Below are 72,089 nucleotides of genomic sequence, written 5' to 3' on the forward strand. Positions count from 1 at the left end.
CATGACAGGATACCCCAGAGCAGTGTGACGCCCTCTGTTGTCCTGGTGGGAAATTGCTTTACAACACTCCCCGGGAGACGGAGAAGTCCCAAGAGCATAGCGTCGCTGTCTATGCCTGTGCTTCTGTGCGGCTGACGCAGAAACATAAACTAGGCTTAAGGCTGAGTTTGGTCTCTTGAAAAAAATAGCTCATTTCAGACATGAACCTAAGATTTCTTTATTTCTTTCATGCTTCACAATTAAGATATACTGATGGAAGATGGAACATAGACATGTGTCTTTCTGTTTCACTCCCTTACCAATGCAAACCAGCGCAACATCCTCATATCTTTACACGAAGCATTGATCTATATCTGGCTCTGCCCTACCATTACTAATCAACAAGGCATCAAACTCCTCTGCCTCACACAGAATTAATGTTGCAAAAGCATGTCATACGTCGTCACTGCTTTGGTTTGTTTGCAGCGGCTAACCCATCCCCATGAAACATTCTGAATCTCAAGTAACAAAATGCATCTAAACAGCTGATTCTCGTTTACATTACCTAACTAATGAAATGAAATATTGCCCGAAATTGTTGTTTTTACTTCCTGAAAAGAAGATGTAACATATGAATCCGGCATGAATGTGAAATATTTTTAGATGACTGCTGTAAAGCCTGTTTTAAGTCTTCTCATAGACAAAAAAGCACGAAATCAAACAGCTGAATTTAATATAGGAGGCCTGCCATTCTCATCACCAGACTGAGGCTCATTGCCGATTTGCAGAAGCCTTTTTGAATGAGCATGTTACTTTTTCCCTTCCTTTCTCAGGCACTTTTTATTTTTTTTTAGACTTTTTATGTTATGATGCAAAACTAACTTGTTAGATTTCTGATCAGCTGTGTGGTGATTCTCTTTGGTTTCCAGTGTAAAGGCTGTCAGCGATTCAATCATCATGAAGGAATCAAAACACTAAAAATCTTCTATCGATTTTTCTAAACATGGAATGGAGCTCCTGCGGTTATTGCAGCACTGCAAAGTGATAAAGACTGTTTGAGGCCAGCTGAACACATTTACCTGTTTGAATTCCAAAGAAAACGTAAAACTCTGGAGAAGAAATTCACCATATGTAACCAAATCTCAAAGGAATTGACTAATAAAGTGAAAGGCACCATCGTTACTAGTGAGTACAGTTACTGCTGCAGACCAGTCACATCAAGCCACTGCTGTGAACTTGAGTGTTTTGCTTTGTGCTGGTGTCACAGTGTGCTATTCATGCCTGAAAATCCCATTGATTTAATTCCTGTCAAGAAAAGAAAAATCTCTTTTCATACTAAGCAGTTTGTACGTTGCTCTTACTCATTTCCCAAACTACTGTACTTCATGTTTGTTTGAATCACAGTGGACTGACAGGACTGTTTTGTGTTTCACTGTTGGAGTTTTCAAAAATCCACTGATAATGGATACATAATTACTCCTGGTCTTAGTCTTTCATGCTTTAGCCCTGTTTGTCTGCTCTACTTTGGCTAATGACTTTTAACATGCAAATTATCAGCTTTTTCTCAAAGGAATTTGGCAACTCAAACGCAATCTTATATTATCATGTTTGGCTGAAAAAAGGTTTTCCTTACACAAAACTCAAATATTAATGTACATGCTAAAAGCATCCATCCATCCTTTTTCTTAACCTGCTTATCCACGCAGAGTCGCGGGGGTGGGGGGTGGGGTGGGGTGGGGGGGTGGGGGGGTGGAGCCTATCTCCAGCTGTCTCTGGGCAAGCAGGCGGGGCACACCCTGGACAGGTTGCCAGTTCATCGCAGGACAGCACAGAGACACACAAGACAATCAAACACACAAACACAGACACACACTCACACCTAATGACAGTTTTAAAAGACTAATTAACCTGACAGTCATGTTTTTGGACAGTGGGAGGAAGCTAGAGGACCGGGAGAGAACCCACACATGCACAGGGAGAACATGCAAACTCCATGTAGAGACCCCAGAGAGTGAAGCCAGGACCTTCTTGCTGCAAGGTAACAGCGCTAACCACTGCGCCACAGCACAGCCCCTGCCAAAAACACAAACCAAAAGATTTTATTGAAGGAAGTGTTGTACAGGGCAAAATCTCTGAGTGCACTGTTAGATCGGCACATAGCAAACGCCAGTTTGAGACAAAGCTATTGTGTGTTACAGTATATGCACTGCAAGGCCAAATAAAGGTCACGCTCTAATATTTCATTGGACCGCCGTTTAGCTTTGACTACGTGTTTTCTGTGGCATTGTTTAGATTAGCTTCTGCAATGTCACCAGAATTATTTTCATCCAGTGTTGCATTAATGTTTCACCAAGATCTTGCACTGATGATGGAAAAGTCTGACCGCTGCACAACGCCTTCTCCAGGACATCCCTAAGATTCTCAATGGGGTTAAGGTCTGGACTCTGTGGTGGACAATCCATGTGTGAAAATGATGTCTCATGCTCCCTGAACCACTCTTGTACTATCTGAGCACGATGAATCCTGGCATCGTCACCTTTGAATACGCCCATGCCATCAGGGAAGATGGAATAACCTGGTCATTCAGTTCATTCAGGTAGTCAGCTGACCTCATTCTTGGAGCACATACAGTAGCTGAACCTAAACCTGACCAACTGCAGCAACTCCAGATCATAACACTGCCCCCACAGACTTGTACAGTAGGCACTAGGCATGATGCGTACATCACTTCATCTGCCTCTCTTCTTACCCTGATGCGCCATCACTCTGGAACAGGGTCCATTTGGACTCATTAGAACAGTTTTTAATGTGTTGTACAGTTCTTAACCCAGTTTTAGTTGTTTCTACAATCTCCTTAGATGTTTTCTCTGCTTGATGCCAACGATCTGACCCTTCTCAAACTGACTAACATCTTGAAACTAGAGAAGTACCAAGGACTCAAAGAAGGACCTGAGAAAGTCTGGAGAGTGAAGACAACGGTGGTGCCCATGGTCATCGGGGCACCCGGGCTAGTAACCCTCAAACTGGAGGAGTGGCAAAAGCAGATCCCAGGAAAAACATCAGACGTCTCAGTGCACAAAAGGGCAGTTCTAGGAACAGCTAAGATGTTGCTCAGAACCCTCAAGCTCCTGGGCCTCTGGTAGAGGACCTGAGCTTGGAAGGATGAGACCACCCACGGAGGGTGAGATGGAAATTTTTATAGAGATTTCTATTGAATGAGAAATCAGGTGAACAGTGATGGTTTTCGTCACTTTTCATCCAGCCATTTTTTTTTACTTCATTACCTTTAGTGCTATAGCATTTAGATTCTATTTTCTATCAATACACAATCAGCATGAGAAACTCTCAGTTAGAGGACACATTGGGTTTACAATAGACGGTTACCAGGATGGATGGAGTGAACGATCACAGGTGCAGGTTTGCTATTCTTGTTGATTGGATGCAGCCTTGAAAATGAATTTGTTTCCAGCTCTAAATGATAAAATCTTCCCTCTACAAGTGTTTCTACCTTTGTGAAAACAAGTGTTTCTACCTTTGTGGAAACATTATCTTGACAAGCATCTTGTGCACACGCTCCTCGGCTGCACACAGCAGCTAAGGTTGAGATTTGTGAGGTTGCTACTCGTAATGACACTTTATCTGCATTGTGCTCCACAGTTTTCTCCATTGTAACCTACAACATTCACAGCAGCAGCAGCAGCTGGAGTAGATGACCAGGCTAGAGTTAGTTGAGTGTTTTGCTGTAGTCACTTAGATTTACCCTGGTTTGAGAAACCTGACAGATTGACAGCATCCTCTTTTTCATTCCCAGCAAGAAGGAGACAGCGCTGAATGTTTATTAAAACCGGCTGCAGCATGAACAGCAAATATGACTTGGCCTTCTGTTAGTCTGAGCAGAGTCACATTCTATTTTAGCAACTCTGCAAACGATTTCCTGTCAGGTCACACAAACACATCTTCCAACAAATACTGAAACTTTTTTGGGGGTGGAAGGTAGAAGATTAATATATCTGGACATTAGTTGTGACTTTTACTAAATGCTGATGCATACGTACCCCATCTGCAGAGAGCTGCTCTTTTTGCCCAGATAAAGTTTCCTTGCTATAACAGATCGTGCGTCCCTGTGTTGCTTTGCTCCCTTTTATTTGCCCGTGACTCCGGGATGATCACCGGGACACGGTGACTGAAGACTGACCTTGTCCAGGACAATCATTCAAAGTTATTGAACTGGGGGGCCATGACAATTGAGGAATGCTCAGTTACACCAGTGAGAATACATCACTGGCTAAAATTGTCTCGGTATTGACCGGCTCAAAATGAATTGACTCATTTGTGCAGTTGCCAGTGCAGAAATCTCAAGGAGTGATACGGAGCAGAGAAACAGACGGTGTGAGCGGCTTCCTTGAACATAATCTGTAAATGTTTTTTTTTTTTTTTTTGCTTTGTTTCGTTTTGTTTTTGGTTGGTTTTTATGATCAATAAATTACAGAAACATTTATTCCACATTTGCATGAACCATTTCATCTAGACAGGAGTGAAAATGTAGCTTTAATTGTAAATTCCTTGTGCTGTCAAAGAAGACCCCAATGCTTTTTCCTGTCCCTATTAGTGTTTTAATGTGTATTTTTCTTTTTTCAGAGCAGGGGTACCTCATTAGCTCAGTTTGTTGGTCAATGACGCTTCGCGTTTTTAACAATAGAATAAATTAGCATTTTTAAACTAACATTATATTCTAAGTGGGTGGAAAGAAATAGAAGCCTGTTTTTGTTTCATGGGTTTATGATAAGCTTTAAACTGTTTAACGAGAAATAACTGGTTTCTCAGTGTGCTCCACTTTCTTCTCTTTCCAGCACGCTGGGTAAAGATCCATATGAACCTAGCTGAGTGCAATCAGAACTCATGAGAGTCACATAACTCAATACGTGTCTGCAGATTTTGTTTACAGAAATGAAGAGTGGATCATTAATGAAGGCAAAGCTGCAGTCACACCTCGTCCTAATTTTATTTTTTAAGGTAAACTACATTTGCATCAGTTAGGTTGGAAATTAAAAGAGGACATTTGACTTCCGATTGCATTTTTTATTTGTTTTGTCTCAGGACTAAAAAATAAACAGGTTTTACAAACATCCTGTTTCATGTAAACAAGTCACATTGGAGATGAGGTGGGCTTTGATGCAAAATAAGGAAATAAATAAGAAAGGTTCTCACTGCAAGCTGTTAGCTCAGACAATATGGGCTATAAATACAACACCGATGAGACTGGCAGTGAATTTATGGTAGATTTACAACAGTAACTGTAAATCACAAACATCCATCCCTTGCATGTAAATTAACAGCGGATGTTAACCAATAACCGTACATTACTGCAATTTATAAGCATAAATGGTTTGTTCTTTTGAAATGTTCCATCACACACACACACACACACACACACACACACACACACACACACACACACACACACACACACACACACACACACACACACACACACACACACACACACACACACACACACACACACACACACACACAGAAAGAGTGTCTGTTTAAGGATCCACTGTTATATTAGCAGTTGCCTGAAAAGATTTCATCAGTGCCTGTATGTTAAATTTACTTATATGGTGTTTAATTCAACACCAGATTAGATTAGACTGGATTACTACATGATTTTGTGTTTTTTATATAAATATTTTGCTTTGCTTTGTTTTTTTATTTTATTTTATTTTTTGTGAATAATTTATTAGCTTGTAACAAGAAAGTTGTATCAATACATTTGAACTGAGTGAACAACATAAAACACCCCCCACCACCACCTTCCTCCCTACATTGGATAAAAATCAAACCCACAAAACAGGTTTCAAGGCAACACCTAATCTAAATACATACCATCTCATAAAAGAAATTAAAGACACAATCACAAAAGTATTATGAAACATTTTCTACAGGAACAGCATCAAGAAACAACTCAAAGATGGCCAATAGATATTATTAATTGAACGCCAGAGTCTCTCCAGATGTGCATGAGACATACTCTCCACAACCCAGTGATCAAATGTTGGTGGGTGAGAGTCTTTCTAACCTAGAGAGTATGAGTCTTGTAACCAGCAAACAACAAAAGGTGATTATATGTAATTGGCATTTATCCAAAGGAGCATCCGTCGTGACCACTCCAAACAAAGTGGACTTTTTTTTGGACCCACAGATTTTGGAAAGTGTATCACAAATAGACCGCCAAGACCTTTGTAGTTCTGGACACATCCAGAACATGTGAAGAAGAGTAGCAGGTGACGGACTAGAACGGTCACATGTTGGGTCGGAGTCTGGTTTAGTTTTATATAGTCTGTCTTTGGACCAATGCAAGTGGTGCACCACTTTGACCTGAATTGGACCGTGCCTCACACTGATCGAGTGTTTTTGAACGTTTCATGAAAAGCATATTTTCTAAATTTATTTTTATTGAATTTCTAAATTGAAACTACATATTTATTAATAAAATGTCTAAATTAAAGAAAATAAACGTTACAATTAACACAGCACATTTGTATATGGATGCAAGCTCTAAGAGCATGAACTTAAAAATAATGTTTAATTATTCATTACATGTTTACAATTATTTTGTTTTGTTCATGTTCAAAAAAGTTAGACGTTATTTTAAATGCATTAGTTCTTAAACTTGAAAAATAAATATATGAATGTTCATTTATTTAGTTTCCCCCCTTTGTTTACAGGTGCATCGTGGTCAAGCAGCAATAAAGAAATCCAACATTGACCAGGTGTTAATTACTACTAATGCAAGGGTTCGTGCTGCTAATAACAGAAGCTTCCTGTGGATGTTTTTGCTTACAGAATCATCACTTTTCTATTTATTCAGAAATTCAAATGTCCATGTATGTTTAGAAGAAAAGAAAGAAAGAAAATTATCTTTTATTTAGCACCTCTCAAGATAAAAATCACGAGGCGCTTCACAAACAGAAAAACATTTAATATGAAAACGATTTTAAAAGGTAGAAAGAGCAGAATAGGGAGAGGGTGGCGTATAGGATCAGGTTTACAAATATAGTTACAGAGAGAGACAAAAGCTGGGGATAGCTTTGATTAAAACACTTCTTATTTTAATGTCACAACAAAGAATTTAACATGTGAGATTTTGTGTTTGTTTCTTAAACTATAAGATAAAAAGACCTTTTTAAAATAAATACCATTGGTTGTTCCTTCTCTTTGCTGTTCATATTCCTTTTACAAAATACAACATTTTGATCTCTAATTTAGAGTTATAGAGGGAAGCTTTTAATGTTCTGGTACCAAGTGTGTCCGCTCCGCTGCTCAGCTGACAGGGTCGGGTGACAACTTCCTGCTCTTACTCTCAGAAACTGCTGCTGGGATTTTGTGTTTGCAGAGCCGTGTCCAGGACTTTTAAAATGGGGTGGCCCATGCGGGGCACTTGTTTATTCATGGGTGGCACCAATGGTTATGCTTATTTATTTATTTACACAAATCGTTTACTGGTGGTCAGAGGGGCCGACGGCGCCAAACGGCAGCCTCGCCTTTGTCAGACCTCCCCAGGGCGGCTGTGGCTACAAGTAGCTTACCATCACTAGCAGTGTGTGAATGTGAGAGTGTGTGAAAGCGTCTTTGGGTGTCTAGAAAAGCGCTATATAAGTTCAATGCATTATTATTATTATTATTATTTATTTATTTACTTTCTATTGAATTTTTGAGTTTCACATTGCACAGTCACCATTTTTTTCCCTCTTCATCTTCTAGTTTTGTGGTGGTTAGCAAGTCACTTCTTGTTGCATTACTGCCACCAACTGGAGTTGAGTAGGACTGATTTAACACACATACTATGTATGTGAATATGAAAAAATATTAACCCTTTGATGCATAATGGTCACTACAGTGGACAGGTATTCAAAATTGTTATTTGTTCATTTTTGCTATTAAGCACAGCTGTTGAAGACTTTATTGCATTTGAGCCCCTCCATTTGGACTTCAGTAAGTCAAGCCGACATATTTCATGTTCAGAATGCACGCTGTCCACTGAGGTAGACATGTAATAAATTATTTGTAAATTAACAAAATATTACAAAAAATATTTGTTGAAATTTGTTTCATTCACACCTAAAAATGAATGAAAAAAATTGTTTAACAAATCATGGTTGAAGATTTCATAATTCATGCATCAAAGGGTTAAATAATATTAATACTACAGAAATGTTCTGTAGGCCTGGGCTAGAAAACAAGGTGAAAGGTGCATGCAACCACACACTATTTTGGAGTTTACAACCCAAGCTTTTTGTCGACAATGTAAAGTCAATTTAAACTGGAACTTAGTGGGGTGGCACCTGGGGTGGCCAATCAGATTCTAAGGGTGGCATGTGCTACCCCAGGCCACTCCCTGGACACGCCCCTGTGTGTTTGTCCATTTCTCTGCACTGTGCTTCTTTACTTTTTGGGCAAGGGCTGAATCCAGGCATGTAAAAGGGAACATTTAAAGGAAAATAAGAAGCTGACCTGAAACATGTAAATGCCTAAAAAGGGAGAGGTAGACATTTGGGCAAAAACGAAAGAAAATTACGAAGTGAAAATTATTAATTTATCTGTTTTGCAAACAGGATGAGTGGTTCAGGGAACGAGCAAACAGCACGGATGCATAAAGGCTTTTCTAAACCTGTAATTATGAGATATTATTCACAAGGCGGTGATTGTTTGTTGAGCTGAGAGCAAGAAGGCTGAAAACAGAGTCTCAGCTGGCTCACAAAACATGTCTGGTTTAACAAAATGAGAGTTTGTTTGGGAGTTTGGGGGAACAAATAAATTGTGAATGAATACAAACTTGAATTTATATTTAATAGATAATGTAAACAACTGTTATGACCAACACTTCTAAATAAGTAGGAAAATCTGCATCTTTCTTCTATAATGTCTTCACTAGTGAAAATAGGCTGCCCCATTAACTGCAGGATATTTATTCGCTGGTCAGTTTAGGTTATTTTTATCAACTATGTCAGCCATGTTCACAGCTTTAAACCCATGATGCATCATGCATGCAACATCTGGCTAAATATTAAGAAGCAATGCCTTTGGAGGATTTTCATTTTTGGTTTTGTGAAAAACAAACAATTAAATTAAGTCTGCTAGTATTAAAATATAAAATCAAGGACCAGAAACACTCCATAAACAAACAATAACAATCAGAATTAATATTATTGTTGTTATATTTGATTCTCGCTTGGCTTTAATGACATCCTTATGCCTCTGAGGAAGGACAATATTGGTCATCAATCAGGTTCCAACTTCCTCGTTTAGCCGATGACAGACCAGCTTTGCAGGATGAAGCCTTGTCATGGGCCATTTATTTTAATTTTGACCATAAATATTCCCACAGACTGAGCACAATAGTGCTTGCTGGTAATGTCACTGAGTTGATAAGTCTTTCCTGCAAAGAGAATGTAATGTTCTGCTGTGTGGCTAGGTGCATCATAGTTAAGATGAAAACAATTTAATCACTACAAGACCTAAAGCAGATTGATAGAATGAGAAAACTGTCCAAACCATGTAAGTAAACCATTTAATTAGTCTAATTTTGCTCTTCTTTGCCTTACTTCAAATCACTTCTGTCTATAGTAGCCATTTTCTTTTATTCAAGCCAGTATCGTCAAAATCATCAGGCCGTTATTAGGAAACACAGATCAACACTGCAAAAACAGCATAGAACTGGCAAAAGAACTAGAAAAGATTACAATAGAAGATAACGACATACTCATCTCACATGACGTCACATCCCTGTTCACAAAAACTCCAATCAAAAAAACCATAGACATAGTAGTTAACAGAATCAGACAGGACAAAACTTTACACAAAAGAACAAACCTCACAGCAGACGACATAGCACAACTGATAGGACTGGTAGCTAACTCCACTTACTTCACATATGACAACACAATATACAAACAACTGGAAGGCTTCGCCCTGGGTAACCCGTTATCAGCCACCCTGTGCCAGTTTTTCATGGAAGACCTGGAACAAAAAGCCATAGCCACTGCCCCCCCAAACTGCCAAATAAAACTATGGAAATGCTACGTAGACGGCATACTGGAAATCACACCAAAAGGACAAACAGAAACACTAACACAACACTTGAATGACATTGATGATACACAGACAACATAAAGTTCACATGAGTCAGAAACAGAAGGCAGCATAGCATTTATGAACATGAAAATAACCAGACAGACCGACGGGACCCTAAACATGAACACATATAGGAAACCAACACACACAGACCAATATTTATTATGGACATCAGAACACCCCACCATACACAAAATGTCAGTAATCAGAACATTATATCACAGAGCAAACATGGTAACAGAAGAAAGACCGTAAACAAGAGGACAAACACATACAACATGCTTTAAAGACCTGCGGATACCCGACATGGGCAATAAACAAAGGAAAACAACAAACAACAACAGAAAGAAAAGAACAACCAAAGCAAAGAACCAGAAACCCAGAAAGACAAGAACCACAACCAGTGATAACCTTACCATACATCAAAGGCATAACAGAAAAAATAAGAGCAACAATGAAAAAACACAACATAAACACACCAACAAAACCATACACAACAGTTAGAAACAGACTAGTGCACCAAAAAGACAAGATACCAGCTGGACTTAAGCTGTGGAGTCGTTTACAAAATCCCATGCAAACTCTGCAATAAATCATACATAGGAGAAACCGGACGCCAACTCAACACACGAGCAATAGAACATAGAAAGGAGTGCGAGAAAGAAACCAGTCGAAGACACACAAGAGCAGCAAAAGAAGAAGCAGAAAGCACAACAAAGAAGTCAGCCGTAACAGATCATTGCACAAGAGAAAACCATGTAATGGACTGGGACAACACAAGGATCATAAACACCGAACAACAGAAATACAAAAGATGGATAAAAGAAGCTAAAGAGATAAGGAGACGTGAATGTGGGACCATGAACAGAGACGATGGAGTATGCATATTGGATCGTGCATGGGACTGCATCATCGGAGAGGGGAGAGTGGGCAGCAGAGGGAGACAACGTCCTCTGCTGCCCGCATATAAACGGAGAGGGAAGTGACGCCACCATTAGCGTCAGCTCTGAAGATGTTTGCAGCCGCAAACGAAACCGTCAGTAAGGTAAAGAAAAACCTTTTCTGTGTTTTAAATAAGAACCAACAATACAACTGTATTAACTGTTTTTACTAACAATTTTGACTGACCCCTCGTGAAATGTTTGGTTTGCATTTATTTCATGTTCCGTGACTCTATTGTCAGGAGATCAATAGTTGGATTGGTGCTGCATCTGCTGTGATGTGCGAATTGCACCGGCTTATCCTGGTGAAGAGAGAGCTGTGCTGGAAGGCAAAGCTCTCAGTTTACTGGTCAATCTACGTTCCAACCCTCAAAGATGGTCATGAGCTTTGGGTAGTGAAAGACCGAAAGACTGAGGCTGCAGATGCAAGCGGCCAAAATGAGTTTTCTCAGCAAGGTGGCTGGGCTCTCCCTTAGAGATAGGGTGAGAAGCTCTGTCATCCAGGAGGGGCTCAGAGTAGACCTGCTGCTCCTCCACATCGAGAGGAGCCAGTTGAGGTGGCTCGGGCATCTGGTTAGGATGCCTCCTGGTGATTTTCCGGGTACATCCAACTGGTAGGAGACCTTAAGGCAGGTGTAAACAGTGTGATTTTTGGACCCCTTTAAGCCAATTTTCCTCTCACGCAAGAAACTCTGAGTTTTGCATTGTGTAATGTGTAGTATACAGAGGATTACAAGAGGCGATTAAAACTTTACCTTCAGCTCTCGATCAGCAATCGTGTGGTTGCACAATATGTTCGACGTTTTGCTCGTCCCTCATGAGGGTACTGCACTGTTAAAGCAACACTGTTGCCCAAAAGCCCCAGAACCACTCACACAGCGCATGTGTAAACATGGCTCTCCAGGTATTTTTGAATCAACACTCGTCCATCCATTCATCCAATCATCCATCCATCCACAACTTTTTCAATTGATCCAAGATAGAGGTTGCACAATATATTACTGCAATATCAGTATTCACAACATCAATATTGCATAGAACTGCTTAGATCCCAATAAACAGTTCTTGCAGGTGGCATAATTTTGCATACAAACCTGATGGACTAATGAAGTGGCCAAATTGCTAAAGCTTTCCACTCTTCCACATTTCAATGTGATTTCCCATCCTCCCTCAAGATTAAGCGATTCTGTAATGTATTCCCTATTTGGATCAAAAGAAAAAAAATCAATAATTGCATTCCTTTTTAAAATTGCCTCACAAAAAATATAATTTAACTGTTTGATGAAATGTTTTTGCTAAATATTTTTCTTGTTTCTCTTTCTGTTGTATGTGGGTTTGCATTAAAATTTAACACAGTGTTTAAAACCAGTTTACAAAAATATCTGCTGTATTCATCCAGAGCTTAAAGTCTGCTCTGTAGCATCTGTAAAACCAAATCCACCAAATAAATCCATGACTACAATAAAAACGCTACAAAAAGGCAGTCTGTCAGGATCTGTTTGTGGAACGACAGGATTCACAAAGGAGAGCACAGAACAAAAGTATTCTGAACATTAATCCAAAGACTGAGTTGTTTTTAGTAAATATTGTATGTTTCAGATAGACGAACAAATAGAAATGAAGCTGAATTTGTGTGAGATGTGCTGAAAGTCTATTTCTGTCAAAAGATGAAGGTTTTGTACTGAAAGTGTCTAAAACTCCTAAAGGGTTGTTTTAAAGATGAACAAATGTGACCCAGAACCTACCCAAGGTCTGGGTTAGTGATAAAAGCTGAATAAAACTGGAGCATCATCACCCTGCTGTTCACCTTGTCGCTGTCTTTGTCCCAGAGGTCACCACTGTAAATATACACTCATAATGGACCAGATACAGTATGCTAAATGAAGTGCAACAGAACCCATTAGAGATTCTCCCCTGCTGTCAGAATTTTTTTAGTCACAAATTCTACAAAGAGGAGTCCTTCATTTAACCAGACTTTCATATCAATTTGACCTCTAAAAACATCCCAGGCGGTAAACACGTGAGTAAAGGTCTGCAGCCTGATGAGGACCTAAAGAGCAGCGTGATTACGTTTAGGAGACATGACCTCTTTTTGATTTGACATATCTAAAAATCGTGTACACAAAAATCCTTTCAAAACTTCTAAATTTTTGAAATATTTCCTGAGGAAGTTCATTTGTTGCATCTTTGAATAACCATTTTCAGTCTTATATTGTGCCTCATATTTATGACAGATGTCTCCCCTTCTGCAGTCACTGTTTACACACGCACTTCACTTCACACAGTGTGAGAGAATTCCCTCCTGGAGTTACGTTCTCACACGGAAAAATAAACCATTGGTTCACCTGAGAAAAGCGTGCAGGAGCCAGGACATGATGCAAAAAGTTTGCTGCACAGAGATGGACGCTCACGTTTGTGAAAAATAACGTTTGCTATGAGTACCTCTTGCACGTTTGCACCAAATATTACAAAGCACCTTATCGGGATGCAAAGATACTCGCCAAATTTCTCACTGATGTGCATGGATATGTTTGAGATTTTCCATGGATGTTACAGATTTACCAAGCAAAACATCTAAATAAAAAAGTCTTAGTTTCTTTTTACTGACATACTTTTCCTCCACTTTTCATTTTTTCTGATCCTGGCACCTCAAAAGAAGATCAACTCCTCTGAAACTCCAGTTGTTTTTGGTCCCTACAAAGAAATGAAGAAGAAAAGAACCGATCTGTCAGCTGGCAAGAATCCAGCTATAATTTCAAGTTTTTTTTTGTCATGGTCTGAAACTTTTGTTGACGTATTGATCTATAAATATTTCAATTTTCATTGCTGTTTGTTGCTCAGCTCCTTCTTCTGCGTTGATGAGCACTTTCATGTTCTGTATTCCAGTCATTTGGAATTGTTTTATTTTTAAACAGCTTTTATTTTTTTGGCTCCATTTTTTGAAAGACTTATCTCTTTGTTTATATTTCATTTCTTCATAACTGTCCTCAGGTGCTCTTATAATGTCTTTTCCTGTCCGTGTCTCCAGCTGGTTGTTGTGTCTCTTCCATCGTCCTGTCTCATAAACTCTCAGAACTCTTACTCCTGAGTGTCATTTACCAGATCTTCTTCATAATTGCATCTCTGCTACGATGGGATGGACGAAGGTGTTTAGGCCCGATGCACATCTACTAAATCTTATCCCCGCACAGATGAAGACATCTTGGTACTTCATTGCACCGCAAAGACAGGAACAATAGACTACTATAGCTAGCTGTGCTAGGTGGAGATACATATAATTTCTTTCTGATGTTTTTATAGGATGGGTCACAAACGTAGCAGTTCCAGGAGGGCCCAGGCTTGCCTCTCCCTAGGGATGCTCTCCTGTTCCTCCTGAGGGCATTCCCAGGCCAGAGAGGACGTATAATCACGTGCATTGAGTCTGTGTCTGCCCCAGGATCTTCTCCCTGTGGGACATGCCTAGAAAACCTCCAGAGGGGATTCTAACGTGATGCCCAAACCACCTCAGCTGGCTCGTGTTGGTGTAAAGAAGCCTTTGATGACACAGCTCCGCATCGTACCTCCACGGAAAAGCCCAACCACCCTAATAATGAAACTATTTTCCACTTCTTGTATTCAGGTTCATGTTGTTCATTTACAGTCTGTCTATGTCTAGATGCACACAACATAGACAGAGCAGTCAATCAAAGGTTTTGACGGTTTACTTCTCCAAGACAGACCTGTACAACACCCCTAACAATCCAAAAGGGTTCAGTTGAAGGCAACTGGACCATAGTAGTTCAGTTCCCTTTATTTGAACCATTTGGATTAAAATAATCTGGATGACTGAAACCTTCACCAGCAGCACCCTCAAAGAAGAAAAGTGCTCCAACTGGTCCACCTCTCACTTTATCCTACCATTACCAAGACCTAGATCCGTACCATTCTTAGAGGCAACAATGCACTTTCAGCCTAAGAAAAGCATTCCACTACTTTCCATTGAGAAGCTAATTTTCAGATTAAGGTGAATCAATGGATTAGTTTTGCAGGTGTGGACCATATTCAAGAGCATAATCGTGTCTGTTTGAATGAGTCATTTTTCCAGATATTATATATCATATTTATATGGAATTATCACACCTGATCAATCATTTTTATACATATATAGTCACTCCTTAATGCTACACAGAGCTGGTGGCAAACGTATTTCCAGATTAGGCACCATCGATGCAGGTGTGAAAGATCTTAACATGTCTTTTCTGTCCAGTGGTTATGCTGAACAATCACAACCAGAGAAAATATCCATGATACGTTTGAACTTGCATCAAACCTCATGCAGCTGTTTCAATTATTTTAAATAGATTTTAAACACACTGGTGAATCTCAACGTTAAAACAAACAGTGTCAGTACAAATAAAAAATCCAGCTTCTGATCGATCTCCTCTCTAGAGTCCGATCTCCTCGGACGGACGTCGGGACTGCACAAATCATAAATCAGGGAGATCAAATGTGCTGGACTGTCTTGTTTTCAGGAACGTGTAAGTGGGCTGCCTGTTGAATGTGGCGCCAGTCAGAAAGTGAGTTGACAGATGCACACGGCATGCTCCTCCTCCACCAAGTTTGTTTACTTCGAAGTCACGTTTAATGTTGCAAGATTTCCCAAATGACCGGGAAATGTTTGTGTGAATTCAGTTTGAGTGTTGAAATTCATTCCAGCCACAGAGAAAATAAAACTAAATGAATCTTCTGGATTTCTTTACACGTGTTTTCCTTTAAAGTTGCAAAAACCTTTAAAAAGAAAGAATTGACTAAAACATAAAAATCAGAGAATAATAAAAGAACTTGAAAAAATTTACAAGGCACTTAAAGTGATGGAATAAAACTGTTACTGCTTGTTTAATCGGAACATTATCAAGGGAGTAGCTGTTCTGGAGGTTTAGAGCACAGATGGCAAACATGCAGTCTCTTTTGAATCAAATAACCTTGTCCTCGAGACAACCAGACCCTGGAGAGAAGATCAAAGAGGTTTCACATTTTTATGGTAGGGCAGCATAGAGGAGATGCATGGAGCTGCAGATCCGTGCATCTAACTGCATAGTGCATGTTGTTACAGTGAAGTAGATCCATCTAGGTTGCATGGCACCAAGAGCATAGCCTGGCCTGCCAGACTCGTCCTCTGTTTAATTCTGCACAGAGAAAGAGTCTGGTTACTCACAGGCAAAGACGCACGTGAGGGGCGGGACTAGGCAGCTCAAAAATAACCAATCAGAAAAAAAAGATGGAAATGTCAACTGTACCGTGCGACGCTGTAGTTTTTGTAGTAAAAAAAATGAAGGTGTCTAGTGACAGCGCAAACATCTTTCTATAGAAGAAAGGCTTTTTGCGCTTCTACTTGTCATGTTCTGTGGTACTCTTTTGATGCACAACATGCAGAATCAGAGGCGGAAACAGGAAGGTAAGAAAATCATTTATTTTAGAATGGAGAACTCAAAGCGCTACTCGAACTGATGCAGGAAGTACCAGGATGTTCTAAAGGAGAGACAAAGGCCAATATCTGTGAGAGATGATGAGATGGATAACTGAAGGTTTTAGGCTTACTGTCAGGAGGTGGTTGGAGGGCGTGGGAAGGAGCACTGGTTGGTCTGTGAAGAAGGGTTGCAAAAGGGGTCTTGATGAAGACGAGGTCCAGAGGTTCTGCGTGGTGAGTTTAAAAGGGTCGCAGTAGGGGGGTGGTGGAGAGCGGACAGCCAGGTGTTGGAGATGCGTGAAGTGGAGCTGATGAGAGGTTCTTGGAGATGGCTGGAGGAGATGGTTCTAAAAACAAACCTTGAAGGGATAAGAGGATGGATTATTCTTGGTCTTAGTCTCTTAGAAATCTGCTTCACATAAAATGTCTTAGTCTAGGTCTTAGTCTTAATCTTAACTTGACCTGACAATAACATTTAAAACTGGCTCGAACTACCCAGGTTGAGTAATCATCAGGCAAGGGTGTTGAGGAAGTCAGCTCCTTAAATACCGCCTGGAGGATGAATGGAGATGAGCTGCAGCTGGCCGTTGCTCCTGCTCTCCAGACACGCCCACTTGCAGACTCTTACCCCTCCTTTCCACCGGAGCCGTCAGCAGCAAGTTACTGCAGCAGCACGCCTTGCTCGCTTATGCTGCTGCTTGGCCCTTCCCACGAGACGCGAAGCAGCAGGGGAGCAGCTGTCACCGACAGAGCACGAAGTCACGCGACATTAGCAAAATCACGCGTGACTTCAGTGAACACAACAACAAGCAGTCAGTAATCAACCTTTCATCGTCCATTATGGAAAAACAAAGGAGACCGCTAGTTAGGTGATAACTTTTTTTTTAAAGAAAAACAACCGGAAGGCAGTATGTTTCTTTATTCTGAAAATCTCAGGAAACTTCATTCCTTTTCCGCGTCTGATTTCCTGTCTTTCTTTCCCCAAAAATGTCGAACTTGACCCGTTTCAGAGGCGTGGCATGTAGAAAATAGAACCGGCGCGTAAGGGCCGCGACATGCTGCTCCTGAGACACGGCCGACTCGCTCTGCTGACGGCTGCTGACGGTTCCAGTGGAAAAGGTTCTGTTGACCACAGCGGTTCCTATCAGCAGCTGTGACGTGCTGCTGCAGTAACGTGCTGCTGACGGCTCCGTCACAGCGCTGGTGGAAAGGAGGGGTAAGGCTTAAAAACACGGTGAAAGTAAAAACAGCCCCGTGACAATTGTGGATTTAAAGACGTGTCCAAGTCATTTAGAACAAAAGAAAGAGCTGCAGCAAAGTTGTGTGACGTACATCACTCAGCAATGATTGGCTCGATTACAATTATCAAGGGGTGGGGTTATTTGAATAGGAGAGTTCTATTTCGTCTAATCTTAGCCCTTAAGCTAGCTGCTATTGGAAGGATGATCTCAGCATCAGCCAATCATGAAGAGCTTAAATGTACGCCCACCAATGGTGGGCACCCCTGTTATAAGTGGAGCGACTCCACTGTTTGCCATCGTTATCGCTTCAAGCCAAGCTTCAGAGTATTCTTTAAAGAGCAATTATCCAGAACAACAGTCTACTACTACTCACCAGCCATGTCCAGCAACGTCAGAATCTGCCCGGCCTGCCAGACGGGCTCCATCTCCAGTGGCGACCTGCATGCCAAATGCGAGGTCTGTCTCGGGGCTCATCACGCTGGCCTGGCCTTCACGCCCCCAGGCCTCATGCCCATTCTGTGCCGCTCTGCCCGTCGCTGCAAAGATCCGCCGGGTCGAGTACCCCCCCGACCACCACCCCCACCCCCACCCCCGACGAGGAATTTCCGGTGGCTGACACGTACTCGCTGGACAAGGCCTTACAGTTTTCAACGTCGGCCAGGAGCCGGCTGGCTTCTACTGACTGGACATTGTCATAGACAGTGAGGAGTACGGCGAGGCTGGCTGCCGTGCCGTAGCCCTTCTTCCCTCCTGGACAACACGGAGGTTGACGAGCCTCCCTCAGCGGGCTCCTCTGTTCCAGTGCCTTCTCGCTCCTCCCTGCCAGCAGTTTGAGCACTGCTCCAGGAGCTACCTGCCATCATCTCCGCGGCTGCGGTCCGCAAGGGGCTAGCCGTGCCAGAACCGGCTCCAACTGAAGCAGATGATTTGGCGGGAATTTTCGGGGCAACACAAACACCCTGTCCAAACTCCATCTGGCCGCGCTTCCCCGCTGCCATGAGCTGCTGGTCCACCGCCTTCTCCGAGCCTGCTAAGCTCAAGGCGCCAATTTCCACATATGCGCCCATTACCAAAGTCGAGGGCTTCTCCGACCAGGGCTGGCCATCCGTTCCTCCACTGGAGCCGGACTTGGCCTCACTGTTTGGCACCAAGAACCACCTAACTGGCCCGCGAGCAGTTCCCACTTCTAAGCATGACCAGCTGCTGACGCGGCTCACCGATCGCGCACACCTTCCACGTCTTCCAGACTGGCGCTGCAGGAAATAACATCGCCCTTCTTGCCTTTGGCGTTTCCAAAATGGTGGAAGAGCTTGACGCTCCTGACAAGTCGAAAACCATCATTACTAAAACTGCTAATGCCATTTTCAATCTGTGCTCTGCTGTACTCACCGGTTCTGCTCGCATTGCTGCCTGGCAGACCCTTATCCAGCGGGCCTTGTGGCTCAAGGCCCTGCCCTCCATTCCTGATCACTTGCACAGAGAGATGCTGGAAGGCCCCATCACCTCTGACGTTCTGTTTGGTCCCCATCTTAGGAGCTTCATCGAGAGGGCTCAGAAAACAGCTGAACTGTCAGCCACGGTGCGAGACCTGGTCCAGCCTCGGTCCGCCTCTCATTCTGGCCGTTACTCCAGAGGATGGGACGAACGGCGTGGAAACTTCAGGCGCCCAGCTGCACCGCCCGCCCCACGGAGCCGGCCTCCCGCTGAGGTGGAACCGAAGCGGGACCAGAGAGTTGGCAGCCAACGGTTTTGAAAGAATAAATCTAATAAATTAATAGAAGACAATTAAAAGGGACATCTCAGACTCAATAGAAACATGAATTCAGTTCAAAGATGTTTAATCCACTGGTCTTGGCTGTTGAAGATCTCCAAGCAAAACGTCTTTAGATTTCCTTCCTGACTTCAGAACATTTCAGAAGTACAACATTTCCGCTGTTCTGCCATAACCTGCCTTCTGAGAGTATTTGAACTTAAATCACGCTCTCTAGTAGTCCGTATCTCTCTGGAAAAACTTGCAAGAGGAAAAAAAATCCCTTGTGAGCACAAATGATGTTCTTTCAGATTTTAGGATTTGAATAAATATGCTGGAGTTGTCTACATTTAGTTCAAAATGTTGAAGAATAAAAAAAGAACTAGAAGAACATGCAACAGTAAAATAACTATTCGTAACATCAAGCTAATTATTCCACCAACATCTTAAATAGTTTCTGAAATAAGTTTATCTTTGTCATTGTGAGAATAAACACAATAGTTCCTGTTGGTCTTCTCTGACTTTTAACAAGCCGGGTTATGAAAATACAGATCAGCTTTGTTGAACTTGTTTGTGGTGTTTAAATGTCAAGCATTTCCCAAGTATTTAAAATGACAACTCATTTAAAAAAATAGATAATTATCATATTATTCACCAAGCTCACAAACATGTCTTATGTAAAGTTGTTACGTGCATCATGGCTTTAGTTTGGCTTTAGAAATATACATGATTTCATCAGTAGAACATATAAAGCATGACTCAAATGCAGATGCATGCATAGATATACTTATTACATTGTTAATATCAGCACTAGTTAAACTAGAGTCTGTTTAAAATAGTAAAGAAAGCCCCTATGGAAAAGAGGATGCACATTTATTCCTGTTTTATTGCACACTGTGTCTGAGTCTTAAAGAGGCCGCTTTTAAATCCCCCGTCTCATTTGGTGTTGTGTTGTTCTGTGTAGCTGGAGAGGCTTGATCAGGAGGATAAATCTGATTTGTTGCTTTGATCAGTGCAGCGAGGAGTGACTGTGTTCAATTAAATTTTTCACCTTGGATGTATCAACGGAAGGTAGCCCTGGGACTTCCGGCCGTTCGGTTCTGCCCTGTCCAACAGAAAAATGTGTATCAAGAAAAGGAAATTGGAGGTTTTTGTTTTTATCATTACCCTCAATTTGCTAAAAAAAAAAAAACTGGTCTGAGTATTTTTTAAAAATCCAAAACCTCACAAAATACCAGGCGGCACTTATGTATAAGTTCAACAATTTCCAGACCAAATTATTGGAATATATAGAAATTAGGGCTGGGCAACAAATCAGAAATGTATTGTTATCGAAATTTCTGACTTTTATTGAGATCATTTTTCCCATGCCAATAAATTTGACATCTTCTATTGTTGAGGCGGCTGACTGGAGTTGCGGCCACAGGGTTGTTTGTGCCTGTCGTGGTGGCAACCCCCGAACTCGCTGGTGGACAACTGCAGTTAGGGATGCTGCCAAGCTGAAGAAAGAGTCCTATCAAATACTTTTGGCCTGTGGGACTCCAGAAGCAGCTGATAGGTACCGGCAGTCCAAACGAAATGCAGCTCAGTTGGTCGCGGAGGCAAAAACCCGAGCTTGGGAGGAGTTTGGTGAGACCAGTCTCTGGGGTCGAGGTCACTGAGGTGGTCAAAAAACTCCTTGTTGGCAAGGCCCCGGGGGTGGATGAGATCCGCCCGGAGTTCCTTAAGGCTCTGGATGTTGTTGGGCTGTGTTCGTTGACGCGGCTTTGCAGTATTGCATGGACATCGTGGCAGTTCATCTGGACTGGCAGACCGAGGTGGTGGTCCCCCTATTTAAAAAGGGGCACCGCAGGGTGTGTTCCAACTACAGGGGGTTCACACTCCTGAGCCTCCCTGGTAAGGTGGATTCAGGGGTTCTGCAGAGGAGGGTTTGTTGGATTGTTGAACCTCAGATTCAGGAGGAAAATGTGGGTTTTGTCCTGGCCGTGGAACACTGGACCAGCTCTATACCTTTAGGGGGATCCTGGAGGGTGCGTGGGAATTTGCCCAACCAATCTACATGTTTTTTTGTTTTTTTTTTTGGAGAAGGTGTTTGACCACGTCCCTCGGGGGGGGCCTGTGGGGGGTACTCTGGGAGTATGGGGTACCAGACTCTCTGATACGTGCTGTTAGGTCCCTGTTCTGTGTGACTGGTGTCAGAGCTTGGTCCGCATTGCCGGCAGTAAGTCGGGCTCGTTCCCAGTGAGAGTTGGACTCCGCAAAGGCTGCCCTTTATCACCAATTCTGTTCATAATGTTTATGGACAGGATTTCTAGGTGCAGCCAAGGTGTTGTGGGGATCTGTTTGCGTGGCCTAAAGATCAGGTCTCTGCTTTTTCTAAATGATGTGGTCCTGTTGGCTTCATCAGAACGTGATCTCCAGCTTTCGCTGGAGACGATCGCAGCCGAGTGTGAAGCAGCTGGGATGAGAATCAGCTCCTCTAATTCCGAGACCACTGTCTTCAATCGGAAAAGGGTAGAATGTCTTCTCCAGGTCAGAGATATGTTCCTGCCTCAAGTAGAGGAGTTAAAGTATTTCGGGGTCTTGTTCATGAGTGAGGGAAAAATGGAGCTAAGATGCAAAGTGGATTGGCAGATTGTTGCTGCATCTGCAGTGATGCAGGCGCTGTACCAATCTGTTGTGGTGAAGAGAGAGCTGAGCCGGAAGGCAACGCTCTCGATTTACCAGTTGATCTACTTTCCAACCCTCATCAATGGTCACAAGCTTTGGGTAGTGACTGAAAGAACGGGGCCGTGGATACAAGTGACCAAAATGAGTTTTTTTCCGCAGGGTTGCTGGACACTCCCTTAGAGATAGGGTGAGAAGCTCGCACATCCAGGAGGGGCTCTGAGTAGATCTGCTGCTCCTCCACATCGAGGAGCCAGTTGAGGTGGCTCGGGCATCTGGTCAGGATGCCTCCTGGACGCCTCCCTGGTGAGGTTTTCCGGGCATGTCCAACTGGGAGAAGACCCAAAGGAAGACCGAGAACACCTTGGAGGGACTATGTCTTTTGGCTGGTCAGGGAACGCCTTGGTATTCCCCCGGAAGAGCTGGCCCAAGTAGCTGGGAGAGGGAGGTCTGAGCGTCTTGGCTTAGACTACTGCCCCTACAACCCGACTCTGGATAAGCGGCTGAAAATTGATGGATGAGTGGAATAAATTTGCTAATAAAAAATGAGAAGATGTGTGTAGGTTGGCAACATTCATGTCCCTTTAAGACGCTGTGCCACCTTGAGTCATGTAAAAATGTGAATCAATGTAATACATGTGACAGCCCTATCTAGTGGACAACATTTGTCACTGCGCATACCTGTAGTTATCATTCATTTATTGTTATCGAGGTGAAATCTTCAATATATTGTGATATTGGTTTTAGACCATATCACCAAGCCCTAATAGAAATCTTTAAAACATGTCTAAATACATTTCCTGTGCTGACTAAAGCCTGATGCACAAAAAAGTAAATGTAACTAGATGACTGTAATAAAAATAAGTGAACTGTGTATAAACAATAACAATAAATAACCATTATTTATTTGTATGATGATTTAATTGTTCACAACATTATTGAAGAGAAATTAACCCTCCCACTGTCCTAATGGGTGTGACCCAAGCCCCCACAATTCGGGTCTGAAAGTGAGGCCAATGCAGAATCGGACTGGGCGGATCGATCTAAAATATTAATAGAATCGATCTAACGTTGGTATTGAGTATTTATTAGATACCTGCATGATGATATTGATTCAGTTTCTTCAAGCCAGGCAAGCCATGACGTACTCACCGCTACAGATGGCGGTCAACGAGGCAGTCCACCAAACTCCGTCAAAGAAGATGCAAAACACATCCTTTTCCTAAATAAACATTAGTACTTCTATCTGATTTTGACTCAAACAAAAGCTAAAGTCATAATAGTCCAAACTTGATGCCAAAGCCATTTCAAACGAGCGGCTGACCACCGACTAGTCACGTTTGTTTTTTTCCAGTAACATCCCGCCTACTTAGTGGTGCGATTGGCCAATGAAATCTATAGAGCGCTATGATTGGACCACTACTGGCGGAAGCCATCTTGATTTGTAGTTTACCTGGCTGATACCTGTGATTGGACTGTTTCAAGCGGCAGCCATGTTTGTTTGCAGGGACATCCCGCCTACCTCGCTAAAAGAGTGCTGTTATTGGCCCAACAAACCATTAAAGCACTGTGATTGGAATGCCATGGATGTCAGTCAATGGGGCAGTCTGTTGTTACATAAAAAAATTAAATAAAACAGCACGCCAGCACGAGACAAGCACAGAACAGCAGAGAGCACTGTTGTGGCTGCGTGATGGCAGACCGAAAAAGGAGCGCCGTTTGGAATTTTTTTTTACACAGCTTTGCACATTTTTTACACAGCTTTGAACATTTCAAATAGAAAAAAAATCTTGAGTTTCTTAACCATTTTTGAACCATTTTGAGTTTCCTAATAAAAATTGTATTTGCCTGAAAATGTTTCCTGTATTTTATTATCATCGTAAACATGATTTATTAAAGGAAAACTTACAAAATAATTAAGTAATCAATAAAACTTGAGTTTTAAGACAAGATTCTCATATTGATGATGAATCTATCATCAGTATGAGAATCTTGTCTGAAAACTCAAGTTTTATTGATCTTATTTATCTTAATAAATCCCACAAAACTAGATGGTACTAGACTAGTAGTAAAAAACATCGGTATTGGTATCAGTATCAGCAATTCCGGCCCTGTATTTACTTGGTATCGGATCGATACCAAATTTTGCTGTATCGTACAGCACTAATGCGGAAGTAAAATACATTGCAGTTCCACCCTCATCCGCTGGGGGCTGGTGTCAGAAGTGAGCAAATCCTCCTGTAGATACAGTGGCGTGGAAAACTCCACCTTTAACCCTTTTAACAGAAAGAAACCTCCAGAGGATCCTGGCTCAGTAAGCAGCCACCCACCACGGGGATTGAGAAGATAGAGCAGACACATGCAAACATATCCACACGTCCACAACATTGCTTATTTCCTGTGTCACACATCTCATCTCGCTCAGACAATCCAAAAATGGGAAAAAGGTGGAGCTGAGGGTCGGGCTGTTACGCCGGGGACACACCGGCCGCGGAAGCGCCGCGAAGCGAATCGCTCACAAAATTCGTCCGCTGCTCGCCGCTCCTCAGTTCAGATCAGACGCGCCCCAGTCGAGGCGCGCCTCGGCTCAGCTGTAGTTTTTCTTTTAAACACTTGGAGTCCTCCATTTCCTCTCTGCCTTTTCTCAGCTCTTTTCCTCTACGTTTGAGTGTTTGTACGCGTGTGCGTGCGTGTGCGTGTGTGTGTGTGTGTGTGTGTGTGTGTGTGTGTGTGTGTGTATGTGTGTGTGTGTGTGTGTGTGTGTGTGTGTGTGTGTGTGAACCTATGGTATGAGTTGTTTCTGCCAGTTGAATCTCTTGGAACCCGCTCCAATTCTGCAGCTGTATCCTAGCAGTTTCTTCTGAAATGGGTACGTAAATAATCATGTTTTTTTTCGAGGGTCGTACAGCTCCTTGTGTTTCTCAACTTCCATAATTCATTTAAAGTCATCCATCTTAACTGCTTGCCTCAGACTTTCTGCCTCTCTGTCATGTTTGCTCTGGTGAAGACACCCAAAACCACTCCCCCCTTCACGTGGTCACACACGCACACAAGTTCGATGTGTGTGTGTGCGTGTTCGTGTGGTTTTTCTGCAGTGTCTGTTTACGAACACATTTGACTATTGCGGAATTTTATTTTGAAATGCTTTATTTTGTTAACTTTACCGGCCTGCCTCTTATGTCTATGTTTGACTTCCTGTCAGAATTGACGCGATTCACCCGCGGCTCGCGAAAAAAATAGAGCCAACGCCGAAATGATCGCTGCACGGCGCGGGCTGGAGCGCCGGCACGCGCCGGCGCGAGGTGATTCGCGGCGCTTCGGCGGCCCATGTGGTCTATAGAATAGCTTAACAAGGGCGCCGAATGAAGGCGGTCCCATTTTCGCGGCGCTTCCGCGGCCAGTGTGTCCCCGGCGTTACAGTAAGAACAAATGAACCAATGTAGCTACTAACTAACTTAGCTAACCCAGGAAGATACGAAGGGCTCCAGGGACTGGGGCAGCCCACCAGCACGGCCGACTGGTTTCGAGGCCGTGTCATGGTACAACAGGTTCGTTAACAACGGTGAACTCATGAATCACTAGTGTAGCACTAGTTTTCTTACCCAGCAGCCACACCAACATGTTTTATTTTAACCCACCTTAGACCAAGTAGTGGTATGTAAACGCATATCATTTTCCTCCATTTAGCCAGCAAACTATTAGCGAGAAAAATGTGGCTGAACAACTCAAAAGTGATGCAGCATCAACTAATAGAGCTGCGATGTTTTTGTGGTCTCTCTCAGAGATCCGCAAGTGACCAGCATGACTACAGCCTCACATCAGAGCCAGCCCGGCTGTCCTAGGAAAAGGGAACAGCCAGCCACCTACCCCAACAATGGTTCCCAGGCAGGAGACAGGAAAAGCTGGGCACCTGCTCAAGGTTCTTCTGCTGCCCCACTAACACTGGTTTCACACTGGAAGCATCTGTACTGTGAAACGGCAGCGGAACGGTTTACTCGCAAACTTCAAAGCGGTCCTTTTCACACCGGGAGGGCCTTGGCAGCGGCACAGCTTCCTCGCTGTGCTTTATGCAATCCGCCATTAATCCAAAAAGAAGGAAATCACATTTTATATCGTTGTTTAATGTAATATATGACGTTGTTCCTTCCCACTGTCAGGATCAAAGCCATGAAAAACACACAGCTGCACTTCTGGAACAATCCTGTGAGTAAATAAGCCATTGGGTCACACGCAATCTTCATATATATAAAATTGCATTGTTGCAGTACTTTTATTTATAAATTTGCTGGGGATTTTACACTGAAACTGTGTGTGAATTCCTGTCTAGCCCTGTGTTAACTGCAGAAATTGACATGTCCCAGAAGTGGCACGCAGCAAAAGTAGAACCCGCTATAGCGGTGAGATTGGAACACTCCATAGAATATAATGGATTCTATTTGAAGCAGTGACGTTTCGCTGCCGTTCTGCACCGCTGATGCTTTCAGTGCGAAACCGGGGTAACATGTTTGACCAAGCAGTTAAATGACACAGAATTTCCCCTTTCAACCAGTGAAGTAAAGAACAGAAATATAATTTCACTTACTTATAAAAAATTATTAGAAACTTCTTGGATGATCTGTTAGTGCAATCAATTACCACAGCTTGCCCTCTGTGTCCAATAACTCCATGATCAACATCCAAACACAAACACACAGACAAAACTAAAGTTCAGAACGTCAAGGTGGCTGAACATCGTGAGGCCGAGGCCCAGGCTGAGGCCTTTCCCCAGAGCTAGCTCTGGTCACATGGCTCTGATGCTCATTAATTATTCTGAATTTTAAGTATTTCATTCCACTGAAACAGAAGAGTTACAAATAAATTTTGCCTCCCACAGAGTCGTCATGAATGTAAACTAGATATTAAACTTAATGCGTTTTTGAACCAGGTTGTAAACTTGTTTATTTCTACTGTGAAAATGGCATTTTTTAGCATGGGAAGCAATGAGGATTTGCTCACTTCTTGTGCCAGCCCCTAGCGGATGAGGGTGGAACTGCAGGTTTTTTCCACTTTCGTGTTGGCTTTATTTTCATCACAGGATTATGGGAGATTGGTCCACACACACAGACACACCCGCACATCCATACACGCACACACACCATAGAAACCAAGTAGTATTTCTATGGCCACATTGTGATTTCTTAGTAAATTTTCTACTTAGTGCACTTAGATACACTTTATTGACTTTATCCTAGTGAATCTATAATTAAACAGGTAAACGAGTAGAAGCACATTCAATGTCAAAGAAAGTAAAATGTTATTATCAGGAGAGGGAGAATGTTTAAATGGTCAGCAGCAGTGTTCAAGCCGATGGCCCCCTCCATGAGGGCACCACAGCTCAGCAGAACATCATTGTAGCTTCTTCTGAGGAGAAAAACACTTAAGAGAAAAAATAAAGAAAACAGGTGAAATAGCAAGAAATTATGTAATTAAGAGAAAGGTTGTAGAAGAAAGTAGTAGAGTGTGGAAAGTAGTATGTCTTCAAGCAGTCTAAGCCTATAGCAGCATAACTACAGAGATAACTCTGGATATTCTAGCCTTTTAGATGGAGGCATGTTGGAGGCAGGGCAAGGGAGAGCCATCTTTACAGACTGTACACCCCACCTCCCTCTACTCCCCCACTTGTCCAGATCTGGGCTAACATCAGAATTTAACCATAGGCCCTTTCAAATAAACACTCCTAAAAGTAGCAAAGGTGTCTCCCTCATGAACTAATGCTAGAAGCTGGTTCCACAGGAGAGGAGCCTGAAGGCAAAAAGGTTAGCCTCTCATCCTATTTTTAGATATTCTAGGAACCACCAGTAAACCTTCATTCAAAGAGCAAAGTGCTCTGTTAGGAACATGTGGAACAATCAAATCAATACATTTGCAGTAGTCTATAGCAGAAATGAATGCCTTGTAAGTCAATCTCAATGGGAAAATATACACCAGTGCACCATTTCTAGGAACTAGCAGTGACTAACATCACAGCTGAGCTGCAGATGACAGGACTTGGAGTCTTATTTCCTGATATTTGGACAACTCGCCTCTTACTGGATAACAGCAATGCAACTCTTCCACTGACTTGCTACATTATCTCCCCAAATAACACAAGTCTAGAGAAGCATCTGTCGTGTGGTGGAGGTGTTACACTGACAGTTAGCTTCTACTGTTCGGGATGTTCTCTGCTGATGCTGGACACTAAAACAACAGCCCACGCCGTCGTGAGTCAAGACAAATGTTAAGTGACAGTGTGAAGTAGATCTGTCAGGATTTTATAATCCTAGAGTTTCACCGTCTATTTTGTATCAGAAGCTGATGCAGGAGAAGCTTTCATATTACCGGTCGATCTACATTCCTACCCTCGCTGATGGTCATGAGCTTTGGGCAGTGACCGAAAGAACGAGATCGCGGATGCAAGCGGCCAGAATGACTTTTGTCCGCAGGTTGGCTAGACTCTCCCTAAAGCCATTTTTACAAAACACTGCCGTCTATTTGCCACAACGCCGAGGCGACATCAGGGAGCCTTAGGTCATTTATAAGTGGTCAGACCGAGGCGGTAATGTGGCGCAATTGTGTCCTTTTTAGAAAAGATTAGGCGATGGTGGCATAAAAGGGGTGTGGGGGCGGTCTTTGTGCTGGTGCAGACGTCCGTTTTTCTTGAAAATAACTTGCTTTTTATTGCGATTAAAGCCACGATCGTTAAGTTTTTTTTAACAAGCCGCTCGTAAAGGTGTCTGTCCCGATCCATCCCTGCTCAGTCTCTGGTGATTTGAGCTTCAGCTCTAACAGAGAGACGCTCATGGAGCGCTGCAGCGCTCCAGTTTGCCGTCTCAGCTGATTTCGTTCAAAAAGCAAAACTTATTGTCTTATTGCATTTTCAATACATTTGCCAGCTGGAGCTCGGCATTAACTTCCTACGTCATCAAGACTCCTTTCTCTGTTGCGCCATGGCCAATAGCCATTTATGAGGCAGACTATTACCACAATATTACTACCAAGCGAGGCAGAATGAATACCACAAAATTCGCACATCGCCATGCCAGCATGGCACATTTATAAGACACTGTTGTGGTAATATTACTCTGATTTGCCGGCATGGTGTGTCTTGTAAAAAGGGCTTTACAGATCGTGTGAGAAGCTCGGTCACCCAGAGGAGCTCCGAGTAGATCTGCTTCTCCACATCGAGAGGAGCCAGTTGAGGTGGCTCAGGCTTCTGATTAGGATGCTTCCTGGACGCTTCCCTGGTGAGATTTTTCAGGCACATCCAACCGGGAGGAGGCTTAAGGGAAACCCAGGACACGCTGGAGGGACTATGTCTCTCACCTGGCCAGGGAACGCCCTGGGATTTACCCAGAAGAGCCAGCCCAAGTGACTGGGAAGAGGGAAGTCTGGGGCTCTCGACTTAGGCTACAGCCCCCGGGACCTGACTCCAGATAAGCGGATGAAAATGGATGGATAAATAATGCAGGAGACAGGTGTAGGAAACCATTTTCAGCCTGCATGAAGAACTCAGATTGACCGATTACAATTAAAAATAACAATTAAAAACTGGGTTTTCAGTGTTCCACACCTTTATAAAAATTTCAGACTACGCTTTAGAACACTGCTGGTTTTTTCATCATCCCAAAACCTCTGAACACCTGGAACTATTTCAACATAGCAGTAATAAAAAGAGTCAACAGTAAAATCACTTGGAGTCTAAGTCTAGGACACTAACAGCTAACATCACCCATCCATCCATTTTTCGGCGCTTGCGCTTATCCAGGGTCGGATCGCAGGGGCAGTAGCCTAAGCAGGGAGGACTTCTCTTTCCCAGATCTACTCCGAGTCCCTGCCGGATGACCGAGCTTCTCACCCAACACATTCTCACACCCAAAGTGTCAAATAATGACGTGTGGGACCAAAATATGACAATTAGGTAGCCCCAGCACGTAGAGCTCGTCTCAGCACAAGAGAATGCGCTGGGACGAGCTCCCCCAAAGCGTCGGATACCGATACCAGCGGTGAGACGGACATTTGACCGTCTTGTGAACTTCTTAACCTTCCCCTCACACCCATTCTAACCTTAACTAGGGTGTGCAGGCAAAGATTAATTGGAAATTACTGAGTTAAGGATAGGATGGGGTTGAGGGGAAGGTTAGATTGCTAGAGGTTCGAGGAATATTGTCCGTGCCACCGCGGGCATCGGTTACTGACGCCACCGGTGACACGTGTCCCAGCGTGTCCTCTCCCGACGTGCTGGGGCTCCCTAATGGTCATATTTTGACGCTTGGTCACACGCGTCCTTATTTGACGCTGTGGGTGTGAGAATGTGTTGTCTCACCCTATTTCTTCGAGAGAGCCCAGACACCCTGCGGAGAAAACTCATTTCAGCTGCTTGTATCTGTGATTTCATTCTTTGAGTCACTACCCAAAGCTCGCTAGGTGAGGGTCGCAATGTAGATCAACCACTAAATCGAGAGCTTTGCCTTCTGGCTCAGCTCTCTCTTCATCACTGCAGTGCCAATCTGCCTGTCCATCTTGTGTTCCATCTTTCCCTCATTCGTAAACAAGACCCTGAGATACTTGAACTCCTCCACTTGGGGCAGGACCTCATCCCTGACCCAAAGAAGGAATTCTACCCTTTTCCAACTCAAGACCATGGTCTCGGATTTAGAGGAGCTGATTCTCATCCCAGCTGCATCACAATCGGTTGGGAACCGCTCCAGCGAGAGCCGAAGATCACGTTCTGATGAAGCCAACAGGACCACTATCGCTAGAATCACTACAGATGTAAACCCAAGGGGAGTGTTAAAAGCTTCCATGACCATGCATGTCTTACTACAACCTGAATCTGATTCATTGTTTTATTTTTTGTTTGCTTTTAACCTGAAGCCAGTAAAAATCAACATAAATTGTTTAGATTTTTCCTCTAATTATACCATTTTTATAAAGATCTTAAATAAATTTTAATCCACATGATTCTACTCATGAAGAGTTTAGCACTTTCCTTTGGTGTCTTTAATAAAATGTGTATTAATTAATTTTTTCTGCCAATGCATATGGTTCTGAATGAGCTTTTCATCCAACCACCAGTGCTGCCCCTGGAGTCTCTTAAGAAGGTGCTATACACATTATTTGCTCTTTGTCAGCTCAGACTTCATTAAAAAAACTAATTACAGAGTATAATTAAAATCATTTTACTGTAATTTTATTTCATACACACAATTATAATTACCCATTACCCTCTGTGTTGGGATTTTTGTAACAGAACCAACATTTAGAATCTAATGTACACAAAAACATCTGGAGGCATCTATTTACAAAAAATACAAAAGGGGAAATTATTTCATTTTAGGAGAGCTTGTTATTTTCAGAAAGATTGCTTGAAGCCCAAGTCATGGTTGAATTTGTAGGATTTGCACCACAGCACACCCACATGTGGATAGAAGATAACCTGTCTGCCACGTGACATTACTAATAATTATGGTTAATTGTATACAGCTAATAACTGTGTCAGCACAACAACAAACACATACAATATAACTAAATAAAACATTCTGAGCTGAGTATTATGATGGATGATGTTGGTTTAACTCACCCCGGGTTTCCACAGGAGCCGTCAGCAGCACGTTACTGCAGCAGCACGTCTTGCTCGCATAAACTGCTGCTTGGCCCTTCCCACGAGACGCGAAGCAGCAGGGGAGCAGCTGTCACCGACCGAGCACGATGTCACACGAGTGACTTCGTCAGTAAACACAACAACAAGCAGGAGAAAACTACAACATGGTTTGTGTTTTATGTTCTGTCCGTTTTATAATCGCCAATACGGACCTGAAAAACAAAGGAGACCGCTAGCTAGATGATAACTTCTCACGGGGACGCACAGTTAGTAACTTTTTGTAAAAGTAAAGCAACCGGAAGGCAGTACGTTCTTTATTCTGAAAATCTCGGGAGCTTCTCTCCATTTCCGCGTTCGATTTCCTGTCTTTCCTTCCCCAAAAATGTCGAACTTGACCCGTTTCAGAGGCGTCGCGCGTAGAAAATAGAACCGGCGCGTAAAGGCCGCGACATGCTGCGCCTGAGACGCGGCCCACTCGCGCTGCTGACGGCTGCTGACGGCTGCTGACGGCTCCAGTGGAAAAGGTTCTGTTGACCACAGCGGTTCCTATCAGCAGCTATGACGTGCTGCTGCAGTAACGTGCTGCTGACGGCTCCCGTGGAAAGCCGGGGTAATTTGAACTACTAAGTCTAACCCCGGCTTTCCACAGCAGCCGCCTGCAGCACGTTACTGCAGCAGCACGTCATAGCTGCTGATAGGAACCGCTGTGGTCAACAGAACCTTTTCCACAGCAGCCGTCAGCAGCGCGAGTCGGCCGCGTCTCAGGAGCAGCATGTCGCGGCCTTTACGCGCCGGTTCTATTTTCTACGCGCGACGCCTCTGAAACGGGTCAAGTTCGACATTTTTGGGGAAGGAAAGACAGGAAATTGGACGCGGAAACGGAGCGAAGCTACCAAGATTTTCAGAATAAAGAACGTACTGCCTTCCGGTTGCTTTACTTTTAAAAAAGGTTACTAACTGTGCGGCTCCGTGAGAAGTTATCACCTAGCTAGTGGTCTCCTTTGTTTTTCAGGTCCGTATTGGTGATTATAAAACGGACAGAACATAAAACACAAACCATGTTGTAGTTTTCTCCTGCTTGTTGTTGTGTTTACTGACGAAGTCACTCGTGTGAATTCGTGCTCGGTCGGTGACAGCTGCTCCCCTGCTGCTTCGCGTCTCGTGGGAAGGGCCAAGCAGCAGCTTACGTGAGCAAGACGTGCTGCTGCAGTAACGTGCTGCTGACGGCTCCTGTGGAAACCCGGGGTAACAGGGGCTAGTCTTAGCAACCGCTTATAATGGTTTCATGCTTTTGCCAAAAATCCATTCTGCACCAAAGGATTGTTTATAGAACTGCAGCATATAGTTGACAAGTCAAAAACAAGTTGTAGGACGACACTCCTTAAACTAGCTCTGCTAGTCAGGATGTTTTATAAGCACCTGTCTATTGAATCAGCAGAGAGGTGAGCTCATAAATGTAAAGGTGTAGCTAACCCTTGGCTATAGTTTTCCATCTTTTCCACATTAAATTATGGTGGCAGAAATGCAAAATCATGTTGAGTTTTTTGACAAGTAATGTGCTGAAAAAAGGTACCATACTCTGAAGCTGTATCGCTTCCTCTACCCGCTGGTTACGTTATCAGCATAGCAGTATCAGGTGCAAGTAGGGGAAAGACTGCACGAGGAAACTGGAGTATCCAGAGAAAGCCATTTGCAGAACATGCTAACTCCTTGCAGAAAAGCTAAAACCTACAACCTTTCTGCTGTGAGGCAACTGTGCCACAGTAGAGACCTTAAAATAAAGAAATAACAACAACATTAACAACAATAATAATAATAATAATAATAACAATAATAATAATAATAATACTTATAATAATAATAATAATAATAATTATTATTATTATTATAAAACCAGGGACACTTGATATTGGCATTTTTACCAATATCGGCATCCCTGGTTTTATTAATTCAAGTTTTCATTCAAGTTTATTTATACAGCACCAAATCACGACAAGCGTTGTCTGAAGGCACTTTACATTGTAAACCTTCCAATACAGGTCAGTTCATTAAGCCAATCAGTAAAGAGTTTCCTATATAAGGAACCCAGCTAATTGCATCAAGTCACTGGCACTGATAATAATAATAATAATAATTATTATTATTATTATTATTATTATTATTATTATTATTATTATTATTATTATTATTATTATTATTATTATTATTATGCCATTGTCTAACTCCTAATTTCCAATACCGATATATGTGGGGTCTCCGATAATTAAAAAGAAAAATAAATACTCATTTAGGTTGCCAACATCACATGTAACATTATCTTTTCTAAATGACAACTACTTCAATTTAACTTAGTAATAGAAAAAAAGTGTCTAGCTCAATTAGTGCCCAACAGCAGCTGAATGACATTCTGCATTCTGTGCATTCTGTCACTGACATAGTTTCCGTTTCCTCCGCTTCCACTGTGTTTACATTTAGAAACGAGAGAATAAACAGATCGGCATTTTTGATATGCTGCTTGTCCCTTGTGAGGGTATTGCATTGTTGAAGCGGCGCTGTGAGCGGCTGCGACCCCAAAAGTACCAGAACCGCTCACGGCGCATCCGCAAACATGCATCAACACGGCTCGCCAGATACTTCCATATTAACACACATAGTTATTTTTTATTTTCCACACGTTTTTACGCACACAATGACAAGGTTTGCCGTGTTTTTGTTAAATTAAACTGATCACAAAATATTGATTTACTTTCTTTCGTTTTCCTACTCCAACCCCCATAAATCCCTGTGTCCTGCCACAGCACTCCCAAAGGACAACAGACATTAATAACAACACAAAATAAGTCCGGCGTGTTTTGTAAAACAGCTATTTTTAGCATATTTGTAGATCCAACGTGTTGATGCCAGACATACAGAGTGAGCAGTAAGGTCTTTTCCGAGAACTGGGTCGTACAGTGTGAGCACATGACTCGTGAGATTTGCTCCGCGGGGAAGTCGTACAGTTTGAGCTGAAGCTGAACTCTACGAGTGAAAACATCGCACAGTGTTCGCACGGCTTTAAGGTGTTATTATTTGAAACTATCAGTGGGTTGTGGAGCCCTCAGGTGGTGAAGAAGGAAATTCCACAGGTGTGAAGCAGCAGCACAGAAAGCATGATGACACTGGATCTGGGAATGAGCTGAGGTGAGGACATTGAGGTGTTCTTTAAAGGTGTGGTTAAGAGTGTTTCATGTAGGTTGTACATGAAAACGGTGTACTACACCTACCTCCTGATTTAGCTTCTGATAGAAAATAGATGGTGAAATGCTATGATTTGAAAATCCCCACATATCTATGTCACACTGGAAATTCACATTCTTGGCCTCGCCCATCTTGGCTTGCGCTCGCCCACAGGAAAGCTTTTTGAATACTTTTTGCAGCGAGGAGAGAAAGCAGAGAGTGTCTTGATGATAGAGACTTTCCAACATGGCTGAACACAATCTGTTATCCAATCAGGAGAAAGGTGTGTGCTTATCATTAATAATAATTGGTAATCCTGCTGTTTTCAGCCCACCCCTGCACCATATCAGAACAGGAGGATCATAGCTTTTTTATTTGTTAACAACTCATAAAGCATTAATTGACACTAGGAACCATCGCAAATGTATTGAATAAATGAGTAAACCACACCTTTAAGGTGGAGGGGTGTATTTTCAATGATGCATTGGTGTGTGAGGAGACATTTTTTATTCAATCCTGGTGGAGACCAGAAGCCAGTGAATTGAATGCAGAATGCAGGTGATGTGCTCATGTTTGACCACCCTCATCATTAAGATCCAGGCTGCAGTACTCTAGATGTACTGGAACCTTTTCAATATTTCTTTATATTTCTATATTTTATGGAATTATTTTAGTTTTTCCTCATTGTTCTGAGGTATAAACATTGATCTGACAAATGCTTCGTCTCATACTGTTCTGTGTGTTGTTTTTAAAAGTCTGCCTACATTTATTTTCCCAGAACAAGCCTTTACATTAATGTCTTTTTTTCCCTCCCAGACAGCAAATAGTCTTGAAGAACAAGTGCTGAGGTCAATTTTAATAGCAGCAAACTCTAAATGTTTATCTTAGAGTAAAATCAAACTCCAACCTATTTAAAATGATGTCAATAGGAAGATTTTAAAAGTAAGTGTAAGTTACCCATCGCTAACGGAAGTTAGGTCTGCTGTGAGACCCTCAGCGACCGACCGTAACCGCTAATTTCCCTTACCGTGCCGCGAGTGGTTCGGCTTCTAATGTGATGAAATCAGCCGAGTGTGAATGCACCGTATCACACTGGCAGTGTGCCAGAGATAACACGGCGAGGCCAACTGAGACACTTACCAGGGCTGCTGGAGAAGAAGAAGAAAAGTCAAACACACCCTATGCACCGAAACACAGCCCGTCACACTGATGACAGCTGAGGATTTAAAACTGTTGCATATTTTAAAGCAGAATGTAGCAGCTGGGACATGTGGAGGCTTGAGATGTGAGAGCAAGGTCCCGCCGCCGTCCGTCAGCATTCAGGTAGCTTAGCTTTGAGGGCTACACATGATCCAGCATGGAAATTGCCACTTTGTGCCAACATGAACCACGATGGTGAGGAGGTTTTCGTCTCTCAGAGTCAATGATAAAAATATCACAAACAATATTTTACAGTGAGACACTCTTAAGCGCTCCTTTTTTCCCGTCACTCTGGGGCAAACTACAGCATAAAAACTGATAAACCCTAAAGAGTTCAAATATGTGCCACATTAATGATTCAGTTCGATTTAATAACACCCAAGGCCAGAAAGCATCTGCCAGGCAATTACTTCATGTTTTCAATGCCACATTTCAATAAAACCTTGAATTGTTGTTCATTTAGATTTAATTTGCTGTTTTCTCACAAGTCTAAAGTTTCCCATTCTGTCGTTATTTTCTTTTTCTTAGTCATTCATTCCCTGCACATTTTTGCTTCACCCTGTGGGCTCGCATAATGCTTTGTAAAATTAATGCAACATTTTTAATCTCGAATATTTCCATTAGTTTTGGTTTTGAATCTTATTCTGCTTCCTGATGAGTCACGGCGGGACTCCAAAAAGGTACGATTAATTTGGTTATTAAATATAAACACATACAACAACAGTAAAATTACTTTCAGATATTATTAATTAAACACAAGCACAGACCAAAGTAACAATACTATATGTTATCAGCATGCTTTGCATGATGAGAGATTATTTAAAGGGAGACCAGTCAGTTTTGTCTTGCTTTTAGCACCCCCTACTGTCCGTTTAGTAGAACAGAAAGCTAAACTTGTATCCTTGCTTCTTTTTAACACCATAATCTAACAGCTGAAATGTCTCCTCAGCCTTCATTAATGTCTACAGAGTGATTCATCACTAAATTAAACAAATCAGCTGTGTTCATGATCTAAAACATGCAGGAAATGTGCTGGAATCAGACTGCAGCGCCAGGTGTGTCAGCTTAATATTTTTTTCTAAATCCAACAGACCAGACCGGCACTCTAAAGTTGCAAATGCGATATTCTGGCCACAGAGGGCAGTGGGGGTCTGAGTGATATTACATTATCCCTGTAAAGGATCCTTTTAGCACATAGTAGCTCAAGAAAATAATTTAACAATATAGAAATGTTACCTAGTATCCCTTTAATGAATGCAGTCAAAACATTAGCCACTGTGTGGCTTGAAATCATACTCTACACCAACTAAATGTAAAGAGGAGAGTGAAATATCATCAGCTTTAAATTCATTCACATCTATCAAGGCTTGTAGAACAAACCGGCTGCTTTGCACTGACAAAGATTAGGTACAGGAGCTGGGATGTGCCAATTCTGAAGCGAAATATAACAAATAGGGTCTCTGAACCCACTGGTGTGTGTCAGCTCATTTATGAACATCCAGCATCTGTATGTAGTAAAAAATAAAACTGTCCCATCCAGAAAAATGACACCGTCATCAGCATCAGTCATTGCAGCAAAGGCGTCGCGCGACACACACGTTCCCAAGATTAAACTGGAGATTTGTGTTTATTCCTCCATCAGCTGCAAACAGATTCAAATGCTCCTGTTCCACCTGTATTATCTCTAATCACAAGTGTGATTGGTAAGTTAAAAAGAATTGTTTTCGTAAATGAAACTGCTGTCTTTCTCTAAATGATTTAAATGCTAATATGTCCCTCTTGAAAACAGGAAGAAGAAATGACTCCATTATCTTTGAATCAATGGGTTTCTTATCACTTGAGAAGGTCTGACTATCACATGATGCACACCAAATGCTGATCTAACTGAAACAACATCAGTTTTTAGAACTTGTGAAGGTTTGTGCGTAGGCTCTGTTTGGATGGAGAGACGCGAAGCGTCAGCCTTTTTCATTTACCTCCCAATTTATATCTAAATCAACTGTAATGTCTTTATTTTACCTTCGGAGCTACTGAACATATGCCAACAGTTAGATTGGAATTTGGCAGATCTAAAATGATCCATAATGGGTTATTGTGGGTAATCTAATCACCCCCTCGACGTGCTTTCCTCGACTGCAGCCAGGTTACGCTCTGCTAAGCCTGTCCAGCAATTACTCAGTCACATTCGTGTCCTACAGAGATTACCTGACATCTGTGCACCCTGCAAGGAAAATGGGTGGCCAGTTTGGCAAATCCTTTCATTTTTTTATATCGTTTGTTTTTAATGTCAAATGTCAACAAAATATGTTGGCAATAATCACTTGACAAATCTAATTTTTACCTTAATCTCTCTGAAGACAGTTTAATATAAAACAGTGAGAGATGTGGAAAAGACAATGAAAAATGAGAGGGAAAAAGAACAAATAGAAAAATACAAAGTGGAAACAGACAAATTGTCCAAAATTCTCACGTGGGAGGACATTTGTGGGTTATCTTTACCAACAGATTGCTTACCTTAGTTTGGAGCCACTTTTAAACATCAGCCAGCAGAAAACATGAGTGGGCAAAATGTAGAGCAATTTAACCACCCTCATTATGTTAAAGCAACAGTGCATTTCAAAACAATACATTGTGATTTTAGAATAATATAGCAGGGTCAAATATTCTAAAACCATTGGGCTCAGATGCACAATATTAAGATTACTTTTTATACAAACAGCTTTGCAATGCAGATAAACATAACGTTTTGAAGTGTGCAAATGCAGCAACTGCATGAAACATCTACTGAATTTAAAATGGCAGTAAAGGCTAAAAATGTGTTGTTTAGGCCATATCAGACATGTAAGAGAGAACCAACACAAGAAAAAATAGAAAACCAAAATGTGAATTCTGGTCAACAAAATGAGGAATGGTACGTGAGGTCAGATAAATGTGAATTATATGCAGAAAGAATTACATTTTGTTGTGTTCTTTATGATTGTAGAGTGTCTGAAAAATGAGATTCAATGATTTCTTTAGTGTGGAGGAAGAAGAGTTTTCTCCAAGACCTCCAGGCTCTAAAAGTTTGGGTTTATTTTAGCAGCTTTATGAACACGTTGTTAATTATGGAGCATCTCAAGAACTGATGTTTTAACTCCCAACAATCAAAACCCAAAAACATGATTTAACAAAAGGTCCCAGTTTTACATTGTTTTCAGCAGAGAAACCAGGACTTGATTTTTCCACCTCGCCATCAATGTGTGGACATCTCACACACGTCTGTGACACCTGATGAACGTACTCACCTCAACTTCTCCATTCATGATGACGTGTTCTTCTAGCTAAGCGTGATTATACACGTGTGAATTCAGTCACTTCTCTCTTGTTCAGCTGATCATTTGTATTCCGGCACTTTTCCTGCCTACCCCATGGAGAGCAGAAGTCCATCTAATGGTTGTTCCAAGAACTCTGCTTCAAATATAATATAAATGGATGCAACACAAAAATGGGATCAGTCCAGCTGGGTTAATCAATGCTGCAGTATTTCACAATGGAACCCTGAGTTAACTTCAAACAGGGAACTTGTTAGGCAGACACACGTGGGGATTGTTGCAGTATCTCCTCTGGAGGTGACGTCTACGCCTCAGAAATTTACAGTTTTATAGACTTTTTTTAATGACGTGAGAGAAATGTTGTGTTTATTTTAAGAAATAAATTATCAAAGTCAAAGCAGGTCATGTGTTTTCTTTTCTCTTCATCCCTCTGACCCACAGCACTAAACACAAAGCAGAGATAGCTAAAAAAGAAATCTATAAGAACCAAGGACGCACTTCTTTTCTTGTTTCATCCTCAGAGACTCACCTCTTCTTTCTTAACTAAGATCTTGTGCTTAATTATGCATGTAATGTGTTGTCAAAGGAATTGTCTCCAGCATGTGTGATCCAGCTGTTGTCTGTTGTTTGTGCATGATAAGATCTATTAATTGCTCTAATATAAGCTCTGTTTAACGTCTCATCGAGACAGGAAGCATGTGAAGCAGACTTAGTCTTCTGGCTTTGTTGTTCTGATCTGACAGAAGGCAAACCGAGTCAATCCAAACTCTTTCCAATCATTCTACCGTTGTACTGGAAAAAATAAAAATCAGCATCAAGGTAAAACTGTTGGCTCTTCCATTTGAATGACAGGAAATGATATAATCTGGGCTACTTTTGTGCCTGATTAGGATCATGGAAATACATTTGAGAATATACCTTCTTTTTACTGAGCTCCACATCATCACTGACATTTCTGCTTTTGCAAACGGTGCTATTCTGTGCAAATGGATGGTTCCTATGAATTTGTCTCAGCCACTGCTATTTTAAACTTAGTCTCAGACAATTACGTCTGGTAAGCCCCAGTCTGATTGACAGGGATGATTTTAGAAAATTAATTTGATGGAATTTATCATCAGCGTAGGATCAGCAGCAGGTATTCACGCGCTTTTGTCCAATATTAATTTAACTTGTCTTCTAGCAGCACAAATATGCATTAAATCCTTCAGTTTTTCTTTTGATCACATTTAAGATTGCACCCTTTTATTCACTTGCATCCAACAAACACTGAAAAAGGAATGAAGCTGATTTATTCTAACTTACAAATAATGTGCGTCAAAGACATTTTAAAGCATTAACATGCTTTAAAAGTCACACATGAAGCTCATGAACAAGATCACGGCTTAACCTGTTGGTGCAGAGTCAGAGTTAGTACTCTACACACGTCATACTGGAGCACAACAAGGATGCCAAGCCTGAATGCTTAATTTGTGGCCAGTGGGATGCTTTATCCAGAGATATAACAAGTGCAGGGCCTATTGCATGCATCATCACGTGGTGCGAGCGTGGGCTGAATTGTTAAACAGGATGGGACCTCCTTGTTAACCCCGAGAGTGCAGATTCCAGGCATTCATTCATTCAAGTGCGACTCCCGACTTTGAAAATCCAGTTGTGCATAGCAATTTGAAATGCAGGTTGGAGGATCTGGCAGATCCGCTCATCGAGTTTTATTTTATTACGATTAACTATTTAGAACCGTGATAAAACAAATACCACTCCAAATGACAGACTGAGAATGTAGAACGTATAAATGATCTGCTGCAGCTCAAATCATCACTGATTATTAATTATTAAAGAAAAAAACTCAGTTGCTGGTTTGATTTTGTGTTGTCTAAAAACTTTTTCTTTTTTGTGTCATTTTTGTCAAACAAAAACCTTGGGTTGAGTCAGATGTAAACACCTAACTTTTTATCCAACTCAATTAATTTGTTTTCTATTTGTTCCCAGCATGTGCATTTATTAGTACAAAAAGTGGTCATAACCAGGTTTTTATTTTTACATATTTTAACATAACACATACGATTTTCTCAAGTTTTATTGATTTGTAACAACTTTTTTTCAGATATTGTTTAATTGCTGTTTTTACCCCGAGTCTAAATGCTGACAGTGTTTGTCAGTTCCTGCAGTGAACCCTACTCCCTGGTTTAATGACAGCCTTCGCAGCCTGAAGCGCCAATGCAGAAAAATTGAGCGCTTGTGGAAGAAAACCCATCTCCACGTCCATCTGCTGCACCTAAAGGATCTTCTGACATCCTTTAACTCTGCAGTCAGAGATGCTAGGGTTTCCTATTTCTCCAACCTGGTGTCCCAGAGCAAAGGGAACCCCAAGGTGCTGTTTACCACCATCAGCAGTATTGCCTCTCCTGCCTCTCCTACAGCCTCCATCCACTCTGTTGCAGACTGTGAGAACTTTCTGTCTTTCTTTGTGGACAAAGTCAATAAGGTTAGATCTAGCATCTCTCCTTCAGCCTTATCACTGCCTCTCCTGACTCCAACCAGACCCATCATCCTAGATAGCTTTGCTCCTGTTTCTTTGCCTGAGTTAACCAAACTAGTTAACTCAATGAAGACCTCTGCATGCCCCCTCGACATCTTACCCTCATCTTTGTTTAAAAGTGCTTTTCAGTCCATCGGTCCCAGCGTGCTCTCTATAATTAATGCTTCTCTGGTCTCTGGTCAGGTCCCTGCTTACTTTAAGAATGCTGTAATCCACCCGCTTCTTAAAAAACCGAGTCTCGACCCCTCTCTCCATAGCAGCTTCAGACCCATCTCTAAACTTCTGTTCATCTCCAAGATCTTGGAAAAGGTTGTGGCTAAACAACTCACAGCTGCTCTTGATGAACATAACATCTATGATAGCTTCCAGTCAGGTTTTCGTAGAGCTCATTCTACTGAAACAGCTCTTCTTAGGGTCTCTAATGACCTTCTGACTCACAGTGATGCAGGGGACTGTTCTGTTCTGGTCCTGCTGGACCTGACTGCAGCCTTTGACACTGTTGACCATCACCTGCTACTGGAGAGGCTGAGAGACTGGGTAGGCCTTTCAGGAACTGCTCTGGAGTGGTTCTCCTCTTATCTCTCTGAGGGCTCCTTTTCATGGCCGTCTCCAAGTTTAGGTCCTCCACCACCTCCCTCACCCATGGTGTCCCACATGGTTCTGTGCTAGGGCCTATGCTCTTCTTCCTCTATCTGCTTCCTCTTCAGCACATCCTGAACTCCTTCAAAGGAATCTCCTACCATCTTTGTGTTGATGACATCCAACTGTACATCTCCTTTAAGCCCCATGAGATGTCTAAGCTGCAGCTGTTACACACCTGCTTAGACTCTATTAAAACCTGGATGGCTGGGAGCTTTCTTCAGCTGAATGAACATGGACGTAATTTTGGGGGGGGACAGGGGGACATGTCCCCCCCACTTTTTCCAAAGTCAAGGTTTGACCCCTGCACTTTTTACCATCCCAAAACAATATTACGCTATATTAAATTGACACTGGTTAAGCTCTAGGACCAAGCAGAAAACAACCGTTTGTGTTGAAGCCTGTTTCACATTAGAACATATAAGAACCCCCCCCCCCCCCCCCGTGTCCCCCCCACTTTTCAAGTGAAAATTACATCCATGGTGCTGAGCGTGTGCAGGCAGCAGCGAGAAGAGCAGAGGGGTATGGCAAGCCAAATGAGCATTTATTCTGATATCAGGATATCAGCCAGAATTGTCATGAACATGTAAGCCATTTCTGTCCACTAGTTAACTAGTTAGACATGTTTGTGTCAACTAGTTAAATAGTGACAGCCTAAATGTCAACTAGTTAACTAGTAAGGCCTAAATTCTCTCAATATTACGCTATATTAAATTGACACTGGTTAAGCTCTAGGACCAAGCAGAAAACAACCGTTTGTGTTGAAGCCTGTTTCACATTAGAACATACTGTAAGGACACCCCCCCCCCCCCCCCCGTGTCCCCCCCACTTCTAAAGTGATAATAACGTCCATGTGAATGAAGATAAGACTGAGATCCTCATCTGTGCCCCAGACAAGCTGGTTCCCAAAGTCAGAGACTCTCTTGGTCAGCTTGCTTCTCACATCAAACCTTCTGTCAGGAATCTCTGCGTGACCTTTGACCCAGCAATCACCCTGGATTCTCAAGCCAGTTCTCTTGTTCGCTCTTCCTTCTTCCATCTCAGGAACATTGCTAAGCTGAGTCCCATTCTGTCCCGCTCTGAACTTGAGACAGTTCTCCACACCTTCATCTCCTCACTCTTAGACTACTGTAACTCTCTTTTCACGTGTCTGAGCAGAACCTCCCTGAACCGTCTACAGGTGGTTCAGAATGCCTGTGCTCGGCTTCTGACCAAGTCCTCCAAATATACCCACATCACCCCGCTTCTCCTCCAGCTTCACGGGTTGCCAGTCAACTTCAGGGTTCATTTCAAGATTCTGGTTCTGGTCTATAGGGCCTTACATGGACAAGCACCATCTTACATTGGTGATCTTCTCAGTCCCTACACCCCCAGCAGATCCCTGAGGTCCAGTGATCAAAGTCTACTGGTTGTGCAGCACCAGGCTAAAGACCAAAGGTGACAGATCATTTGCTGCTGTGGCCCCCAGACTCTGGACCTCTCTCCCCCTGAGCATGAGATCAGTGGACTCAGTGGTCTCCTTCAAAAAGCAGCTGAAGACTCACTTGTTCAAGCTGGCTTTTGTATGACCTTCTTCACCTCTCTCTCTTTATTCTGCTCTCCCCACCTATTCCACCTTCCTCAGGATCCACTGATTTCCCTCTTTCCTATTCTCACTCTCTCTCTTTACATTTTTTAATCACAATTGTTTATTTTTTGCTCATTTTAAACATGTTTTTAACCATTTTCTAAATTCTTTTTTTTATTTTTACATTTTTTGATTTTGTGAAGTGCCTCGTGAGCTTTATCTTGAGAGGCGCTATAGAAATGATATTTTCTTCTTCGTCTTCTTCTAATTGTTGATTTTCTCCACCATCACTTCACAGAGGAATGGAAGCTCCACATTGGCGAAGTGAAGGAGTTGTCTGTTCTTGGTCATTTTATGGTGTGGACAAATAACATCTGAGGTATATCTGTCACTGTCAGCTTTTACATTACGCTCATTTTTAGTTCAAATAAATAAATTATGAAATAAAAATATATTGCTGTTTCTTGCGTTTGCATGTTACATGAAGTGAGATCAACATATTTTGACAAATCATTTTGATGATGTTTTATATATTTACTGTAAAATAAGCACCCGATTAGCTCAGTTCCTAACCATTCTGTGCATCATTTACTGTCCGTTATGTTTGGGAACAATGGAAGCATGTTACAGTGTTCCTGGGCTCCATGTTTTGCTGATAGGAGGGCGTCTGCTCTGCACTGTGACTCTGCAGGATCTGCTTCACACACATTTTATCCTGCCACTGTTGGAGTGTGCTGGATTTCATTACAATCAAACTGCACCCCATAATTTTACTAATCAGCATGTCTTCAACCAGACAGAGAATAAAATCAGCGGGTGTTGGACTTGGTTAGTTGAATTTTTCTTATCAGAGGCACAAAAGTGCATGTGCTTGATTGCAAGAGTATACAAGAAGTGAGTAAGTAAAAAAGTGAATGCACTGGTGTTATCATTTATTTCTTGGTTACTTTGATGGTGCTGTAGTTATTTAAATTTGATCTACCTTTGTGTGACAGGTTTGTGTGAATTTTTAAATTACATTTCTATCTATTTTATCTGATTTATTAAAATAATAACTTCCTGACTGAATGTTTTTAATCCCTGATGAGCAGAGAGTGCTTGTATTTAAATGTGTTCTGTGTAAAATCTCTGTGTTCCTTAGTATAACAACACTTACAGTTTATCAGTATGAAAAATATTTTCAACAAAAAAGCAGAAAAACAAACCTGTCTGGAAACATCACATGTTGTTTTTTCTACATTTTCTGTATAAAGTTGTTTTTTTAAGCTGTTTAACAAATTAAAAAGAACACAAAGCCCAAAATTTATTTATTTTTTTTTACATTGTTTGACTAAAACTTACATTTGCAATATGCTAATTGTTCTGAACAATAACTGGTTGAGTTTATCATATGTTGGCATGCAGACTGTCACTTTTTCCTTCGGTCATTTTAAAATAAGCATCACAGTAAAACACTCTATTCTGTACATTCATTAGAGGTGGGAAAAATGATCGATTCTAAGATGCATCGCGATTCAGCCGTGCATGATTCCGCATCGATGCAGCAACGTGACATAATGAGATTCTCTCCCTATGTCTATGTCGGGGGTCGGCAACCGCGGCTCTGGAGCCGCATGCGGCTCTTCCATCCATCTGTGCTTGTAAAATAATGAATGGATATTTAAATAAAATGCTTTATATTTTACTGCATTAATTTTACATCTGTATGCCAATTCTAAATGTAAAGATTGTCTGCGTAAACCTGAACAGTTCCAACCCGGTCTTACTGTGAGACCGGGTAGATGCGTCACGCTTGTGCGTAATCATATGCGTGTTCTGAGCTGACGAGGATGTGAGATTCTGGGATTCTCCTCAGATCCTGGATGTGTCGCCACATTGGAGACAGGAACAAGTGCTATTCAGCCAAAGTTTCATAATCAGGGAGCATTTTCCAAGCGACAAGTCTCGCTTCAGTCGGAGGAATCTGCATGCGCCCTGGTTCTGCGACGTGCTCCAAGCCATGGACGTCACTAGGATTGAGATATGGGGGGGCTTAGCCCCAGGAGCTTGACCTTGAACATTTTTTTCACACCCTGCAAAAACTTTGTCAGTTAATTCATTATCTGAAGAACATTTAACAAAACCTATTATTTTGTCACTTTCTTTTCCTTTCCTACCTTTGTGCATTTTCTCTCTTCTTTTTATAAAAAAATAACACTTAATCAGTTCATTAGTGGGGTCTATGTTGAAGAAAGATTTTATATAAGTCCATTAAAAATTAGATATGTTATATTTCCAAATAAAGCTATTCATTTCAGTCTACTGCACTTAACTTGGGGAAATGTTGCAGTCATTTGTTTAATTACAACTTGCTTAATTATAAATGTTACTGAAATATGACAAAGAACAAATGAATAATTGTCAAACTTTTATTCTGCCAAATGAGTGTGCAGTTGACAGTTTTAATATATGAATAACACTGCTATGATGTGAAATAAAGGAGTATGTAATTAACAATTACAAGACAAAATAACAGTATATATAATAATTAGGGCTGGGACCTGATTAAAATTTTTAATCTAATTAATTAGAGGCTTTGTAATTAATTAATCTAAATTAATCACATTTTAATCGTTCAGGAAAATGTGCTCTCAAAGCAAAACTTAATTAAAATTATGAGACAGAGAATTAAACATTAGACATAGTTATTACTGTAAAACTAAAGCTTTTAATAAAAAAAACATTTTAATTATTCAAATGTCACTGTGTGATATGAAACAAAACCCAAATCAACTAAAATTTATAATTACAAATAGAAAACACCTGCAAAGGGTTCCTGAGCCTTTAAATAGTCTCTCTGTCTAGTTGAATTACTGAAATAAATTTGACTTTGCACCAGATTCTAATTTTTCCAGTTTCACTTGTTTGTATAATTGGGAGTTTGTATTAGCATTTCTACTCATAATGTAGTAAAAACACATAAATAATAATCCTTCAAAATGACAGTAGAACAGGCACAAATATGATCTAGGACTTAAATGTACTAACTTTTAACACCAGAGCAGGCATGACATATTCTGAGAATGATCAGGAACACTAACAGGTTCCAGTTGGATGACTGGAGGATGATGGGAAGATTAAAGATCATGGCGAGGAAATAATGATCTGACGAACAGGTGAGCAGACCTACATGGGAAGTCCTGATGTCACGTTTAGAAGGGGATGCTGCAGACCCGCAGATTCACGCCTGCAGCAGTGAATCTGGTGTGATCTCCAGCCTGATCACAACTTCCTCGTTCCTCGCTGCCCCTGATGCACTTGAGCATCCGTCCCTTAGCTGATGACAGCTTCAACATACCTCGATGCTTAATGATAGTAATGCATGTGATGATGTTTAGACAGAGACTCGTCTCAGAAACGTATACCTCCCCGACAGAATTGTTTAGAAAATCATCAGAAAAGTTTTAGAGTGTTTCTGTTTTAACGTAAACTTCTGTTTTCAACTTTAAGACACGTTGTCTGTGATTGTTTACAGAGTAGTGAGAACACGGAGCATTCTCCCAGCGGCAGCCAGGTGCCTCTCGTTTCTCTGACTACTTTCATAAACTACTGTTAGGGGACAGAATTATTCTGTCTGGTGCTTTCAGCGCTGCACAGATGTTACGTAAATGTTAAAAATATAGCTTACCGCAACTTTTGTAAAGTTTCCTGTGCCACCGGGCAGCTGCAGCTGAGACGATCTCTGAAAAATGTCCGCGACACGGACTCCGTTGTTGTCTGGAAGTTTGTTTTTTTTTCAAGTTAAGAAAAGAGGCGGACGGGTTTCCTAAACCCTGCATCAGTCCAAGCAAGGCAACTTCTTTCCATTTTTATTCCGTTAGTAGCCATTAGCACTGTGCATTGTTGTGTGCGTCAGTGATATTCAGTCTACGAGGAAGTCGTGCAATGACAAAGGTTCCGTCGTGCTCGAAATGCAAGCTGCGATTAAACGCGTGAATTTTTTTAATGTGTCGTTTTTTTTCTAATTAATCATAATAACACGTTAAAGTCCCAGCCCTAAAAAAACTCAAAATGATAGGGGGGCTTGTGATTATTTTAGGGGGGCTGAAGCTGAAGCCCCCCTAAAACGGACCTAACGACGTCAGCGCTCCAAGCCCCTCTCCACATCTTCAGCTCACTGTGCGGCGTACGTACGCGCTGACAGCGAGCGGCGCTGAGCTCAGTGTCAAGCTCAGATGGGAATCAAGTGATTTAGCTACAACTGCGATGTGCGAAACGAATAAAGTGTCAGTTCGTCTGCATGCGTCGGGGTCTTTCTCTTCTTTCTCCATCAAAATAAATAGTCAAAAACGGGAACTATCCGGTCAACACAACACAAGCCCTGCTTTTTACTGTTCTGTTGTCTTGTGAAAATAGATAAAATTAAACTTGATTAACACCAGAGCCAGGCGCACTGCACCGTTATCTCCGTCACTGTAAATGAGGGAAAAACATAATGATCTGATCCTTTTCTGACCTTCCCCACCTACAAAGTTTAATTACAACAATCAAACGTGACAGAGCCTGGATTTGTATTCTGAACAGTCTAAACATGTTTTAAAAAGAAACGTATGACAAAAGTGGCACCTGCTCAGTAACACCACCAACAGGGAAAATGTTATGGGTTACTCCTCCTGATTGTTGTAATGCGTGTTTTTCTTTCTCTGTGTAGGTTGGCTGTGGCTCTTCCTGCTGTTCCTGCCCCTCTTTGGAGCATCGGGGAATGCCGCAGCTGACTGCAATTTCCTCATTGCCACACCATGTATTTAAGCAGCTGCTTCCTGTGCATGGTGTGGCGTTGTTGTGAAGAGTTTCTGGTGTTTAGAGCATAGCTTTGTTTGTGGTAGTTTTGTTTTGTATTACCCGTGAAGTCCTTTTCCCACTTATGTGGTGACTTTTTGTTATTAAAAGTAATCAGTATCGGATCTGGTCATCCTGTCTCCTGCATTTGGGTTTATTCCTGTGTACCCTCGCGTGACATTACAACGCCACCATGACCAACCCAGCAGGAGGAATACCAGCTGCCAACGTTCCCTTACCTGGGTCAGATGAGGACGCGGCAAGTGGAGGTGAACTTGCTGTATTGGCTCGGGAGTTACGCGGCTGCCTGTCCGGAATGCAACAACTCCATGGACGCCTCTCTAGGCTGGAGCAGGCTCCCACTCCGCAGGCTCCCACTCCGCCTCGTCAGGTCCGCCTGGGTTCCCCCGAGCTCTTCAATGGCACGGCTGTGGACTGCCGGCCGTTCCTCGCCTCCTGCAGGCTGCATTTTGACTTTAACCCCGGTGAGTTCCCCTCTGAAGAAAGTAAAGTAGCCTTCGCCATGAGCTTTTTAACTGGACAAGCTAAGAGGTGGGGCCTGGCGGAATGGGACAGAGGCTCGGACCTCCGCCGGTCTTTTCGGGAATTCTCTCGCCAGCTGCTCATGGTGTTCGATCCATCCACTCCTCACCGAACTGCTGCTGCTGACTTACTCTGCCTTAGGCAGGGCGGACGTAGCGTCTCTGCCTATGCAGTGGAGTTCCGTACCTTGGCAGCTAACACTCGCTGGCCGGAAGAGGCGCAGATCGACGTCTTCCTTCGAGGTCTCTCCAGCACTCTGAAGGACGAGCTGGCTGCACGGGAGGTTCCGGAGGATCTGGAGGAGCTAATCGAGCTGGCTACCCGCATCGATCGTCGGAGGATGGAGCGAAGCAGAGAGGAACGCCGTCTACCGGATTTTAACCACGCACCCCTCAGGGCCTTGTCACAGCCTCCCGTCGCTCGTGAGGCTCCGTCTCCTGTGGAACCAATGCAGCTGGGAGTGGGACGGCTCCCCGCATCTGAACAACGGAGACGGATGAGGGAGGGGCTGTGTCTGTACTGTGCTCGTCCCGGTCACCAGGTGCGTCACTGTCCGGGAAACGGGGGGGCTCACTAGCGGGGGGGGCACCTAGTGAGTCAGTTTTCATCTTCCTCCCCACCCTCTCGACCCCCCGTCAATGTGCTGGTGACCTATGGCCAGATGCAGAATGCTTATGAGACTTTGATTGACTCTGGTTCAGATGGTGATCTGATATCCCAGGAAGTGGTAAGCGCACTTTTTATTCCAGTAATACCCTTATCCCCTGCCTTGCTCATCCGTGCCATAAACGGTTCCATCATCCACAGAGTAACAGCACGCACGGTTCCTATTAAGGTAACTGTTTCTGGAAACCATTCTGAACTTATGGATTTTTATGTAGTGGATTCCCTGAGGCCTCCGGTTATTTTAGGTTTTCCTTGCGGCTGCTGCTACACGCTCCTCTGTCTCTAACCCTCCTGTTGAACCTCCAGACTTAAGTTCGGTGCCCCCCGAGTATGCAGACTTGGCCGCTGTGTTTTGCAAAGTGCGAGCCAAGGCCCTGCCCCCTCATCGTCCTTATGACTGCGCCATTGACCTCCTGCCTGGAACGCAGCCTCCTAAGGGCCACATCTACCCCCTCGCCATCCCTGAGCGTGCGGCCATGGAGGAGTACCTACAGGAGAGCCTGCAGGCTGGGATCATTCGCCCTTCCTCATCGCCAGCTGGGGCGGGATTCTTCTTTGTGGGCAAGCGGGATGGGGGCTTACGGCCCTGCATTGACTACAGAGGGCTGAATGGTATTACAGTCCGGAACACTTACCCTTTGCCTCTGTTACAGTCTGCTTTTGATCTTCTCAGGGGGGCTCAGATCTTCACAAAGCTGGACCTGCGGAGCGCTTACCATTTGGTTCGTATCCGTGAGGGAGATGAGTGGAAGACTGCTTTCAATACTCCCAATGGCCATTTTGAGTATTTGGTCATGCCGTTTGGTCTCACCAATGCGCCCGCAGTTTTCCAATGCCTCATAAATGACGTTCTCAAGGACATGATCAACAAATTTGTGTTTGTTTATTTGGATGATATCTTGATATTTTCCCCAGACCGAGACACTCATGTGCAGCACGTCAGAGCCGTATTGCAGCGTCTTCTCGAGAACCAGCTGTTCTGCAAGGCGGAGAAATGTGAGTTCCACACAACACAAACCAAGTTCCTTGGGCATGTGGTTTCTCCTGGTTCAGTGCAGATGGACGAGGCTAAGGTACAAGCTGTTCTCGATTGGCCTGTCCCCGCGGATCGTAAGCAACTCCAGCGCTTCTTGGGGTTTGCTAACTTCTACAGACGTTTCATCAAAGGGTTCAGTGGCGTGGCTGCACCTCTCCATAAACTCACCTCAGCTCAGGTACGTTTTGTCTGGGACGTTGGAGCCAATAGGGCTTTTACTGAGCTTAAAAGACGTTTCTCTACGGCTCCTATCCTGACACAGCCTGACCCCTCCAAACAGTTTATTGTGGAGGTCGATGCGTCTGAGTCTGGGGTGGGGGCCGTGTTGTCACAGAGAGCATCTGATAACAAAGTTCATCCCTGCGCGTATTTCTCCTGCAAGCTCAATCCTGCAGAGAGAAACTACGACATAGGGAACAGAGAATTGCTAGCTGTTAAGCTAGCCCTTGATGAATGGCGCCACTGGCTGGAGGGTGCAAGACAGCCTTTTCTGGTGTGGACAGACCACAAGAACCTAGAGTACATTCGCACGGCTAAGCAACTTAATCCACGCCAAGCCCGGTGGGCTCTGTTTTTTGACCGTTTCAACTTCACCCTCTCTTATCGCCCTGGCAGCAAAAACATCAAACCTGACGCCTTGTCCCGACAATATCAGCAGGACTGCAGGTCGACAGAGGTCCCGGGTACCACCACCATCGTTCCTCCTGTCCTGGTACTTGGGGCTAACCGCTGGGCCTTGGAACGTAGGGTCAAGTCTGCAGTGTCAGGCACGGTCCCAATCCCTGATGGATGCCCCCCTAACTGCTTGTTTGTACCTTCGAGTCTACGCCCCGCGGTGCTGAAGTGGGGGCACTCGTCACGCCTGGCTTGCCATCCCGGGATGACAAGGACTGCCTTCCTGGTGGCTCAGCGTTTCTGGTGGCCCACCATGTCCTCTGACATACGAGCTTTCGTCTCCTCGTGCCCTGTGTGTGCCAGTGCTAAAGTGCCCAGAACCCCTGCTGCAGGTCTCCTACAGCCTTTACCTATCCCCTCAAGACCATGGTCCCACATAGCCATGGACTTCATCACGGGTCTGCCCCGTTCAAGAGGTAACACTGTCATTCTGACTATCGTGGACAGGTTTTCGAAGTTGGTTCATGCTGTGCCCCTACAGAAACTACCTTCGGCAAAACAACTGGCCGAGATAGTGGCACGACATGTGTTTCGACTGCACGGGCTTCCTGAGAACATTACCTCTGATCGGGGTCCACAGTTCGTGGCAGCATTCTGAAGGGAATTCTGCAAGCTCCTCGGGATAACGGTCAGTTTAAGTTCTGGTTTCCATCCTCAGACCACCGGGCAAGTGGAGCGGTTTAATCAGGACTTGGAGACCACCCTACGAGCTATGTACTCTAAGAACCCCCCGACCTGGTCCTCACAGCTCCCTTGGGCAGAATATTCCCATAATTCTCTTGTGAACTCTACCGGTTTCTCCCCTTTTCAGGCTGCCTATGGTTATCAGCCCCCACTTTTCCCCCATCAGGAGAGGTCTGCATCGGCCTCCGGCCCCGCCGCGTTTGTACGACGCTGTCGGCGCACTTGGGTGGATTACCGCTCTCGTCTGGTCCAGAATCAGGAACGGTTCACCGCAGTGGCGAACCGTCGGAGATCAGCCGCACCCGACTACAAGGTGGGAGACAAGGTTTGGCTTGCCTCGACAGATGTGCCATTGAAAGGGGGTTTGAGAAAGCTCCTTCCTCGGTACATCGGCCCCTATTCAGTGTCCAGGGTCATCAACCCGGTGGCGGTCAGGTTGGACCTTCCTCGCTCCCTGCGGATCCACCCTGTTTTCCACGTGAGCAAGCTTAAGCCCTTTGTGACTAGCCCCTTGCATCCGCCCCCTGCGGCTCCGCCTGCTCCTCGCCTTGTGGAAGGTGGCCCGGTCTTCAAGGTGAACAAGCTCCTGGCCTCTCGGAGGGTGGGTCGGGGCATCCAGTACCTGGTGGATTGGGAGGGTTACGGCCCGGCGGACCGCCAGTGGGTCCCCGAACGCCACGTCCTGTGCCGTGACCTGATCACCCGTTTTCACCGGGACAACCCTGATCAGCCTCGTCGTCCGTCTGGAAGCCGGACCTTGTGAGGGGGGTTATGTTATGGGTTACTCCTCCTGATTGTTGTAATGCGTGTTTTTCTTTCTCTGTGTAGGTTGGCTGTGGCTCTTCCTGCTGTTCCTGCCCCTCTTTGGAGCATCGGGGAATGCCGCAGCTGACTGCAATTTCCTGATTGCCACACCATGTATTTAAAAAGCTGCTTCCTGTGCATGGTGTGGCGTTGTTGTGAAGAGTTTCTGGTGTTTAGAGCATAGCTTTGTTTCGAGTCTGTGGTAGTTTTGTTTTGTATTACCCGTGAAGTCCTTCTCCCACTTATGTGGTGACTTTTTGTTATTAAAAGTAATCAGTATCGGATCTGGTCATCCTGTCTCCTGCATTTGGGTTTATTCCTGTGTACCCTCGCGTGACAGAAAAATATCAAAATATTGTAGGCAGAGACGAGCTACAACTTCTGGATCCACTTTATATAAATCGTTTTATTGATTATCTTCTTATGAAAGATAACTCTGACGTACACGAGCGACCGACCAGTACCGGCTGAGGGTAGGCCCCGCCCACAACGCCGCGGCTGCTGCTGTGTTTTCTTTACTGTGGGAAACGGGTAATAATGGCTTTTTGATGGGAACAGGTTGCCGACCCCTGGTATGTCTATGCAAGGACAATAAAATTTTGAGGTATTACTTCTGGGGGCAGAGTTGCAATGACATGCGCACTGCGTTGTCCTAGAAGCAATAAGACAGGGATACAGGGCCAACATTACCAGTAATCAAAGATGTACCCGTTACATTTAAATCGGATGTCTGGGCTAATTTCGGTTTTGGGATCCTGGATGTGAAAGAATCACTTAACACAGTATTTGTTTACTATTTTTAAGTTCAGTAATATTCTATCTTAAAGCTGCTCTACCGAAAACATTATTTCTTATATTATTTAAGTAATTATAGGCAGCACACTTTAAACATTATTGCTCACTATAGTGAATAGATGAATGTTCTGTTTTTCAGGGATTTCGAAATCAAAAAGAAATTGAAAACTATTCTTCTGCTTTTATTAAGTAATGAAAATTTTTGTGTGAAGAATCATGATGCATTTCAGACTCAAATCGAATCGTTAGGCAGATAATCGGAATCGGATCGAATCGTGAGGCAGGTAGAGATGCACACCACTAACATTCATATGTGAACTCCGTATCTTTTCATTTCTAAACTGGGTTATGATCTGCTTTCTGCAAAGATGTCACACATGTGTACTGCTTGTTAGACATCACATTGTACTGTACTGAGCACAGGGGTCCCTCAAGGATGTGTACTTAGTTCTTCGCCTTTCATACTGTTTACACATGACTGTGCAGCCTAAACCAGTACAAACCAGTTCATTAAATTTACTGACGAAAGCGATGGAACTCATCAGCTACCAGGAAGACTGTTTCACACCGAATGGAGGAAAAGGAGGAGGCAGTTCAGTTTACACAAGCTTCTGGACGAACTGTAATTCACTCTGCATGGCTGTAATTCGTGTGCTGAGTGGATATCTGCTCTTATAAGAGCACCAAATGATTAGCCATTTGTCACAATAAGTTTAAAAACATACCAGTAAAAATAATTTGAACTATCATGTACTGTGAACTGGTCTGTCTGTCATTAATAATAAAACAAAAGTTGGTAAAAATAATGCAACACAGGTTTTATTTTGAAATTTACCAGAAGCACCTAGATGAAAACATATCGCACTTCCTGTCTGGCTCTTGTTTTTTCTTTATGATGATCTGCATGCAGTGTCCACAACAGTTCACATTCAGATCCACACCGCACTGCAGCCACCTGATTTCAATCAGCAGGTTATTAACAGGCGTCTGCAGAGCTTGATGAGCTGCAGAACAGGTGAATGAACTACTGAATCAGGAGTGTTGGAGCAAAGACATGCAGGATACCGGCCCTCGGGGACCAGGGTTCCCCATGCCTGATCTACAAGGAAACCTTTACAGAAAAGAGGTGGAGCAACAAAACTAAAAGGACCATTTAAAATTTTAAGGTGTAAAGATGATCATCCTCTGTGGAAAAGTTCCATCACACAAATTTTTGATGGTCATACATCTGTGGATCTGCAACAACACACACCAGGCAAAACCCTTATCCCTATTCTCAGAGCATTTTGCCAGATCACTGCTGCCCTTTAACAGGTCAACCTGATCAACTGCAAGACCTTCTGGAGTAGCAGCGTTTGTGTCGATGATTGGAAGGCCCTGCTGCATGGGGTGAAAAACGCCATGAAAGTTATTGTGATCTCACATCTTCTTCCAGGTTGCAGGAGGCAAAGTGACAGCTTATGAGTTTAATCAGAGAGACCTTACACAAGACTGAGTGTTTTTTTTAACCTCAGCTTAAAAAAATGTTTTACGGAGCTGTAAAGCAGAGGTGTGGACTCGAGTCACATGACTTGGACTCGAGTCAGACTCGAGTCATTATTTTAATGACTTCTGACTTGACTTGATGAAATCTATAAAGACTTACGTCTTGACTTTGACTTGAACGCCAATGACTTGTGACTTGAATCGACTTACATCTGTTGACTTGATGATGACTTGAGCATATTTGATATTTTAGCACAAAAGTGGCACGACATGGACAAAAATCATTCTTCGTTGTGGGTTTGATCTTGTACCGCTGCATGCAGCAGCACTTTGTTATAATCATTTTCAGTTGCACTTTCTGCTTGTTTGAGCAAATAAATGAAGCTTTAAGAAGCTTTATTTCTGGAATGTATTTATTATCATTGTCATTAAACTGAAGTTGGACAAATTACTTGATTTGACTTGAAAATTCAAAGTTAAAGACTTGGACTTGACTTGGACTTCCACATCATTGACTTTGGACTGGACTTGTACTTGGACTTGGTTGTCTTTGACTTGGACTTGACTCGAGACTTGACTGGAAAGACTTGTGATTTACTTGTGACCTACAAAGTAGTGACTGGACTGTACTTGGACTTGGTTGTCTTTGCCTTGGACTTGACTCGAGACTTGACTGGAAAGACTTGTGATTTGCTTGTGACCCACAAAGCAGTGACTGGACTGGACTTGGACTTGGTTGTCTTTGCCTTGGACTTGACTCGAGACTTGACTGGAAAGACTTGTGATTTGATTGTGACCCACAAAGCAGTGACTGGACTGGACTTGGACTTGGTTGTCTTTGCCTTGGACTTGACTCGAGACTTGACTGGAAAGACTTGTGATTTACTTGTGACCTACAAAGTAGTGACTGGACTGGACTTGGACTTGGTTGTCTTTGCCTTGGACTTGACTCGAGACTTGACTGGAAAGACTTGTGATTTACTTGTGACCTACAAAGTAGTGACTGGACTGGACTTGGACTTGGTTGTCTTTGCCTTGGACTTGACTCGAGACTTGACTGGAAAGACTTGTGATTTGCTTGTGACCCACAAAGCAGTGACTGGACTGGACTTGGACTTGGTTGTCTTTGCCTTGGACTTGACTCGAGACTTGACTGGAAAGACTTGTGATTTACTTGCGACCTACAAAGTAGTGACTGGACTGGACTTGGACTTGGTTGTCTTTGCCTTGGACTTGACTCGAGACTTGACTGGAAAGACTTGTGATTTACTTGTGACCTACAAAGTAGTGACTGGACTGGACTTGGACTTGGTTGTCTTTGCCTTGGACTTGACTCGAGACTTGACTGGAAAGACTTGTGATTTGCTTGTGACCCACAAAGCAGTGACTTGGTCACACATCTGCTGTAATGTAATCCTATTTACAACACAGCGCATCCCCAGTCCAACCAGTCATACGTTTTTTAACTGATTTGCTTGCAAAAGTCAGCAGAACAGAAAAAGTTGCTGTATTATTCACTTTGTAAATATTTGCACATTTGAAGTTTTTTTTTTTACCACAGCACTGCTGAACAAATGTAAAACCACATCATGTTTTAGTTTTATGTGCAGTATTTTCTTATGTAATCTGTTTCTGTGTTCATTTATAAGAAACACTGCAAACATAATCGTCATCAATAACATCCTAAGAGTTGGAGATTTTATGAACTATAGAACATTCTGCATTAATAGGTAAAAATAACTAGTCTAGCTTCAGTTTCAGTTACAAAGTGCTCTGCCTTCATTATTCAGGAGAACACTTCAAAGTACATGTTGGACTTTATCATTTCCAATGAAAACATTAATTATTTGGTTCCCAGTTGTCCATAAAACTCTTTGTGATTGTCACACATTTCCATGCATTTTACTATACAAAGTAAGATTGTCTTCAAGGTTTTCTGGGGTATAAAACAAGAAACTTAATAAGCCTGATTTGATCCAGAGGTGACTGTTCCCCTGCAGCCTCCACACATCTGACAAGCATGTAAAATATCTGTTTACATTATAGATTGTCAACAGTATGCTGACATCTCTATTTCCCAGGTGACCTTATAAAATAACCCTGTCAAAATAATATTACAGTCCATACTTAATGACATTTTGTTTTCTTCAGTCACACAAGGTCATCAGGTTGAGGCTGCCAACACTCGGTGGCAAGAAGCCTTTGGTGCAACTTATATGATGTCTACGAATATTGATAGAGAAGATGGTGACCACTGTGTTTTGTCTTCAAGGTGAACAGGAGGGAATATAGAAATCTTATTCTGCTTAAGTCTGAATATGACCTATTATTCAACTCATGCACACAAAAGAAGAAAAAGAAATTTCCTCTAGCAGCCGAGCCTCGGTGAGCTTTCAGTCAGTGTGTATTAGATTCATCACTTTCTTGTCCCTACACCTTGTTGATGCCTCCAGAGTACGACTACATTGGTATGGGAGTGGAGGCTTAAGCTGTGACTATGACATCTTTCTTGGTGCATTATCTTCACACTCAATCTCCTTGGGGTAGATGGAGTGCATAGAGGAAGTGCTTCCACCAGTTAAGTCCTAACGCGTAACTAGACATTGCTTTTAGGGGTCGGCTGTTAACAGGGTTGACAATGCTCTTTTATAGCTTTCAAATGGAATATTCCGGAGTCTCCCACTGTGGAGGCCATGTCTTTACAGCTGATAGTTCCTTTATTTTATTTATTTTTTTAGAAAGGACGTTTTATGTTTCGTATTTCCCCCACACATTATGACTGTCATTATTCTTATATTTAGCGTAGACACTTTCCCAGGGACATTTGTGGTTACGAAAGCATGGGCTTGTGTTCGCTGGTGTTTCTCTGTGGCCGACTTTGAGAATTCAGTTTGGGTTTTTCACAGTCCAGGGCATAAAAATTGATCACTCTTTTGAAAGACCCTGAAAGTAAAATGAATAATCTTAGTTGTGAGGCGGAGAGAAGTCTTGTAAAATGCTGCACTGATTCACATCATGTGATGTGGTACTCTCAGGATTATCTACAAAGCTAGCTATCAGCCTTTGATATGAAGAATCACATAAACCGAGCAAAGAGTTTAAGCCTTTAAATCAGGAAATAAATGCTTAAAACATCTTCAAAAGTCAAACGTTTATTCGGATATGTTTTTTATAGGTTTCAGTCAGTGCAATGTGCTTCATTTAGGAAACTTTCATTATATAATTTAGGCATCTATAGTTAAATGTCCTTAGGATGTAGGTTGGGTATGAGGGCAGCATGGTGGACAAACACATCAAATACAGCCTTCACTTTTTAAGCCTCTTTCTCCTGTGAACATTTAACTCAGTGAATGTAGAACTAGAGCAAAAGGCATACCTCGTCAACAGCCTTCTTCGGTTAGGCAACAGTTTGGACAGCCTCAAAGCCAGATCAAGGCTAAATTCAGGGTCCCACTTCAGCAAACCACCCTCACATTCAGTGTTTTTTGTCACGACCTTGTTAGCGGCGAGAGATTCATCTACTACTACCCTACTTCCATCACCTCCCTTTCTGACTGGCTACAGGTAACATTCAACAGGCACTTTGCTTGTTTATCCTCAAAATTGAACCAAGATAGTCCACCAAGTTTAATCTCCCGATTTGTGATTGGAGCAGTTTGGACGTTCTTTTAGCACTCTTAACACCCCAAACACGGCAGGAATATCTGATGACAATTATTTTTAAAGCCATTACGGTAGTCAGGTGTGTCCTTAAGATTGTCTGTGGAGGAGGTTTGAGTCGAAAATCGGAAAAATATTTCTTGGCATGCTTGTGAACTTTGCCTAAGGAGCAGCTTTATCCCTGAAGCTGAGTCACTTTGTTTGGCTGTCTTCTGCACTTAGTCAGATTCAAAAATGTTTTTTTATAGACTTCATGTTGTTTTTTGTAAGTTGGCTAGACTGGACACATTTTACTCCATGTCTGTGGAATTGCATATGCTGAAGGACAATAATAAATAAAATAATATGGATTATGAATCTGGAGCAGTTCACAGCCAAGTGTAAAACAGCTGGGATAAGAATCAACACCTCCAAATCCAAGACCTTGAGTTGGAAAAGGGTAGAATGCCGTCTCCAGGTCAGGGATGAGGTCCTGCCTCAAGTGGAGGAGGTCTTGCTCACGAGAGAGGGAAAGCTGGAGCGTGAGATCAATAGGTGTTGCTTCAGCAGCGATGCGGGCATTGTGTCGGTCTGTTGATGAAAGAGCTGAGCCGGAGGCCGAAACTCTAGATTCACCGATTGATCTAGGGGTGGGCTATTTAAGGAGTGGGCAGACGACAGCACGACGCCGGATGATTACTCACTTTGGGTACAGCAAAGTGGAGAATCGCAAGCCATCTTTTCGAGTTGTTACTAGCTTTCGAGTCCCTAATCTTGTTCCTCCTCCTCAGATATTCCAGCCACCATCATCTCCTGCAATAATCTCCTGGACCTCCTTCGAGCCCACATCTCTCTGCTTCCCGTCCTCCCTGCTCTCTCAACGCTCACCTTTTCTGGAACCCCAGAAAACCAGCCATTCAAGTCCTCGAGCCTCCACCTCGCCCCCAAGCTCACCACCTCCTCAGATCTGCCTCCTTCCCTTCCCTCGAGCTCTCAGCCACCAACAACACAGTAAGCTGCTACTCGCCCTTCCACGTCAACTACAGATCTGCAGGTAGTAAACCCTCTCGTTTACAGAACCTCTCGAGGCCGAGATCATCACCACACATTGTGTGTGCCTTGAGTTCCCTGTTAATAAATTCTATTTGCTTTGATTTCCTGTGTCCGAGACGGATTCTGCATGTCCTGGGTCGAAAAATTCAGCCCTGACATGACAGCCTCCTGGACGCCTCCCTGGTGAGGTTTTCCTGAAAATTCCAACCAGGAGATCTATAGGAAGACCCAGGACATGCTGGACGGACTGTATCTTTTGGATAGGCAGGGAACGCCTTGGGATTCCCCCAGAGGAGCTGGTCCAAGTGAATGGGGAGAGGGAAGTCTGGGCCTCTCTGAGAATTGATGGATGGATGGATGGATGGATGGATATAGAAATTGCTTCAACAGATATAAGACTTTTTTGTTTTCTCTCCTTCACAAACAGGGGGAAGCAGAGAATCGAACAGACAAGACAAAATAATTTATGAATTTAAATGCTTTGGAAACTTCCGAAAAGAAGAGGAAAGGGTGGTTTTGGATGATAATTTTGTAATCTGTTTAAAAAAAACTCTTGGAACTCCTTGGGAAGTATAGACAGCTTTAAACCTAAGAACAAAAAATGAATGATGGACAGTTAGCACAGTACATTTACTTCAAATTCTCCAAGTTAGGTTGGAATGGCTACTAAAATCAGACCATGTACTGCTAACATAATATACACTCTAGTACTATTCTAGTAGTATTTTAGTACTATTCGAGTAGTATTGTAGTAATAATCCAGTACAATTTAGTAGTATTCTAGCACTATTCAAGTAGTATTCTAGTACTATTCTAATAGTATTCTAGTAGTAATCTAGTACTATTCTAAAAGTATTCTAGTACTATCCTAGTAGTATTCTAGTACTATTCTAGTAGTAATCTAGAACTATTCTAGTAGAATTATAGTACAATTATAGTAGTATTTTTGTAGTATTCTCGTACTTTTCTAATAGTATTCTAGTACTATTCTAGTAGAACTCTAGTACTGTTCTAGTAGTATTCTAGAACTGTTCTAGTAGTATTCTAGTACTATTCTAGTAGTATTCTAGTGGTAATCTAGTAGTATTCTAGTAGAACTCTAGTAATATTCTAGTAGTATTTTACTACTATTCTAGTAGTACTCTACTAGTAATCTAGTACTATTTTAGTTGTATTCTAGTACTATTTTAGTAGAATTCTAGTACTATTCTAGTAGTATTTTGTAGTATTCTACTTCTATTCTAATAGTTTTCTAATACTAATCTAGTAGTATTCTAGTACTATTATGGTAGTATTCTAGTAGTAATCTAGTACTGTTCTAGTAGTATTCTAGAACTGCTCTAGTAGTATTCTAGTACTATTCTAGTAGAATCTAGCACTATTCTAGTAGAATTCTAGTACTATTCTAGTACTATTCAAGAAGTAATCTAGTACTATTCTAGTAGTATCTAGTACTATTCTAGTAGAATTCTAGTACTATTCTAGTAGTATCCTAGTGGTAATCTAGTACTATTCTAGTAGAATTCTAGCACTATTCTAGTCGTTTTCTAGTACTATTCTAGTAGTATTCTAGTACTATTATGGTAGTATTCTAGTAGTAATCTTGTACTATTCTAGTAGAATTCTAGTACTATTCACGTAGTGTTCTAGTAGTATTCTAGTACTATTCTGGTAGAATCTAGCAGTATTCTAGAAGAATTCTAGTACTATTCTAGTAGTAATCTAGTGGTAATCTAGTACTATTCTAGTAGAATTCTAGTACTATTCTAGTAGTATCCTAGTGGTAATCTTGTACTATTCTAGTAGAATTCTACTACCACTCTAGTAGTATTCTAGTAGTGAACTAAAACTACTCTGGTGCTATTCTAGTACTATTTTAGTAGTATTCTAGTAATAATCTAGAACTGTTCTACTGGTATTCTAGTACCATTCTAGTAGTATTATAGTAGTAATCTAGTACTATTCTAGTAGTATTCTAGTACTATTCTAGTAATAATATAGTACTATTTTAATAGTATTCTAGAAATAATCTAGAACTATTCTACTGGTATTCTAGTACCATTCTAGTAGTATTATAGTAGTAAACTAGTACTATTCTAGTAGTATTTTCGTAGTAATCTAGTACTATTCTAGTAGAATTCTAGTACTAATCTAGTTGTATTCTAGTACTATTCTTGTAGTATTTTTGTAGTAATCTAGTAGTATTCTAGTACTATTGTAGTAGTAATCTAGTACTATTCTAGTAGTATTCTAGTACTACTCTAGTAGAATTCTAGTACTAATCTAGTACTATTCTAGTACTATTCTATTAGTACTCTTGTAGTAATCTAGTACTATTCTATCAGTATTCTAGTACTATTCTAGTAGTATTCTCATACTATTCTAGTAGTAATCTAGTACTATTCTAGTTGTAATCTAGTACTATTCTAGTAGTATTCTAGTACTATTCTATTAGTATTCTAGTAGTAATCTAGGACTATTCTAGTAGTATTCTAGTAGTAATCTAGTAGTACTGTAGTGCCGTTCTAGTAGTATTCTAGTAGTACTCTAGTACTATTCTATTAGTAATCTAGTTTTTTAGAAAATGAAAGTTGACTGTGACTGTCTTCTGTCTTGGTGGTTAGTTGCTATGAACTTCATCAGCTTACTAACCCGTTAGCCTTCAACACAACAGTTAATTGCTAACTTCATGATAAACTATAACTGCAGCTACAGACTGCAGGAACTACTTAACTTGGAGGCCTCCGCTGAATGCTCAGTGCTATGAGCAAAACTAACCAGCACCTTTGAAAAAAATGGAGTAAATATGTGTGAGTATCTGTCTGTTTAACTGCTGCTGGGGTAAAAATAATGAATGAGGTAAAATTCTGATTTGTTAAGAGGGCTGTTTGAGGCTACAAGAGCTACAGTAGGGCTGTTTCATAAATAGCACATGTTTATGTTGAATGATGGAGGAGAAAATATCCCACTCTGCCAAATTGCCCCGACTTTCCCATGTTGCGTCATTTCAGCACACACTTCCCTGCCTCCAAAGACTTCCTGAAGGAGGAGTGAGAAAGCTGCAGAATCCACCCCTGATCATCAACACTCTCCTGGGCTTCTCTTTAACATCTAATCTGGTCATTTAGCACATGGAGGGATTATTTAACAAAAGCAATGCCTTGGAAACTAAATTTCATTAAGCTAACCACGGCACACGCATAAGTCTTTAACTGAAAACTGGTTTTCTTTTGTTTTCTGTGCGTAATTTGAAATCATATTTTGTTCAGTATGAGAATCTTTTATAGCAATCACATTTTAAAACATTTTTTAAATGATGGTGCTTATGGTACCTAACCCTAGTTACTTCTGCTGATGAGCTAGTTCCACTTTACTTTTAGACATGAACATAAAAACAATTATGCATTGTGACTTTCAAACAAGCTATTCTGTATAAAACAGGATTTTCAGTAAAAGGATAAAGAAAAATGTACATGATTATATGAAGGCCATTTAACCACATTTTTACCTGGAATAAAAATCTAAACAAAAATCTAATTTTTATGGTCTGTTATTTGTATTCAGAGTTGTGCTGTGCTAGAGTCACTTATAGATGCTTGATGCAAGCATCAAAAATAATACCACCCATGGACGTGCATGCTTAAAGCTGTCACACCCTGTCCTGTCTCCCCATTCTGTTCAGCCATGTGTCTCTGTTAATTGCTCCCGCCTGCCTCTCGTTTTCCAATCACCCAAGCTCCCAGCCCTCTTGTATTTAAACCCCTTCAGTTCTGTGTCTCGTGTTGGTTCATTGTTTCTATGTTAGCGTGTTCTCCATTAAAACCTTCAATCGTTCGTGTCTGATTGCCTACCTTCCTCACCTGCGTGTGGATCCTCACCTCTGCTTCACACTCCAGCACGCCTGACTTAAGCAAGGCTGAGCAAAATCCACTTGATTTCTTTGAACTTACCTTTTTATCTCCAAATCATTGCAGTTTAAAATTCTATGACAACACAGCTCAAAAACATAAAGGGAACACAAAAATAAGACATCCTGGATCTGAATGAATTAGATATTCTTATTAAATGCTTTGTACTTTTTTACAAAGTTGAATGTGCTGACAACAAAATCACACAAGAATGAACAGTGATGGTCTGTGGTGCAATGTGGCATAGGTGGACAGAGGAGACATGATGTTCCAGACGGGCTTAATTGGATTCAGGTTTGGGGAACGGGTGGGCCGGCCCATAGCATCAATGCCTTCATCTTGCAGGAACTGCTGACACACTCCAGCCACATGAGGTCTAGCATCGTCTTGCACTCGGAGGAGCCCAGGGCCAACTGCACAAGCATTTGGTGTCACAAGGGGTCTGAGGATCTCCTTTTGGTAACTACTGGCAGTCGGGCTACCTCTGGTGAGTACATGGAGGGCTGTGCGCCCCCCCAAAGAAATGTCACCCTAATCCAAATACTGACTCTGCCAATGTTCTCCACAGAATTTTCTCCACGGCAGCTCCAGAGTATGCCACATCTGTCAAGGATAAAGGATTCTTTATAGTCATTTGCATCACATGTTTACCTGGTGGAGCGAACTTATATGGTCCCGGAACGAAAAGAGGTAAAAAAAAACAACAAGACAACATAAAATAATAAAATCCAGCATCCTGTCATGTCACATGTGCTCAGTGTGAACATGCTTTCATCTGTAAGGAGCACAGGGGGCAAATGTCAAATGTCCTGCACAATGTTGGGCTGTGTGCACAACCCCCACTTGTGGACGTCGGGCCCTCATTCCCTCCTCATGGAGTCTGTTTCTGAACGTTTGAGCAGACACATGCACATTTGTGGTCTGCTGGAGCTCATTTTGCATGGCTCTGGTACTACTCCTCCCGTTCCTCCTTCACTAAGGAGGAGGTAGTGGCCCTGCTGCTGGATTGTTGTTCTCCTATGGCCTCCTCCTCATCTCCTGATATACTGGCCTGTCTGCTGGTAGCACCTCCATGCTCTGGGCACTACGCTGACAGACACAGCAAACCTTTATGCCACAGCACACACTGATGTTCCATCCTAGATGAGCTGCACTACCTGAGCCATTTGTGTGGGTTGTAGACACCATCTTATGCTACCACTTGAGGGAAAGCACTGCCAGCATTCAGAAGTGACCAAAACATCAGCCAGAAAGCACAGAAACTGAGAAGGGGTCTGTGGTCACCACCTGCAGAACCACTCCTTTATTGGGGATGTCTTGCTACTTAATTTTTTTGAGCAGAATATTTGAATAAATATTTTCCACAAATGTACAGACTTAACTTGGGAAAAGTTGTCAGTTATTAAAAAAAATTCTGTTCTAAGAGAAATTCCCCTTCAAAGAAGATATTTGTCCTGATCAAGCCCCCACAATGCGGCTCTAAAATTGAGGCAAACCCGGAAATGAAATAAATTGCAGTTCCACCCTCATCCGCTGGGGGCTGGTGTCAGAAGCGAGCAAATCCTCATTGACTCCCATGTTAAAAATACCAATTTCACAGCAGAAATAAACATGTTTACAGCCTGGTACCAAAACATGTTTTTTGCTTAAATTATCTAGTTTACACTCATGACAACTCTGAGGGGGGTGAATTTATTTCTCACTCTTCTGTTTAATTATATTAAAAGCCTAAAATTCTGTATACTTAATGAGCATCCGACACACGTGACCGCCGCCTCAGACCCACGTGACCACAGAGCTAGCTCCGTGGAAAGGCCTCAGTAGAGCGTCGGTCTGGCTTGGAAACTGCTCCGGCATTTTGAGTCTCTGTGTTTGTCTATTCTTTTTTGGATATTTTTTGTGCAATTGTGGACAAAATGACTTGCTGTGGCATTAATTGCACTAATAGAGAGTCCAAGGAGTCTCCACTTCATTTTTTCGGTAAGTAAAAATATATTTATGTGTTTTAGGTCACTGCAGAGCTGAGCTTAGATTTTAACATGTACTGTTTAACCATGAAATTTAAATGTAAAAGGGTAAAACCCAGTGCATTTAACACAATGCTGCATTTTAGAAAATGGGTTGAAATATAACATGTTGGTGGCGCTGGGTTCCGACTATCGGCTTGTGGAGCTCTCGGGAGACCTCTGTTTTCCACCCGGTTCTCCCCTCCCCGCAGCTCGGCGCATCTCTGTCTGATCGCGGCTTCTGTTTGATGCGCGGGCTGCCGGCTGGGTCTCCCCGCAGCTCGGCGCATCTCTGTCTGATCGCGGCTTCTGTTTGATACGCAGGCTGCCGGCTTGTGGAGCTCTGAAACCTTTCCACCCGGTTCTCCCCAGCAGCAGCTCTGCGCATCTCAGATCGCAGCGGGGATTGTCTGCTGTGCGGCTGCCGGCTTGTGGAGCTCTCGGGAGACCTCTGTGTTCCACCCGGTTTTACCCAGCGGTCAGCACAGCATATCTCTGACTCAGAAGCTCTGGTGTTGTGCACAGTTAACTCCGGTTGTAGCTAGGTTGCTACCTCCGTTAGCTTAGCTCCCACCTCCGCGTTAGCTTTGGGTTAGCCAGGGTTAGCTTCAGGTTAGCTTGTAGCTAGTTCGACTGGTTGTCGTCAGTTGATCCCAGCCTTACAGCCCCACCCTCAGCTCCTCCTCTCTTCCCTTTTTTGGAATTGTCTGGGCTTGACGGAACCTGTGACACGGTCAAAATGGCGGTGGTGGCCACCTCCCATTTGGCCTCAAAAATGTGATATTGGAGCCTATGGAAAGGAGATGTCCAGTATATTTATGTCGATGGTCCTGATGCAAATCACTCAACTGGCTGTAGTGGGAGTCTGTTGCATATGAAAGGGCTAAGAGCTAGAAAGAGGACATGGGGTAATTAGACAGTAAACAAGAAAACCATGTGATCCACAGCTGCAGCAGCCAAGAAAAATTTTGTCAAATCCCATTTTAACATTTTGCCTTCATTAGATCTTCGAACGATACTTGTGCTGTGATGTTTTTTTAATGGTTGGTATCCATATCCTCCTGAACGAGTGTGAGTGTTCTCATCAGCACCTTTTTACTTTAGATTGTTTTGACTGTGTGCTACACTTCCTGTATCCATTAACACATTGGGTTACATTAATACTGTTTTGTCTAATGGCTTCCCTTACGTTTATTTATTTATCACATTTATTTAGCCTTTTAAAAACCATATACGTCCCGCACCTCCCTTTGTAACAAAGCCAGCATTTTCCTGAATTAATGTCACTGAAATATTGTAATGATCCTGGTGTAATGATCTCTATAAACGATGTGGAGGTTGGGACCTGCAATGAAGAGGACTGAAATAAATAAAAAAGCACACATACTTTGGCATAAAATTACTTTGTAACAAAGCAGGTTTCCGTCCAGAATTATGATGGAAAAGCTGCCTCCTGTTTGAATGCATTATGTCCTCTATACAGTACCATTGCTTTCAGAAAGGTGAGGGGCCATGGGGCTCTTTTCACATGTGCAGACGCACTACCTATTGCACTGAGTGAAATTTTAAAAACCACTTTAAAGGAAAGCATGCAGAATGTTATGCTAAATAATGAATGTTTCATGTTTATGTGGGAAAACACCAAATATAGCCATTTGGAAATATTGTACATTCATGCTAAACACAAACAATTTATTAATAAGTTATAGCATGCTGAACTGTTATTGCTACAAGACAATATTATGGGTGCTTGCAGGCAGCATGGTGTTAAGCTTTCGTCTCATTGCCTATAAATGTGTTCAGTTCTTCAGCTAGTGAATATATGGCTGAATAATTAAAGGACATATTATGCAAAACCTACTTTTTTCATTCTTTTGTGCTGCCATGTGGCTCTCTGCTGCCTCTATAAACACTACACATGTGAAAAAAAACATCCATCTAGGGTTAGGGTGAAGAGAGGGGCGGAGCTGTCAACTGACCACTACCTGGTGGTGAGTTGGCTCAGATGATGGGGGAGGATGCCGGTCAGACCAGGCAGGCCCAAACGTATCGCGAGGGTCTGCTGGGAATGTCTGGCAGAGTCTCCTGTCAGAAGGAGCTTCAATTCCCACCTCCAACGGAACTTCCAAAATGTTCCGGGGGAGGCAGGGGACATTGAGTCTGAATGGACCATGTTCCGTGCCTCCATTGTTGAGGCGGCTGACCGGAGCTGTGGTCGCAGGATCGTCGGTGCCTGTCGTGGTGGCAACCCCCGAACCCGCTGGTGGACAACCGGCGGTTAGGGATGCTGTCAAGCTGATGAAAGAGTCCTAGCAGGTCTTTTTCAATTCAATTCAAAAATACTTTATTAATCCCAGAGGGAAATTAGAGTTTCAGTACACACAATTCTGAGATCAGCCATACATACATGGACACATGACAAGAATTGGTGACTGCAGTCATTCGCAACCCGAGTCTCGCTACCATAATAGATCAACAGGATTTATATGAGGATAGAGTCAGGGGGAGGGGAAAAAAGGCACTTCAGAGTTGCCCTCAACAGAGAGGGTGGCTTTGCTATGCAAAAAAACACCTCAGACAGATATGCACACAGACTTCAGATATTACACAACATAAGTGTCCACTAGGTGGGGAGGTAGGGTTGGGACTCTCCTCACTTCATTGCGTGCAGCCGCATGGAGCAGCGCTCATCACCTCTGTTTTGACAGGGGACAGAGATAATGGGTTAGAGGACACATTGACTCCTAGATACGGTTCCACGGTCTTCACCGGTCACAGTCCCGTCCAGGCTGGGATAGGGAGAAAGAGTTTCCATAGCGACGGCAGCATTCCACATTTCTTTTGAGGAGGGAGTTTACACTTCAGCCTCACAGGCTCCAAGGGCACCAGATTCAGATGAGAATTGTTTGGGGACAGACAGAGATAATTTCCTCTCTGCCTGAGTGTTCTGTTGGTCTTCAACCCCTCTAGATCCAATAAGATCCAATAATGGCGTAATCAATCCATCCCAATCCGTGCTGATCCGTCAACTCGCTCCTTGATGGAATCCACCTTCTGTGCCAGAGCCTGAATCTCAGCCAAAGTTCCAAGTTTACGATTCATCTTGACTGCTCAGGCCAAACAGCAGGAATCCCGACACCAAAACAACGAATATCCAAACATCTTCAGAATCCTCTACAGACAGTTGAGAGAGGCATATCAATCAATCAATCAATCAATCAATCAATCAGTCAATCAATCAATCAGTCAATCAATCAAATATATTTTATTAATCCCAAAGGGAAATTAGAGTTTCAGTACACACAATTCAGAGATCAGATATCCATGGAGAAGACACATGAAAAGAATTGGTGACTGTGGTCATTCGCAACCCTGAGCTGCTGAGTTTCCTTATATAGAAAACCTTTAACTAACAGGCATAATGAAAAGAACTCAGCTCATTTATAAGTAGGGTAATTTGGAATGTAAACTTTGTAAAGTGCCTTGAGATGACTTTTTGTGATTTGGTGCTAAATAAAAAACTGAATTGAGAGCAAGTTTTTGTACTTTTTTTCATACACCAACTCTGAAAGCAGACTTTACATTGTTGTAAAAAAAACAACTTGTTATAATCCAAAATGCAATTGAAGTGTTTTATTGTAAAAGAATAAAACAAATTCCTGAAAACAACTAAAAACTGGTAGAACGGTTGCATTTTTCTGCATCTTTCAAGGATTTATTATTCTAATTTCAGTTTTTCCTTGTTGTGTAATTGCTGCTAGTGACTGTGTGCGTGGACACACAGTGATTTATTTTCCTCTCAGAGCTTTTATTTTATTGTAAGAAAAGGTACAACATCGGTACAACATCTCTTTAAGCTACTACATCTAAAACATTGTCAAGACTGGTGATTTTAAACTGAAAGAGAAAAGGGGTGAGTGAGAGTCTAATGTTTGTGAGTATTTTATCTTTTCTGACAAAAGAACTAAATTGAATCTTCTAACACATTTGGTCAGAGCATTTATCTAAATAAACATGACTCAAACAACCGATTACCGTAATAATTAGGAGCAGTTTATTGGTGAATTAACTCATGTTTTGTTCAAATGAAGCACAAAACCAAACAGATTTACCAAACAAATAATACTACTGAGTGTGTGTTGCAATAAAAAGTCATTTCAACCTTTCAATAAGATTTATTCATTACCGTAATTTCCAGACTATAAAGCGCACCTCAATGTAAGCTGCACCAACAAAAAAAAAAAGCTTTTCTACACACACACACGCCGCACTCGAAGAAAAGCCGCGGCGCAGCAGCCACATGCAGGTCTCCGGCGCACAGCGCATGTGTGGCCATAACGTAAGATAATTAGACAGAAAGACGCTACACAGAGGTTTTTCCTTGTTGTTTTATTTCAACAAAACAAATTTTAAACACGGGTGAACGTGCCTGCAAGTTTAGAAAAGAAAACAGCACGATAGCATTCATATTTCTGGATGGTTATAAAATAAAAACAGAAATGACACGTTATTACCGGTAATTTGCATGTTTAGAAGAAAAGAACAGCGCTGACACAGCATTAATAAGCCCTGGATGATTAGAAAATAAAAACTGCACACAAAACATGCCTGGTTAGTGAATAAAACACACTTGCCAACCAGAAAAAGTCATTCGCTCTCATCTTCCTCCTGCGCACTAAAGCCATTAAAGTCCTCTTCTTCAGTGTTGGAGCTGAACGGCCTCAGAAGAGCTTCGTCACATACCCTTTCTGTGGCGATGTCAGTGTCGCTGTCCGTGTTGCTGTCATCATCCCCGGGTGAAGCTGGCTTGAATGAGTTCTTCCCGCTGCCGTCTCCCGCGCCGAACCTTGGATTCATTCATGCCAAGCTTACGTGCGGCAGCACTGTTTCCCTCCTTTACTGCCAGATCGATGGTCTTCAACTTAAATGCGGCATCATATGAACTCATACGTGTAGTTTCCATGATAAGGGGGGTATGGATTTGAAAAAAAATCTTCGTTGTGCCAGCCAGGGGCAGATTCAGGACTGAAGAAGATCCGGGGCTTAACACGCACACGCACGTGGGCGCACAGACACGCACGCACGAGCACACACACACACACGCACACACACGTGACACGCACTAGTCAACATCATCTATGTCTTGTACCACATAATTTTTAATCTGAAGCTACATATTAAGCATTTTCAGGGCAGAGTATTGTTCCTGTTAGTGTTTAGTGTGAGATGATAGTAAATATTCCCTTTCTTTCTCCATCAACTTTACCTGATAGTAAGCTAACTTTAGGCAAACCAGCAGCACAACAAATATTTTCAAATAAGACTCACAAACCTGAGTCAACACCAGTCTCATCAAAGCTGGGGTTCTGTCGCGGTACTTTTTATCTAAAAAAACGTCCTTATGTCCATCTTCACTCATGCGTTTCAGGCAGAGAGTGTAGAAGAAACCGGCTGCTGAAGGGCTTCTTCTTCAGTGGTGGAGGCTCAGGCAGGCTGTATACAAACTACTGCCAGCTGCTCCCTCTCTGTTGGACTTTGGTACTGCATTTTACTTCCGCGGTTTAGATCCGGGGCTTTTCATGAAACATCCGGGGCTTCAGCCCAAGTAGCCGGGGTCTAACGCCGCCCCTGGTGCCAGCTGCTTGCATGTGCTAAATTAAAATGAGCACTTTCTTCGATTTCCACTTTTGACTTCCACCTGTTTCACTTTCTGCTAAAGCGCCCCCTG

This window comes from Nothobranchius furzeri, chromosome 5 (assembly GCF_043380555.1).
Source record: "Nothobranchius furzeri strain GRZ-AD chromosome 5, NfurGRZ-RIMD1, whole genome shotgun sequence".
Lineage (NCBI taxonomy): Eukaryota > Metazoa > Chordata > Actinopteri > Cyprinodontiformes > Nothobranchiidae > Nothobranchius > Nothobranchius furzeri.